General features: G+C 36.7%; 1 long non-coding RNA gene and 1 other non-coding gene across 2 annotated transcripts; one reads left to right on the top strand and one right to left on the bottom strand.

Annotated features, from left to right (window-relative positions):
- Window positions 1–33,202: 33,202 nt before the first annotated feature.
- Window positions 33,203–52,704, bottom strand: LOC122683587. The gene is made up of 4 exons (XR_006337783.1): window positions 52,600–52,704; window positions 38,391–38,397; window positions 34,572–34,577; window positions 33,203–33,214 (listed from the first exon to the last, which is right to left on the bottom strand). It is a non-coding gene; the product is annotated as an uncharacterized LOC122683587 (long non-coding RNA).
- Window positions 48,457–48,563, top strand: LOC122684036. Its single transcript, XR_006337931.1, has one exon. It is a non-coding gene; the product is annotated as a U6 spliceosomal RNA (small nuclear RNA).
- Window positions 52,705–72,089: the final 19,385 nt, after the last annotated feature.

The raw sequence follows: 72,089 nt of genomic DNA, 5'->3' as shown, positions 1-72,089 counted from the left end.
GTTTATCACAGGAATCAATATGGCCTTGAATATCATTAAAATGAATAACAATCATAGGGAAATAGCTACATCTCTCCTATTTTTTTCAGTTAGCTTTATAATGACACAGCATACAGCTTTGATTGAATGATAGAGACTGCCCCTAAATTATTTTAGGGGTCAGAATGAAACAATTTTTTGGGGTCATGTTCCATTTACTGCTTCCTACTCTAGGCACCCACTTTGGAAAAGGGATTGTAATTTTTATCCTTGTTCTTGGGGCATTTGCAAGGCATCTTTCAGAGATTAAAAAGGGACTTGAATAAATTGGAGTTCATGCTATTGATACCTTTGGGAGAATAATCTTTGCTGTTAACATTCATTGTCCAATGATAAGTCTAGATTATTAAAATGTCTTTTAACAAAATAATTTGAGAAATGTTACTCATTTACAAATGGAAGACTTGGAAAAGAGAAACTTTTAGAGGAATTACTCTACTGTGTACCACTTCTTTCTCCTTCTCTCATTGGCTTGGCTTTATCTTCTTGGGTTCCTTAGGAGTAACCTCTGCCCACTTGATACTAAGAACTCTTTTTAAACTCATCTCTTCATATCTTCATTGGAGACATTGTTGAAGTATGATCTTTTTGTTCACTAATTAAGAAAATAACCAGATTATTTTTTTGCATGATGTAGAACAAGGGCAATTGTACTATTACCTTTTGTTTGATCTTTTATTCTGATGTCTTAATTCTAACTAAAATATTTGTTTTTAATAAAATAATTTTTCTCTTTGCACAGACTTTTTGAGCTGCTTAATTTGGAATTTTTGTTTGGTTTGGTTTGTGTTTTGATTGGAAGAAAGAACAAGAAGAGAGGAAATATGATTATCTCTGTGTTAACTTTTTCCTGACCATGTCCATGTTTTGATCGATAAACCCCAGAATACTTTAAAAGATAACATATCTGGTTTGTGTTCTCATGGAAAGGAATAAAAGAAGGAAAAGTCAGATGTGTTTGGATATATTCTATAAATTTTCATAGGTATTATCCTTAATACAATTTTATTAAATTAATAGGATCTACTGGGATGCAGTATAGATAGCTCTGGGCTTCCCTGGTAATTCAGCTGGTAATGAATCTGCCTGTAATGCGGGAGACCCCAGTTCGATTCCTGGGTTGAAGATCCCATGGAGAAGGGATAGGCTACCCACTCCAGTATTCTTTGGGCTTCCCTGGTGGTGCAGATAGTAAAGAATCCACCTGTAATGAGGGAGACATGGGTTCGATCCCTGGGTTGGGAAGATCTCCTGGAGAAGGGAATGGCTACCCACTCCAGTATTCTTGCCTGGAGAACTCCATGGACAGATGAGCTTGGCAGGCTGCAATCCATGTGGTCGCAAAGAGTTGGACACGACTGAGCGACTTTCATTTTATTTCATAAATAGCCCTGGGTTTGGAATCCAGAACTGTGTTATGGCTCTAGTTTTGCTACTCATGACCTAGGCTAATTATCTTGCCTCTTTGCAAATAAAATGACAGCAGAAAAGCTGAGTTACCTTTCCAAAGAGATTCCTAAAATCAATCCTAGTTTAGTCTAGACTTAAGCTTAATTGAATGTAACAACCCTCACCTTATTTAATCATGGAACCACACCTAATAATATACTATAGAACAGGAGATCTGGGGCTTCCCAGGTTGCTCTAGTGGTAAAGAACCTGCCTGCCAATGCAGGAGACATATGAGACATGGGTTCATTCCCTGGATTGGAAAGATCCTCTGGAGGGGGCCATGACAACCCACGCCAGTCTTCTTGCCTGGAGAATTCCGTGGACAGAGGAGCCTGGTGGGCTACAGTCCATGGGGTCGCAAAGAGTCTGACACAGCTGAAGTTACATAGCATGCATGCAGAATAAGAAATCTCCACAAAGCTATTTAGAAAATACTGAAATAAATGGTCACCCTGTTTAGCTTTAATATGTATGATTACATGATTTTCTATAGCAGATAAAGTAAGAAAATATTTTCTATTGTTTCCATTATGGTGCCTTTACTGTTTATAGATCTTTTCTGATGGATGTAGGAAAAGGGTTTTCAGGAATGAGACTTTGGCTAGCAAAGATGGAAAGAGTGGGTATCCTTCCATTTATCTAGCTCTGTGTCCTGAATCTTAAATATGTTAATATTATTGCCATTAGAGAGAATTGCTTTCAAATGAGAGGAATTAAAACTTAACATTCTCTCGTTTAGCCAGCCACTGGTTGGTCTTTTTATGGAATAAGAGAATAAACTTTTAAATTATCTTAAAACTCTTCTTCAATGTTATTCTAGTGCATTTTATATATTTAACTAAACCCCAAACTACCAAAAATTTTCAGAGGTCTCTGTTCTTTCTTAGTGTTTGCTTACTCTGGAAAACATAGATTTTATAGAATGGCTTTTCTTTTTGATCCATGCTAAAGCAATCATGAAAAGCGAGCCATCATAAAAACAGTTTTTTTAAAGTAGATGATGTGACTGGTCTCATAAAGGTGAGTGGGTGGAGGAAGGAGCTAAATAATACTGACCATAATTCAGTTAGGTTTGTAATCAAGACTAAATGGAGATCAAAAAGGAGGAAATGGGGATTTAGTCTTCACACAAATAAAATGTTTCAAAAACAAGAGACAACTGGATGAAACTGAATAGGCTACACAAAAAGGGTAAGGAAATGGTAGGAGTAGATGCAGATGGAAGAAGGAAGAATTCTAAGAAATAATTTACTAACTTTCTGCTTGAGGGATGAACTTGCTGTTTAAATGGAAGTTTAGAAAAACTTAAATACTAATGTGTGCAGTAGCACCCAAGAAGGTTAGTAAGAGATTAAAATGGTTTAAAAAACAGCTGAGAACTTGTGAATGGTCTTTTTCTCTAATTTTTTACCGCTTCTCTTGTAGTCTCCATCTCCAAATACTGAACAATTCTTAAGTTCAATTTGTAGTAATTGCACCTCATTGACTCTCAATGAATAACGAGACACCTTAGTCAATTATAATTTTCTGAATATAATTTTCAGGACTATTCAAGTTCACAGATGAAGTAGTTACATAAATATGACAATGCTTCCTCATTAGTTTTATGCTCATGACAAAGAGTTTAGACTCTTCATAAGGTGTATGGAGTGAAAACTGCGCTTGGAGTTCAAGAAATATTTAGGAATTGGAAAATAATTCATTTTGATTAGAAGTAGATGTAAGAATGGACGATGTTTCAGTGATGTTAGGAAGGTAGTATGGGTGTAACAAATGGAGAGCTTTGGTAGGCAGGGTGAGCATTTGGACTTTATTTTGGTTGTGATGGGATCCATTGTGGACTGTCTTTTTCTTTTTTTGATCCACAGAAGGAAGAGCAAAAACTACACACATCCCTGTGTAGGATCTAGACTTAGAAAATGGTAGGAGTCAGATAAACAGAGGCATAAGGAGTTATCACATGACAGACGAAGGACCAGGATGATTATTGTCCAGAAGTGATTATTTGCCAACATTCCTTGATATCACTGAAAGGCTGAGAAAAATGAAAACAAAAAGAAACAAACAAACAAAAAATAGTTATCAGTTTGTCTGTACTTTAATGACCCTCAAAAGAGCAGTTTATTTTTGTGTATGGTGTTAGAAAGTGTTCTAATTTCATTCTTTTACAAGTTGGTTGATCAGTTTTCCCAGCACCAAGATAAACTCAAAATGGATTAAAAATCTAAATGTAAGAACAGAAACTATAAAACTCCTAGAGGAAAACATAGGCAAAACACTTTCTGACATAAATCACAGAGGATCCTCTATGACCCACCTCCCAGAGTAGTGGAAATAAAAGCAAAAATAAACAAATGGGATCTAATTAAACTTAAAAGCTTTTGCACAACAAAGGAAACTATAAGCAAGGTGAAAAGACAGCCTTCAGAGTGGGAGAAAATAATAGCAAACAAAGCAACTGACAAAGAATTAATCTCCAAAATATACAAGCAGCTCCTGCAGCTCAATTCCAGAAAAGTAAATGGCCCAATCAAAAAATGGGCCAAAGAACTAAATAGACATTTCTCCAAAGAAGATATACAGATGGCTAACAAACACAGAAAAGATGCTCAACATTACTCATTATCAGAGAAATGCAAATTAAAACCACAAAGAGGTACCATCTCACGCTGGTCAGAATGGCTGCTATCAAAAAGTCTACAAACAATAAATGCTGGAGAGGGTGCAGAGAAAAAGGGAACCCTCTCACACTGTTGGTGGGAATGCAAACTAGTACAGCCACTATGGAGAACAGTGTGGAGATTTCTTAAAAAACTGGAAATAGAACTGCCATATGACCCAGCAATCCCACTTCTGGGCATACACACCGAGGAAACCAGATCTGAAAGAGACACGTGTACCCCAATGTTCATCGCAGCACTGTTTATAATAGCCAGGACATGGAAGCAACCTAGATGTCCAGTGGCAGATGAATGGATAAGAAAGCTGTGGTACATATACACAATGGAATACTACTCAGCTATTAAAAAGAATGCATTTGAACCAGGTCTAATGAGGTGATGAAACTGGAACCTATTATACAGGGTGAAGTAAGTCAGAAAGAAAAACACCAATAGTGTATATTAAGGCATATATATGGAATTTAGGAAGATGGTAATGATGACCCTATATGTGAGACAGCAAAAGACACACAGATATAAAAACAGACTTTTGGACTCTGTGGGAGAAGGTGAGGGTGGGATGATTTGAGAGAATAGCATTGAAACATGTATATTACCATATGTGAAATAGATCGCCAGTCCAGATTCGATGCATGAGACAGAGCGCTCAGGGCTGGTGCACTGGGATGACCCAGAGGGATGGGATGGGGAGGGAGGTGGGAGAGGGGTTCAGGATGGGGAACACATGTACACCTGATTCTTGTCAGTGTATGGCAAAAACCACTACAATACTGTAAAGTAATTAGCCTCCAATTAACATAAATAAATTAATTCAAAACAAAACAAAACAAAAAAAGAGCAGTTTAAGCAGAGTGATGGAGGTTGAGGTCAGCTTTCAAGGGACTGACAGTGGTTTAGAGTGCAAACTAAACATCACAAGTACAGTTTATTTGGAAAAAGTTAGATGGTAAAAATAAGAGTAAAGAGGGAGATGTGGTAATAGCTTAAAAGGTAGAAGAAGTGAGCTTAGAATTTTAAGCATGACATCATTTGTATACTGAGTCAGGAGAAAGAGAAGAAAGAATAAATGCCCATAAGTGAGGAAATTGTATTAAAAATAAAGGATTTTTTTTTTCTGGGAAAAATATCCAGAGGAGACAGGAAGAAGAGAGAACAAAGGCATGAATATAAGCATTGGTATTGGTGAGACATTTTATAGTCTAAGAAGGACAATATTGGAAAATTCAGTCTTAATTTGAAGAAAGCAGGGAAAACCACTAGACCAATGAAGTATGACCTAAATCAAATCCCTTATGATTATACAGTGGAAGTGACAAATAGATTCAAGGGATTAGATCTGATAGAGTGCCTGAAGAACTACAGACAGAGGTTTGTGCCATTGTACAGGAGGCAGTGATCAAAACCGTCCCCAGGAAAAAGAAATGAAAAAAAGCAAAATGCCTGTCTGTGGAGGCCTTACAAACAGCTGAGAAAAGAAGAGAAGCTACAGGTAAAAGAGAAAAGGAAAAATATACCCATCTGATTGCAGAGTTCCAAGGAATAGCAAGTAGAGATAAGAAAGCCTTCCTCAGTGATCAATGCAGAGAAATAGAGGAAAACAATAGAATGAGAAAGACTAGAGATCTCTTCAAGAAAATTAGAGATACCAAGGGAACAGTTCATGCAAAGATGGGCACAAAAATGGACAGAAATGATATGGACTTAACAAGAAGAAGATATTAAGAAGAAGTGGAAAGAATAGATAGAAAAACTATGCAAAAAAGTATAAACATAATCATGAAGATTATTATTATAATCATAATCATGACCCAGACAACCATGATGGTGTGATCACTCACCTAGAGCCAGACATCCTGGAATGTGAAGTCAAGCGAGCTAGGAAGCATCACTAAGAACAAAGCTAGTGGGGTGATGGAATTCCAGCTGAGCTATTTCAAGTACTAAAAGATGATGCTGTGAAAGTTCTGCACTCATTATGCCAGCAAATTTGAAAAACTCAGCAGTGGCCACAGGACTGGAAAAGGTCAATATGCCAGCAAATATGGAAAACTCAGCAGTGGCCACAGGACTGGAAAATGTCAGTTTTCATTCCAATCCCAAAGAAGGGCAATGCCAAAGAATGTTCAGACTGCTGCATGATGGCACTGACCTCACATGCTAATAAAGTAATGCTCAAAATTCTCCAAGCCAGGCTTTAATTGTGATAGTTTATGGTGAATGGTGTCAGTTTTGTGGACTCCGAAGAAAAAGATTTAGCTTTGGGACCAGGGGCCAGTCTTGATCACTCAAGAGCTTTTGTGTAGGAGAGTTCTCTTGAAGTATAAAAAGGGACAGAGAAAGCTTCTGACATATACATGAAAAGGGGAACAGAGAGTGCTCTGCTCCCTATGCTTTGCAAGGGAGCTATATACCTTCTTACAGTAAAGGGTCTTACTAGACGCACTCCCACAATATAAGATAACAGGATTAGAACTAACAATAGAAAGATTTTACCGGACCCACTCCCCCAACATACATCTTAAGATAACAAGATTAGTCAGAAGGTTCTTGTTAAGGAGAAACATGTTTTTGAGCAAGATACATTGTTATATTGACTAAAACAAAGCAATGTAGAAAAAAAAGTTTTTCCTTTTCTCCTTCTTGAGAGCTTCAGACCCCTTTATCTTTCTCCAGGGCCCTGGACCACTTCCTTCTCAAGGGCCCTGGACTCCTTATCAACCTACCTAAGGATATGCTCTCTAAAGAGTGTGTAAACCGAGAACTTCCAAATGTTCAAGCTGGATTTAGAAAAGGCAGAGCAACCAGAGATCAAATTGCCAACATCATAGAAAAAGCAAGAGATCATAGAAAAAGCAAGAGAATTCCAGAAAAAAAACATCTACTTCTGCTTCATTGACTACACTGAAGTCTTTGACTATGAGGGTCACAACAAAGTGGGGAAAATTCTTAAGAGATGGGAATACCCGACCACCTTATCTGTCTCCTGAGAAACCTGTATGCAGCTCAAGAAGCAACAGCTAAAGCTGGGCATGGAACACAATGACTGGTTCCAAATTGGGAAAGGAGTACGTCAAGGCTGTATATTGTCACTCTGCTTATTTAACTTCTATGTGGAGCACATCAGGTGACATGTGGGCTGGATGAAGCATAAGTTGAAGTCAAGATTGCCAGGAAAAATATCAATAACCTCAGATATGCAGATGACACCACCCTAGTGGCAGAAAGTGAAGAGGAACTGAGGAGCCTCTTGATGAAGTGAAAGAGGAGAGGAAAAAAGCTGGTTTAAAACTCAACATTCAAAAACCAAAGATCATGGCGTCCAGTCCCATCAATTCATGGCAAATAGATGGGGAAACAATGGAAACAGTGACAGACTTTATTTTCTTGGGCTCCAAAATCACTGCAGATGGTGATTGCAGCCAGGAAACTAAAAGACACTTGCTTCTTGGAAGAAAAGGTATGACAAACCCAGATAGCATATTCCAAAGCAGAGACATTACTTTGCCGACAAAGGTCCGTATAATCAAAGCTATTATTTTTCCAGTAGTCAAGTATAGAGGTGAGAGTTAGACCATAAAGAAGGCAAACACCAAAGAATTAATGCTTTTGAACTGTGGTGTTGGAGAAGACTCTTGAGAGTTCCTTGGACTGCAAGGAGATCAAACCAATCAGTCCTAAAGGAAATCAATCTTGAATATTCATTAGAAGGACTGATGCTGAAGCTCCAATAGTTTTGCCACCTGATGCGAAGAACTGACTCATTGGAAAAGACCCTGATGCTGGGAAAGATTGAAGGCAGGTGGAGAAGGGGACAACAGAGGATGAGATGGTTGGATGGCATCAGTGACTCGATGGACATGGGTTTGAACAAGCTCTGGGATGGTGAAGGACAGGGAAGCCAGGCCTGCTGCAGTCCATGGGGTCACAAAGAGTCAGACATGACTGAGTGATTGAATAACAAAGAGGAAGGTAGAAAAGACATTAGATGAAAATAATATAATGATAAACAATGTGAAAGGGAAGAGATTTGAAGATATTCACATAGACAGCTTATCAGAAGGTGGGATACAAGTCCATCCAGAGGGCAGAAGTATAAAGATAGAACTTAGATGTGAGGAGATGGGAATTGCTTTGAAATAAATTCTGTGATAAATGTGTTCAGGAGATTTATTAGTTATCTGTTTTTGTGTAATATGATTCCCAGGTAGCTCAGTGGTAAAGTACAAGCCTACCAATGCAGGAGTTGCAGAAGACAGGAGCTTAATCCCTGGATTCGGAAGATTGCCTGGAGGAGGAAATGGCTCCAGTATTCTTGCCTGGGAAATCCCATGGACAGAGGTGGCTGGTGAAGTACAGTGCATGGGGTTGCAAAGAGTCAGACATGTCTTAGCAACTGAGCATGCAACACGCACATTGTTGTGTAACAATTACCACAAATGAGGCGGCTGGCTCTCAGTAGAAACCGAATGGACCTGTACTTTGACCTTGGATTTTCCAGCCTTCAGAAATGAGAAAAATAGGTTTCTATTGTTTAAGTCACCTAGTCTTTGTTTTAGTAAAGCAAACAGACTAATATAAAGGGAGTTTGATTTCTCGCTATGGGAGAAGGGGGTCTTAAATATGAAAAGAAAACAAAAAACCCTGGAGCTCATCCTATTGTGTTAGACTAGAGTTGGAGATAATGTCATGAACTCATGGTCTTACAATATTAATACATCTTGTTATACCTGAGGCAAACCTTGACCTCTGAGCTTCACTGTAAACAGAGCTACTTCTGTCTCTCCTGGAGGCCTGGCAATATTGCTGAGAAGTACATGGAATCAAATTGAATAACTGATCTGAAATCCCTTCCAAATAGGTAAGTAAAATGGAGTTATTGTTATTGTCTTCATCATTACCATCACTATACATATATGTATAGTGTATAACATTGTATTCAAGCAAAGCAAAGTTCTATTATTTTCAAAATGAATTTTGAGACAGATTTTGAAAACAAGATGTGCTTAACTTTCCAAGAGAAAGAATTTCTCAAGGGAGTATTTTGTCTTACTAGTTTATTTCATAGTGTATAATTCACAGTGCTATGGCTTTCAAATACTTTACTGCAAGTAACACACATGCACACATATAGTAAACACACATGCACTGGCATGGAGATATGTATACTTATATCTCATGATATATAAATAAAAGGTCTTACAAAACAGTATTTACCTTTTCTGTAGTAGGTGCTGTCTGATATGTTCTATTCTACTATATCCCATTTAATTCTGTTTCATTTTTAAAAAACATATTTATTTTATAACATTAGTTCAAAAATTGGTATTTAAATCATATTATATATTTGTGTGTTAGTTGCTCAGTCATGTCTGACTCTTTGCAACCCCATAGACTGTAGTCCTCCAGGTCCCTCTGTCCATGGAATTTCCCAGACAAGAATACTAGAGAGTGTTGCCATCTTTCTGACCCAGGGATTGAACCCTGATCTCCTGCATTGCAGGCGGATTCTTTACTCTCTGAGCCACCAGAGAAGCCCTATATATCTCACAGCCATATCTTTTTTGAAAGTAACTCTAATGAAAACAACCTTTGACTGCTAATAGGATGCAGCCAAGCAAAATTCAAGAATTTTTTGTTGTTGGATTTCAGAACAAGTACTAAAAATTTATTTTCTGAAGTTGAGGAATGCCAATTGTACTGCGCACAGAGCTTTTAAATCATAGCACAACAAGTTGTTGTTGTTTTTGAATGCCACCAGAGCTTCCAATTTCCTTCCAATGAACAGTAATAGGAGGAATGACCAAAGGGAATTCTTAGGGAGGAGGTCACAAGTAGGATGGGAAAAGGTTCTACCCTTTTCCAGTTTAGCGTATGAACTTATTAAATCCAGCTGAAATTTTTTGACTATTATCCCTGTCTTTTTTAAAATGGGAAATTACAAACAAAAGTTAAAATTAGGCAATTAAAATTTGGGATACTGCCACAGTTTTTTCTAGTAACCTTAACCTTTAGTATACACAAGTGACAAAAAGTCATAATAGTTCATAATAGCACAAAATATTAACTCTAAGGTGAGAGGGTTTCAATTGCTTTAGATAAAATTAAAGGTTTTTCATTTGTATATTGAATTTAAATAGTAATTTTAGCATATATTGAATTAGAAGGCAGTATAGTCTGCTTTTTAAAAACCTTGATGAATCATATAAATAAACAAAATTACAAAACAACTGAATTGGGAGGTAGTTAGTCCCCTCCCTTATTAAAAAATCCTTTATAAAATGTGTTAGTATAGGAGAAGATTTGCTTTGAGCATTTTTGAAAGGTAATGCACAATTATTATGCTCCTTTTCTATTCTAAGAATCATACTTGTTACTTTACACATCTTTTTATCTATACTTGCCACTATAGCATGCAATAGATAATAACAGATAGGAAAGATGAGGCTTTGATAATTAAGTAGGGATATATCCATGACACAAACTCTCTAAGCCTCTCTAAAACCTGAGCCCTTAACTTCAGAGTACATATAGTTTTCAGAAACCCAAGTACTATCAGGGTAAATAACTCCCAAATATTACTATCACAGACATCTTTTCTGAGTTGCATACCTGCAGAAGATGCATAGGCGCCTCTAACCCAACATATTTCAAATTAAACACTTTACATTATACACCTGCTCACCCCTAACCTCCCTGAAGCCCCTAAGGGTTTGTCCTCTTAGCAATCTCCCTTTTCCTGTTGTCAATGAATAGTCACCTAAACTGTCGACTGGGGAGACCAGCTTGACCTTCTCTCCATCACTGTATCCACTCGGGTTCACACCAAGTTTTCCACTGAATAAAGCTTGAATCCTTCCACTTTCTCAGGACTTACTGTTATTACCTGGTCAAACAAGTTTATTCTTCTCATCAGTGTGTTCTTGGCTATTGTCATTTTTCTCACTTATTTCTGACTCCAGTTTTCCTCTGTTCCTGTATTCTCTTCACATCAACTAGAGTCATCTTCATGTTTTCAGTAATATATCTCATTACATCTTTCTTGCTTAAAATCCCATTGTGGCTCCTCATTATCTGAATAAAACCTGTGATCCTTAGCCTGCCATGCAAAGCCACTCATCTGTCATATCATTCATCTTCAGTTCCTCAAAGCCCTCTATACTTACTCCTAAATTATTATTAATTTCTTGAGTAGCTACATCCACATTTCCAAATCTTTGTGTCTGCTTCTAACTCAACCTAAAATGCTCCTCTCCGATCCTCTACTTCAGGAACTCCTTGTAAGGTCCTGGGCATACATATATAATAGAAACTCTCATATTGCATTATAATAATTCATCTTCCCACCTTCATTAGATTAGGGGCTCCTTCAGTGAAGATCCTATGTCTTGTTTATCTTTGTATATACAGGATTCAGCATAATACCTGGCACATTAAAAAAAAGACAAACCAATATGTTATTGTGAAGAACTTTAACATGGAATTTTTTTTTGTGTGTGAGCATGTTTCATTCAATACACTAAAAAGTTATAATGTTTGTAAATTGACTTCCAAAGTGTACCTGATTTACTTGTAGGACTTGTTGACTTTAAGAAATTCACTTATTTTGAAAAGTGAACCTCCTGTCCTGGGAAAGGAAATTTGACTTAAAACTAGAATAATTACCATTGTTTACTTTGTTTTGAGAAATAGATAAGAACAGAATAAAGGCCAAGGAAAAAGAAATACACTGGACATTCACTTTAATATCAAGAAAGAATGGAATCTTTATAGAATGAATCTGGTAAGACTCTCACCTAGGAAAGCTGAAATTGTAGAATGGGGACAAAAGTAGTTCACATGACATGAATTAAACCCTCTTGGCTTCAGGTGAAGCTGGGTGTAACTCTCATCAGTAACATAGAAATGAAATGGATGCCCATTTAGCTTTACAAGACTGTGATGAGGTTTGAGTTTGTATGGGACCGTTTTGTAAAGTACACAGTGCAATCAAATATAAGATCTGAGACCACTGCATTTAAAGAAAACCCACTTTGTGGAGCTTTCCTGAGTACTCATCTGGAGCACAACACCTCTAGATTAGAGTTCCTCATTATGTGTTGCCTGCTTCTCTCTCTGCTGCATGTTGGCTCTCTGAGCGTAGGGCCATGCCTTATAACTGTGTATCTCCAGTGCCTAGTATAATATCTGAGATATAGCAACTGCTCCATACATATTTGCTGACTGATTTATCAAAAGGTTATTGGTATCACATGTTCATTGTGAGTGTGTGTGTGTTAGTTACTCAGTCATGTCTGACTCTTCACCACTCTATGCCCTGCAGCCCACCAGGCTTCTCTGTGCATGGAATTCTCCAGGCAAGGGAAAGGAATGGGTTGCCATTCCCTTCTCCAGCAAGTATTCATTACTGTGAGGTAATTAAAGAATATTCATGACATATCATTACTATAACTAGACTTGTACATACTTTTAGTATTGTGGCATGCTTTTGATATTTGGGGCTTCCTAGGTGATACGGTGGTAAAGAATACAGCTGCCAATGCAGGAAATGCAAGAGACACTGGTTCAATCCTTGGCTGGGCAAGATGGCTTGGAAAAGGAAATGCTACTCACCCCAGTATTCTTGCTTGGAGAATCCCATGAACAGAAGAACCTCATAGGCTATAGTCCATGGGGTTGCAAAGAGTCAGATAAAACTGAACATGCACAAATTCTCATGTATCCTCATTACTACAGAAGTTTTGACCACTTTAATAAATCAATAACATTTCAGAGAACTGTCAAAAGGGGAAGAGAAATAGCTATAAATTAGTAACATTTGTGAAAAAAAAGGAAAAAACATAAAGTGACTCTAAGAGTTCCCCATCTTTTTATACCTTAGAACCTGACCTTTTATTTTAACTTTGTTACTTCATTGCTCCTACAAAGGATGTAGAGCTTTCTTCTTTTTATTTGAACATTTTATTTGGGGAAAATCTTATTTTAATGGAAAAGCTGCAAATATAACATAGAGGGCTTTCAAATATCTTATGCTTATGTATTATGGTTCCTTAATGTTAACATGTGACTAACATTTATTTTTATTTAAAATGAACTAAAATGGAATATGAGCAACTGTTTCATGAGCATGTCTGAAGAATTATGTGATACTCACTGCAGCTTATAGAAGAGAACATTTTAGTTGCAGTACCAGAATTAGGAATCACTAGGCCAGTCAAGGGTATTTACAGTTATATAGAAACAGCTGAACTTAGAACTTTGGCTCTGTAGAAAAATAACATTAAGTCTGAGAGTAACCTCTGTAGATATGTTACTTGATTTGATGTATTCTTAACAAAATGGATGCAAAAGATATTATTCTCTGGAAAACAAACACTAGAAAAAAAGAATTTAAATAATTCTATTCATTGTAGATTAGAAAAGGATTGAAACAATTTTACATACATAAAATTAGCTAGAGAAGATCATGATTAAAATAAAAATAATTGAAATATACAAGCACATCATAGGAAACTAAGTAAGTTCACATAGTGGCAAATTGTGAGTTTTCACTTTATTTTAGCTGAGTATATATAGACTTATACTTACATTATGGCAAAGTTAATTTCTTTAAAATATAGTTATTTGGATTTATTGCAAGCTTAAGTAGTATTTGGATCCTTTGCAATAGGTAATATAAAACCAATAAGTTATCCAAGGAGGATTAGTACTTATAAGTAGTCTTTTATAATTTATAATAAAGACAGTAAAATATGCTTCATGTAGAATACATACATAAGACTGTATAAACAGGTTTTTGCTGTTTTTTATCTTTTGATGTTTTTCATATACATTTTTCCTTTTACTACATTCTTGTGGACCGAAAACTCAAATATTTTAGGTTAAGCTACTTTTGGAGTCAAGACATAATTTAATGAAGAAGACTTGGTGGTGAACACATTCAAATTTCATGATACTTTCCTCTTCTTTCTGATACACTTAAAAAATATAAAGATGCTAAGTAATTCACTCAGTGAACTAAAGTTTTCAAATGGATGTAAGTATGTCACAGATCTGAGAGCAGCATCAGTTGAGTTTTGTGCCAAGATATCCATCTATTTACTACTCAAGGGAGAGCGGCTGCTTGCCCTGGACTCTCCGTATGATCTTGAGCGAGTCACCTCACATTCTTGAACCTCAGTCAACCCATTTGGAGAATTAGGTGAAAGCTAAGTCTTAGTGAGAAACAGATGCAACATCTGAGATGAGTTTTCTTGTGTAAACAAGTAATTCCAAAGTTTAATTCCAAAGAAAGTCGCTGTGTGGATGACCATGATACATCTGAGGTAGACAATTAGTCTAAGGCTTGTGGAATAAATATGTTTTTGTTTTGATAGCATTGTGATATTACATCTGACTTTCTTAAAATTGTTTTTATCTAATTTTTATTCTATCCTACTTTGTTTTTAGATATATACTGTTGTGATTTTTAATAAAAAATTTATTTAATGCTTTAAGAGCTTTTTTTTTTATATAATAAATTATACTTCCAACAGGTCAATTAAGTTGTCAGGGTAGGGGTAAATATAACTCAGAATAGTCCAACTATTACTTAGTGAAAGTCAATGAAAGTTAAGACCTCTTCTCTTTGGGATAAGAGTTAACAATCAAGGGATTTAAAGACATGTGGTTTTTAAAGACAACTAAGTTTTCATTTTGGTTTAGTTCCCAGTAGATTACTTGTCACTTTGATAAATTCTTACATTCTAAAACACTTTGCTAAAAAAGAGACAGATAATTTAATAAATTGAAAAGAATTCTTGAAAGGAAAGGAAAACTCCCTTGAGAAATGCTAGTCTAAGTTTCTCTCCTCTACAACTGCTACTTCAGCTGATTGAAATAGCTATGAACATCAAAGTAAGATCTGTGGTTCCAAAAACTCTCCAACATTGCCATGACTCTAAACTTATATTTCCTGTGTTGACTTCACATATTGCTATCACTTGTGCATATTTGAAAGCTTCAGGTTAAATGTGCTGTGGTTTCCCATTGCATAACTGTTTGTATTGATATTTTAAAGTAGGAGTAATTAACATGCGGATCAGCAAGTTAATGGATACTGTTGAGAACTCTGTTGGCTAGTTTATGATTCGCTGGTTTGTTTTTTGGCAGCTATGGTGTTCTTGCATTTGACATTAGCTATGGGAGCAGTAGCTTGGCCTTTAACTGGAAAACAATCCAGGAATTTCAGAGGAGAGGAACTAAGCAACAAGAGGCCTGGAGCTATTATCTTCAAAAGAGACAAGAAAAGCACTCCTGCCTCTGTTTTTTTTTTTTTTTTCCCTCGGCTTCCTGCACAAAACTCTTGACTTCAGTGTGAAAAGAATAAATCTGTGGTAGAATGTGGCCCTGCACTTCTCTAGTAACTGAGTTAAATCCAGTCGAATGAGGTGCAAAATAACTGTTGGCTAGAGTCTAATCACCCATGGAAGACCAAGAATATGATGGGCATAAATCTGAAAGCTGGGGGCGCGATGGGGAAAACCTGTGTTTAGATTTAATATCTAGAGAAAATACCTATCAGGGATGTACAAGTCACTAAACATATGGGAAAGAGGCTGGATGAATGTAGCCAACAGTCTTTTATTTTGACATTAAAAACTTATGAATGAGCTCCCGTGATGAATAATCTTATACTAGTCTCCTTTTAAAAAGTTGAATTACAAATATCTTCCATTCTAAACTTCTTGTGTGAGTGGTGTGACATCTAGATGCAAAAAATAATAATTCTTTCTCTGCTATATTCTTCATGTACACAGTGTGTGTATATTCTTCATATATAACATGCATATATTTAGATTGTAATTATTCACATATATGTGAATATAAATACCCTCAAACTAAACTTAAAGCTAAATATTAAAAAACTAAGATCATGGCATCCGACCCCATTATTTCATGGCAAATAGAGGGGGAAAGGGTGGAAGTTGTGACAGTTCCTCTTCTTGGGTTGTAAAATCACTGCAGATGGTGACTGCAGCCATGAAATCAGAAGACGTTTGCTTCTTGGAAGGAAAACTATGACAAACCTAGACCGTGTGTTGAAAAGCACAGACACCACTCTACTGACAAAGGTCCATACAGTCAAGGCTATGGTCTTCCCAGTGGTCATGTACGATTGTAAGGACTGGACCATAAAGAAGTCAGTGCACTGAAGAATTGATGCCTTGGAACTGTGGTGGTGGCGAAGACTCTTGAGAGTCCCTTGGGCAGCAAGGTGATCAAATCAGTCGATTTTAAGGGAAATCAACCCTGAATACTCATTGGAAGGACTGATGATGAAGGTGAAACTCCAGTATTTTGGTCATCTGATGCGAACAGCTGACTCACTGGAAAAGCCCCTGATGCTGGGAAAGATTGAGGGCAGAAGGAGAAGAGGGCATCAGAGGATGAGATGGCTGGATAGCATCACCAATGTGATGGACATTAACTTGGGCAAACTTTGGGAAATGGTAAGGGACAGAGAGGCCTGGCATGCTGCAGTCTGTGGAATCGCAGAGTCAGACGGGACTGAGCAACTGAACAAAAATACCCTCAAATGTACATGCAGTATCTTTTACAGCATTTACCAAAGAATAATATTTTGATGTGCACAAAAGAAGAGTAGCTTTTGTTTCATAAAATGCAAATTTCTTTTTCTAGGAGTTGGAACTCTGAATTCCTCACATTCTGGGGCTGAAAGTAAGATTGATGAACATAAAGTTGGACACACATGTGGGAGCTCTTATGAACTGGAGTTATATGGGGATAATTCTATTATTCACCTGGCCTAAAGTTCAGATTCTACCACTGTTTTGTGTATTATAGCATATTTAAAGAATAAGCGTGTTTTCACAGTAGAAAAATTGGAGAGGATGGATTCATGTGCCAATTATGAATCTGAAAGTTTATAAGAGGTGGATTAATGGTATTGAATATCCATTATTCAACTTCAGTGAATAAAATTGCTTTTCTGAAGCCACCTTCATTGGAATTAATTTTTATAATTGATTGGGATAAAAGCTGAAGGGTCCTAAAAGTTTGTAGAATACAAGACTCATAAAGATTGATTATGCATAAAGTTTTACAGAAAATAAATCTTTAGACAATGTTTATTCAACTATCTCCTATTTTGAGATACTCTGTAAAAAAACAAAACAACAATCTAAGTTTCTACTGGAATTTTGGGCATAATCTTAAGATTGTTTCATGTATGATTTTGAAACATTCTGCCTTGGTTATATATCCATTTTTGAGGAAATTTGTTCTGCCTACACACAGCTCTGAAGTCAACATTTGGTACGTATGTTATTTATACTCTGATGTTCAGAGTGTATACAAAACAGTATGTAAACTAGAATACATTTTAATTTGATAAAATGCCAGTCACAAAGGGGTTGTTGATTTTAAAATCATCAATGGATTTCATCTGTTAAATGTGACTGAAAAATTCTTTTCCTTCTTGTTGTGGTGTACAATACCCCAAAAGCTTTGTATGTTCAAGTTTTAATATTTTTGACATTGATTTTTCATATTTAGAGACTTTTCTCTGAAGAATTCAAAACTCTTTGATTAGCACTAGTTCAGCAATTTTTAAGGGAGGGAATTTCAAGAGAAAACATATGGGGCAATCTCTAGGTCAGACAGAGAAAGACAAATATATGATATTGCTTACATGTGGAATCTAAAAGAGGGTACAAATAAACTTATCTAAAAAAACAAATAGAGTTATAGACATAGAAAACAAACTCATGGTTACCAGGGGTGAGGGAGGGAGGGATAAGCTGAGAGATTGAGTTTGACATGTACATACCACTGTAAATGAAATATATAACTAATAAGGACCTACTATGTACACTGGAAAAGACCCTGTTGCTGGGAGACATTGGGGGCAGGAGGAGAAGGGGACGACAGAGGAAGAGATGACTGGATGGCATCACCGACTCGATGGACATGAGTTTGAGTAAACTCTGGGAGTTGGTGATGGACAGGGAGGCCTGCTGTGCTGCGGTTCATGGGGTCACAAAGAGTTGGACACGACTGAGCGACTGAAATGAACTGAACTGAACTGGTACAGTATAGGGAAATCTCCTCAATAATCTGTAACAGACTATATGGGGAAATAACCTAAAAAAAGAGTGGATATGTATATGTATAACTGATCCACTTTACTATAAACCTGAAATTAACACAATATTGTATATCAATTATACGCCAATAAATTTTTTAATACAGGAGGGTAAACCAAGAGAATTCTCCTTTAAGAAATCAGAATCTTTTAATATCAACAACTCTCACTTTTCTTCTTTCCCAATATTAATAGTGATCACCTCTAGGATTTCTGGAATTAAAAAGTAAGAAAGTTGTTTTCTTTGGTTAATAACTGTTCCACCTTGGCCCTAAACTGAGATGGATTCTTTTAATTCCATCCAGTAACTCACTGAGTACTTCCTGTACCTTTAAAGGAAGGTAGGAGCGTGAGGTGATTGAAAATTTAACTGGTTTGGATACTTTTATGATTCTGTCTGTTTTCTTTTGTCACACAACTTTTCAAGAACAGCAAATATTTATGGGAGAAGGATTTAGCTATTGTATATCACTGTGCCTACTCACCAATCATGAGGCTATCCAGCACTTTTCTTCTTTATCCTCTTTTTGCAGATGTCTGTTGTATGTGCTTGTACATAAGCTAGCCACTGCTTTTTTGGTAAAAACCCTGATTTTTCATCTGAGGTATCACCTTTCTCTCATCCTTAGTCCATGTGGTTTGGGTGGGATTAATTTCTTGCAGGATAGCTATATGACTCTGATTTGCTTGTAAGAACATTCTTTCGATGATGATGTTATCAAAATCAGGTTACTGACACTCAATCCTGGAACTTCTGTTGGAAGCATTGATTGTTTTAAAAGTTCTTTCCTTCAGACTTGCTGAGCTGTAGGAAGGTACCCTTTCAAAATTTAAAAATGCTAGCCAGTGAGGGCAACCCATTGCAGTAGTGCTATATGTAAATGAACATTTGATGATAATATTAGTTGAGTACCTGTATCCAACTCTGCTTGAAGATAACTAATGTTGGGCTTTTAAGTTGTAAATAGTTCCCTTCAATTATTTTTTAAATTAATTCACATGGAACTGATTTTCTGTTATTAGGAGCAAAATAATTCTTCTCTGCATTGCATTCCAAAAGCACTAGTGTTTAGCGTCATATAAACAAAATACCAGTACAATGCTTATCTACAGTGTAGTTCAAAACTTTCTAAAATCTGTAATGTGTGGATGCTGGGGAATGTCATCTTCAAATTCAATGTCTCCTTTTTGTTTTGAATTTAAAATATAGATTATTACAGAGTCATAGAATGTTCAAACTTGAGAAAACTTCAGAGATTGTTTCATTTAATCCTTTATATTATATGGCAGCTTGCTGCTGCTGCTGCTGCTGCTGAATCACTTCAGTCGTGTCCGACTCTGTGTGCAGCTTATTACTAATTAAAAAGGACTGGAATGTAATGAGAAGCTATGTAGCAAAATAGCAGTCTCTGGTGAAAGAAAGGAAACCTAGCGTGCTGCAGTTTATGGGGCTGCAAAGAGACAGACAGGACTGAGCAACTGAACAACAAGAGCAATAATATAGCAGAATAGAAAGGGTATAGCTCTAGTGCACACCCAGTTTGTTATTTGTTAGCAGGGTAGCCTTTAATGAGTTACTTAAACTCTGTCAGTTTCTTTAACTATTGTTCTGAAGATGTCTGGCTCATCAGTTCAGTTCAGTTCAGTCACTCAGTTGTGTCCGACTCTTTGCGACCCCATGAATCGCAGCACGCCAGGCCTCCCTATCCATCACCAACTCCCAGAGTCTACGCAAACCTATGTCCATCAAGTCGGTGATGCCATCCAACCATCTCATCCTATGTCGTCCCCTTCTCCTCCTGCCCCCAATCCCTCCCAGCATCACGGTCTTTTTCAATGAGTCAGCTCTTTGCATGAGGTGGCCAAAGTACTGGAGTTTCAGCTTCAGCATCAGTCCTTCCAATGAACACCCAGGACTGATCTCCTTTAGGATGGACTGGTTGGATCTTATAGTTCAAGGGACTCTCAAGAGTCTTCTCCAACACCACAGTTCAAAAGCACCAATTCTTCGGCACTCAGCTTTCTTCACTGTCCAACTGTCACATCCATACATGACTACTGGAAAAACCATAGCCTTGACTAGACAGACTGTTGTTGACAAAGTAATGTCTCTGCTTTTAAATATGCTATCCAGGTTGGTTATAACTTTCCTTCCAAGGAGTAAGCGTCTTTTAATTTCATGGTTGCAGTCACCATCTGCAGTGATTTTGAGGCCCCCAAAATAAAGTCTGACACTTTTTCCACTGTTTCCCCATCTATTTGCCATGAAGTGATGGGACCAGATGCCATGATCTTAGTTTTCTGAATGTTGAACTAGAAGCCAACTTTTTCACTCCTCTTTCACTTTCATCAAGAGGTTTTTTAGTTCCTCTTCACTTTCTGCCATAAGGGTGGTTATCTGCATATCTGAGGTTATTGATATTTCTCCCGGCAATCTTGATTCTAGCTTGTGCTTCTTCCAGCCCAGCGTTTCTCATGATGTACTCTGCATAGAAGTTAAATAAGCAGGGTGACAATATACAGCCTTGACATACTCCTTTTCCCATTTGGAACCAGTCTGTTGTTTCATGTCCAGTTCTAACCATTGCTTCCTGACTTGCATACAGGTTTCTCAAGAGACAGGTCAGATGGTCTGATATTCCCATCTGTTTAAGAATTTTCCACAGTTTATTGTGATCCACACAGTCAAAGGCTTTGGCACAGTCAATAAAGCAGAAATAGATGTTTTCCTGGAACTCTCTTGCTTTTTCAATGATCCAGCAGATGTTGGCAATTTGATCTCTGGTTCCTCTGCCTTTTCTAAAACCAGCTTGAACATCTGGATGTTCATGGTTCATGTATTGCCGAAGCCTGGCTTGGAGAATTTTGAGCATTACTTTACTAGCGTGTGAGATGAGTGCAATTGTGCAGTAGTTCGAGCATTCTTTGGCATTGTCTGGCTCATAATTGATGCTAAATGTTGTAACATTGGGTTCTTTTTAGAACCCAATGTTAGTTCTTTTTAGAAATGTTAACTTTTCGCATTTAGTGTTATTATTTAATGCTTAATATTACTGCTAATAGTATTACTGTTATTGGGCCCACTACTGTTATTGTGGAGAAATGTGGTCCACTGGAGAAGGGAATGGCAAACCACTTTAGTATTCTGTCAGTGTTCACTGATAGATGAACTCCCCAGGTTGGTAGGTGCCCAATATGCTACTGGAGATCAGTGGAGAAATAAAGCCATAAAGAATGAAGAGATGGAGCCAAAGCAAAAACAACATGGATGTCACTGGTGGTAGCAGCAAAATCTGATGCTATAAAGAGCAATATTGCATAGGAACATGGAATGTTAGGTCCGTGAATCAAGGCAAATTTGAAATGGTCAAACAGGAGATGGCAAGAGTGAACATCGACATTTTAGGAATCGGCGAACTAAAATGGACTGGAATGGGTGAATTTAACTCAGATGACCATTATATCTACTACTGTGGGCAAGAATCCCTTAGAAGAAATGGAGTCACCATCATGGTCAACAAAAGAGTTGGAAATTCAGTACTTGGATGCAGTCTCAAAAATGACAGAAAGATCTCTGTTCATTTCCAAGGCAAACCATTCAATATCACGGTAGTCCAAGTCTATACCCTGACCACTAATGTTGAAGAAGCTGAAGTTGAACGGTTCTATGAAGACCTACAAGACCTTTGAGAACTAACACCCAAAAAAGATGCCTTTTTCATTATAGGGGACTGGAATGCAAAAGTAGGAAGTCAAGAAGCACCTGGAGTAACAGGCAAATTTGGCCTTGGAGTACAGAATGAAGCAGGGCAAAAGCTAGTAGAGTTTTGCCAAGAGAATACACTGATTATAGCAAACACCCTCTTCCAACAACAAAAGAGAAGACTCTACCCATGGACATCACTAGATGGTCAACACCGAAATCAGACTGATTATATTCTTTGAAGCCAAAGATGGAGAAGCTCTACACAGTCAGCAAAAAGAAGACCGGGAGTTGACTGTGGCTCAGATCATGAACTCCTTATTGCCAAATTCAGACTTAAATTGAAGTAGGGAAAACCAATAGACCATTCCGGTATGACCTAAATCAAATCCCTTCTGATTATACAGTGGAAGTGAGAAATAGGTTCAAGGTATTAGATCTGATAGACAGAGTGCTTGATGAACTATGGACGGAGGTTCATGATATTGTACAGGAGACATGGATCAAGATCATCCCCAAGAAAAAGAAATGCAAAAAGCAAAATGGCTGTCTGAGGAGGCCTTACAAATAACTGTGAAAAGAAGGGAAGCAAAAAGCAAAGGAGAAAAGGAAAGATATACGCATTTGAATGCAGAGTTCCAAAGAATAGCAAGGAGAGATAAGAAAGACTTCCTCAGTGATCAGTGCAAAGAAATAGAGGAAAATAATAGAATGGGAAAGACTAGAAATCTCTACAAGAAAATTGGAGATACCAAGAGAACATTTCATGCAAAGATGGGCTCAATAACGGACACAAATGGTATGGACCTAATAGAAGCAGAAGGTATTAAGAAGAGGTGGCAAGTATACACAGAAAAACTATATAATAAAGATCTTCATGATCCAGAGAACCACGATGGTGTGATCCCTCACCTAGAGCCAGAAATACTGGAGTCTGAAGTCAAGTGGGCCTTAGGAAGCATCACTATGAACAAAGCTAGTGGAGGTGATGGAATGTCAGCTGAGCTATTTCAAGCACTAAAAGACGATGCTGTGAAAGTGCTGCATGCAAGCAAATTTGGGAAACTCAGCAGTGGCCACAGGACTGTAAAAGGTCAGTTTTCATTCCAATCCCAAAGAAAGACAATGCCAAAGAATGTTCCAACTACCAGCTTTGATTGCATGATTGCACTCATCTCATACACTAGTAAAGTAATGCTCAGAATTCTCCAAGCTAGGCTTCAGCAGTATGTGATCCATGAACTTCCAGATGTTCAAGCTGGTTTTAGAAAAGGCGGAGGAACCAGAGATCAAAGTGTCAGCATCTGTTGAATTATTGAAAAAACAAGAGAGTTCCAGAAAAAACATCTATTTCTGCTTTATTGACTATGCCAAAGCCTTTGACTGTGTGGATCACAATAAACTGTGGAAAATTCTGAAAGAGATGGGAATACCAGACCACCTGACCTGTCTCTTGAGAAATCTGTAAGCAAGTCAAGATGCAGTGGTTAGAACTGGACATGGAACAACAGACTGGTTCCAAATTGGGAAAGGAGTATGTTAAGGCTGTATATTGTCACCCCACTTATTTAACTTATATGTAGACTTCATCATGAGAAACACTGGGCTGGATGAAGCACAATCCAGAATCAAGATTGCCAGGAGAAATATTGATAACCTGAGATATGCAGATTACACCACCCTTGTGGCAGAAAGTGAAGAAGAACTAAGGAACCTCTTGATGAAAGTGAAAGAGGAGAGTGAAAATGTTGGCTTAAAGCTCAACATTCAGGAAACAAAGATCATGGCATCTGGTTCCATCACTTCATGGCAAATAGATGGGGAAACAGTGGAAACAATGACAGACTTTATTTTTGGGGGCTCCAAAATCACTGCAGATGGTGACTGCAGCCATGAAATTAAAAGACATTTACTCCTTGGAAGAAAAGTTATGACCAACCTAGACAGCATATTTAAAAGCAGAGACATTACATTGCCACCAAATGTCTGTCTAGTCAAGGCTGTTGTTTCTTCCAGTAGTCATGTATGGATGTGATAGATGGACTATAAAGAAAGCTGAGCCACCAAAGAATTGATGCTTTTGAACTGTGGTGTTGGAGAAGACTCTTTAGAGTTCCTTGGACTCCAAGGAGACCCAATCATTCCATCCTAAAGGAAATCAGTCTTGAATGTTCTTGGAAGGACTGATGCTAAAGCTGAAACTCCATTACGTTGGCCACCTGATGTGAAGAACTGACTCATTAGGTAAGACCCTGATGCTGGGAAAGATTGAAGGCAGGAGGAGAAGAGGACGATAGAGGATGAGATGGTTGGATGGCATCACCGACTTAATGGTCATAAGTTTGAGCAAACTCCAGGTGTTGATGATGGACAGGGAGACCTGGCGTACTGCAGTCCATGGGGTCACAAAGAGTTGGACATGACTGAGTGACTGAAGTGATCTGTTATTATTATCATTTTAATAGTTTGCAGTAAATGTTAGAATAATAGCCAAGGAGTATAGCTAGCTACTAACACCCTTGCTTTGAATACAAGGCATAACACATATCAGCTTGGAATTTCTCTATATTCTGCTATTTTTACTAGAAGAGAAGGAACATGCTTAAATTTGAATTTATTTATTTGTTTATTTTTAAATGACAAGATAAATTAACCCTATATTAATGGTCATCCTTCAGCCCAGGAGAAAGCAGTGTGGAGGGACAGAGATAAAAACTGTATTTCTCTGAATATATCTTATTTTTTTTTAATGATTTTATATGGAATATAGTTGATTTACAATGTTGTATTAGTTTCAGGTATACAAAAAAGTGATTTAATTATATGTAAACATATGTCCATTTTTTTTCAGTTTTTTCCCCCATATAGGTTATTGTAGAATATTGAATAGAGTTCCCTATGCTATAGAGTAGGTTTTTATTGATTATCTTTTTTATCTATACTGTGTATATGTTAATCCCAAACTCCTAATTTATCCCCCTTTTGGTAACCATAAGTTTGTTGTCAAAGTCTGAGTTTGTTTCTATTTCATAAATAAGTTCATTCATATCACTTGTTAGATTCCCCGTATAAATGGTGTCATATGATATTTGTTTTTCTCTGATATACTTCACTTAGCATGATAATCCCTATGTCCATCCATGTTACTGCATATGGCACTATTTCATTCTACTTTATGACTGAGTTATATTCCATTGTGTGTATGTGTGTATATTTATATGCCATATGTCCTTTATCCATCCACTGTTGATGGACATTTAGTTTGCTTCCATCTCTTGGCTATTGTAAATAGTGCTGCTATGAACACTGGGGTGCATGTGTCTTTTTGAATTGTGATTTTCTCCTAAATACATCCTGCTTTGTAGATTTCCTGGAACCATATAAATATTAAATTATTATCAAGAAAAATTAAATGAAAATTAATACTTGAAAATTGGAGGCATAATAAAATTAATGAACTTTACTCTGTATCAAGTTGAGCATAATTACAAAGAGTGGAACTTCTTCACAGATGTTAAAAACATATGATTGCACATACCTAGTATAATATGTACAAAAAAGATTGCAAAATACTTTTTCAGTAATCACATTGTGTTATTTGTAGAAATTATGCCTCAAGACAAAATGTTTAGTAACAAACAAATACAAGATAAAATAGTATTTATTTAGCTCACAAGTCTGCAGAGTTTAGCTGATATGTTCTGGCCTTATGAGTATGTTATTAGTTTTTGGTTAGATAGATGATTCTGCTGAACGTGGTGAGCTCAAGCTGGGGATTATTTGGCTGTTCACTTCTCTAGAATGGCAGATATTAATAACAGAGTCAATATGGCTCTATTGACCTCTAATTCCTCTGGCAGTCTAGCCCAGGTATGTTCTTAAGGCATCATGGAAGTGCAAGAAAGAAAGCAGACACATGCAAGAATTTTTTCTAATTTTTTGTCTAATGGTTGCTAAGATCCTGTGGCCTCTGAAAATCATCAGATAGGTCCAGAATAAGTATGAAAAAAGTTTAAATAACAAAGTGTGTAGATGTAAGAGGTTGGTGAAGAACGGGGGCTATCGGACATCTACCAAAATAGTATTCTGAGATTGTTGTGTGTGTGGTCTAGGATAAAATAGAGGAGTTATTATGTTGATGGTTATGGAATCTAGGGGTTTAGCATGAGAAAAAGAAGAAATAGCTATGATAATAAACAAGTTAATTAAAAATCTGTTGACTTGAATTTGAATTAAATATATCACTATAAAATTCTATTTTAGATTCAAAACAAATATGAAGCTTAGCTCCATCAACTGAGAAAAAATCTAGAAAGAATGACCAGCCTATAGCAATAAGCACCACTAGCATCCATACTCTGGTCCCTAAATAACTTTTCCCAGTAAAATAGACCAGAATTCTTTAGATAAATGGCTGATGTTAGGAAATGTATTTAAATTAATCCTGGAACATCTTGTTACACCAAACAATAAGAAAGTTATCAAAGACTACTTAACTCACATTTAAAGGAGAAAATTTGAAGATGTGTCCTGATAAAAGTTGGAAAATTTTGAGCATGAATAAGAATGATTCCAACATTCAAAATACTTAAATCTATAAGCTCATATTAATACCAACATATATTTCAACCTTCAATTTAATATGCCAGGAAACCAGTTCATAATTAAAAGAACTGATAAATAAAATTAAAGAACTAACTAATGAAGAAAAGTTTCCAGAAGAGCTTGAAGCAATAAATCAAGAAAGAAGCATGACATTATAATATAATTTTTTTGTAACCCCTAATGAAATGGTGTCTCAGAAATGTACATCAATGGCTGCTAACACAAAGAGTGACAACCAGAAATTATGTACCCACTGATAGAAGTATAAAACAACACTTAATAAGTATTCTTGACTGTCTCCCTTCTTCAATCAAACCTAAATGTGATTAAGAATCTATACTTAACTGCCAATTTATAGAAAATAAAAGGACAGAGATGAATATGAAAAGGCACCACAGGAGTCCAATCAGTAAAATCTACTCTGGAGACCCTATAGGAGCAATAAGCTGTTTTCTTCACCAAATACATTAGAAGGAAAACAAAAGCATGAGAAAGGAAAAAGAAAAAAGAAAAAAAAAACTAGATTAAAGAGATTTAAGAAACAGATCCAACAGTCAAATTGTATGGACCATATTGGGAACCACATTTGAATAACTTGAAAAAATTATGAGAAAGTCAGAAATTTGAACACCTACTAAATGTTTGCTGATAGGAAGGGATAATTGCTAATCTTTTAAAGTGGGGTAATGATGTCATGGTTGTTTTTGAAGATCTTACCTTTTAAAGGTATATACTGTATAGAATGATATGTCAAATAATTTCTTTCAAAATTATACAGTGTTCGGGGGGTGATACAGAATGTAGTTAGAACACGATTGGCTGTGAGTTGACAATTGTTGGATTTGGCAATGGATACACAGGGGTTCATTATACTATTTTTGATTCTTGTTATATGTTTAAATTTTTCCCTATGAAAAAAATTTTAAAAGTCTTTTCTATTATAAAGTCTCCCAAAGGTGTAAGAATCTACAATAATTAAAAACGGTCTGCTGCTTCTAAGAATGGTCTAGAGCTTTGCCTCTGCATCAGACTGCCTAGGCTTTAATTCTGCTTCCTTCATTTACTACCTGAGAGACCTTGCCCAGGTTAGCATTACGTTTAAAATCATTAGTTGAGCACCACATTTAAAATCATTAGCAGGGCACCATGCCTGGCACCAAGAAACTTTTCAAAACTCATCAATGAATAATACATTGCACTCACCTACAAGGAGGTTAAAGCTTAATGGAAGAATTAGATAAGTACAAAATATAACTTAAGTGCAGGCTAGAATGTGAACTATACAGCTTACAAATATAGCAGCATCAGGATTTAAAATGTGGTGAGGGACCAAACTCTTTAAATTAAAAACCAACGCAATTTATGCCCAAAGCTTGTTGTGCTAAAATTAAGGCAGAGAAATAACTGGGGTGTAAGAGAGCATGAGACGTAATTAGGAAGTTCCTTCATGAGTGACCGGATGGGTTGCCATCACCATTACCTTGTATGAATTCCCTTGAATAAAAATTAGAGGAATGTTGGCTTGTCTTGAATCTTACTAAGAGAAAGTGAAAATGTTAGTTGCTCAGTGGTGTCTAACTGTGATCAACTCCATGGACTAGCCTGCCAGGCTCCTATGTCCATGGAATTCCCTTCCCCAGGGGATCTTCCTGACCCAGGGATCGAACCCAGGTCTCCTGCATTGCAGCCAGATTCTTTACTGTCTGAGCCATCAGGGAAATAGGTCCTATGGAAATTTTCTTAGAGAGGGTGCCTTGGCATGACCCCTGATACCAGTACTGTAGGACGCTTCAGTATATTTATACTACTCACCGCAGCTTATTGATAGGGAGCGAAGTGTTTTGAATCCACTCTAGCTCTTGATATCAGCATGTTTAAATTAACAGCAAGGGTTGTTTTCCACCAGTACACATTCTGGCTTGTGGAACTGGGAAAATATATAAATTCTTGCCTGCTGGATGCCCTCTGGGGAGGCTCATTAATCCCTCAGAGACTGTTTCAGCATCTTAAAAAGTAGGAGACACAGCCATAGAGAACAGACTTGTGGACTCGGTGGGAGGAAGGAGAGGGTGGGGCAAACAAGAGTATCATTGAATCAGATATATTAACATATATAAAACAGATAGCCTGTGGGATTTTGCTGTATTATGCAGGAAGCTCAAGCCCAGAGCTCTGTGACAACCTAGAGGAGTGGGATGGGATGGGAGGTTTGAGAGGGAGGGGACATATGCATGCTTATGGTTGATTCATGTTGATGTATGGCAGAAACCAACACACTATTGTAAAGCAATTATCCTCCAATTAAAAATAAATACATTAAAAAAATAATCACAGAAATTAGTAGTAGTGATAGTCCTTATTTTATTGGGATTGCTGTGCAGGTTACAGAACATAATCTGTGTGAAGAGTTAAATGTAGTAGAAAAGCTAAAGTGTTTAATAGCTGTTAGCAGTCATGTTTGATGACTGACTCCGCTTCCTGGAATAGAAGCATCTCAAGGACAGGGACAGTTTCACATATACTACCATGCGTACCGTCCCCAGCTCCATGAGGATATTGAGTACTTTTTTCCATATATTCTTTTAAAAAGTACTGTTGCACCAAGAAATCATATGCTCCATTATGGAGGAGTCTACATGTACAATCTCCATTTACTCCAGCAAGAACTGGGCCCAGGGAATTCTGCCGTTTCCTTTTCCTGCATCAAGACATTACAGAATTCAGCTGAAAAAGCAAGTCCTCTCTTCACTGGAGACTTTGCTAAAAGGGTTTCTGCTGCATTTATCTGGGAGACTGAAAGTAAGGAAAATCTAGCAAATATCAAGGGACTCTTTCCCCTGCAGGGTTGTAAAGGTAAAGTAAAAGAACCATGTTAAATATATGCTTGTCTTTCTCATAAAACGCTTCATCTTTGAGGAATATTCCGAAGGGAATGGACCACTGTGGGCTGGTCAACCTGGGCTTTATCCATTTCCTCAGCAACTGTCTCATTTTAGATAAAAGGCAGAGGTTTCCTTTAGAAACATAAAGTGTCAGGCATGAACAGGGTTTTTATTATTTATTTTCTGAGCTTCATTATGGTTGATGCCGTCTCATTTTTTCCATTATAAACCCCTTCTTCTTGAGGGGCTGTAACTCCTCCAATAAAAAGAATGGCTTTAGGCAAACACTGGAAGCAGTTGCTCTCAGCTTCGGAGGACCTTTGTTTTTCCAGGTCTTGAAAATAAAAATCCATTAAAATTTTTTTAAATTATAGGAGTATTAAATTGAAAAAAAAGGAACCCAGGAATTACTGCTTTCATATGTGTCTCTTTACTACCTGAGCTCAGGATTTTTTTTTTTAACAGCAATTTTGCAGGCTCTGATTATATTAACAGGCTATCCTTTATTATCTGAGATAATTCAGTAATGTCCATCTGTCTCCTGTCCACTGGCTTCCTCAGAGATGCTTGCTGGAGACAGTTTGTTGAGTAGTTTGTTCTGAGTCATTTCTCTTTCCCTGATAGATGATCCAGTGTTTCCCAGAAGAAAGCATTCCATTCAGTATGTGGTCAACTTCCTTCAGTGAAACGTTGCAGTGAATGCTAACCTGAGGGCAGGCTGCTGCCGGGGCGCTTTGTCACTCTGAAGTTGGTGGCACAGTGGAACGCCTTTAACATGTCTCTCCCTGCGTGGCTTCCAGAAACATGCTGATCTGGAGATTATCGTGGAATGCTTAATTATGGGCCAAAGATAAGTGTAGGCTAAAGATAAAGTCCTAAGGACACATTTCAGTCACTAGAAGCCCAAGATCACCCCGTGGCATGAGTGGGACACTGGTTATTCCCCAGTGCGGTGGTCCTTGCCTCAGGATATGTAGCTGACATGCCCAAAGGACATTGGCATCTTTAGCGCATTTTCATTCCTCTTTGCTCTCCAGTCCAGTACTATCTCATAATGAATATTTTAGAAACAAGATTTCCAGAAGTTCATTGCCTCTGGAATATACACACAGACTGTAATATTGGTTTGGCCAACCCAATACATTAAATTTTCTCTGGTTACTTATGTCTAAAGTATAACTGAAAAGTAAGGATATCTCCTTTAAAATGTGCTGCAATTTTCTAGAAACATTACTTTTAGGAAGAAATTAGAGGCAGAATATAAAGCAGTGACAACAAATACAGTGTTGTGAAACATTTTTTTTTTTCATATAGAAAAACAAATTGGATTTCTATGTCACACCTTACTAAGGAAGCTATAGGTAGATTAGAGATCTGTTTCTTAAAATTTAAATATTTTATAACCAAATATAGAAGTGGTTTTCTTACAGAAGATACTAAACACCCAAACCATATTGTCAACATAGTCAAATTTGTATCAAAGAGAAAAAATTCTAAACAATAATAGACCTCATAAATGAAGTTATTTTAAATGCATATAGCCAGGAAGATATTTCTTGTAATATATAAACAAGTTCTACAAATCAACATAAGAAATAAAAAGAACAACTGAAAATATGAAAAGGATGTAATAGGCAGTTCATAGAACAACCAATAAACTTAGGAACTAATGTGATACTTTACAAATAATCAGCGAATGTAAATAAAAGTAAAAGAGATACCATTCTACAACTATTAGGTTGCCAAAAATGGAAATTCTTAAATTACCAAATGTCACTTAGGATGCGGAGAAATGAAAACTTTCATATGCTACTAAGTGAAAAACCACTTGGAGAGATTTTAACATATTTAGTGAGCTGGAGATGTGCATATCTTTCAAAAAGGACAAATTTCACTTCTCAAATTTCACTTGAGAAACTCTTACACCTGTGTGTAAGGAAACGTGTGCATGGGTGTTTATTGAGCACGGCTTATCGTGGTAAGCAACTGGAATAAACCTAACTGTTCACTATTTTTGAAAAAAATGTATTTATGTTGATATTCAGTTTATTTATTGTAACTATTGTAGAGTATTCCACAGTATGACTATACCTCAATTAATTAATTTTCCCAGTTGATTTATCCAGTGGTGAAGGGGAAAGGTGAATAGAATCAAAATCCTAGGAACCACTAGGATTCCTAGGATTCCTAGAATTCTAGGAATCCTAGGATGACTAAAATCTTAGTCATCCAGTATTTAAAATGTACCCTCTTCTCAGAAGTCTGTCTAACACATTTTATGACTCTGGCTTAATTTTGCATCTCTTAGTAATTTTCCACTTGTACTTAATCAATTTGCAAGCACTATATCAGTTTGGACTTGGTGATTTATTTATTGCTACGTGTTTTTTTCAAAGAATAACAGAGCAAAAAAGACCCATTCTTGACTGTTTTTATAATAATGAGGAGACTGGGACCTTGAATATACTCATGCATGTGTGCTTGGTCACCAAACTGAAAACTTTTTTCAAAATAGGATAAAATGTGATTTTTAAAAATATATTGTATGTTTATCATACTTTTCCAAAGTGCTGTGCACATTAAGCATAGTTGACTGGACAACTAGAAGGTCAATTTGAGAAGGAATGGCTTGAGCAGTCGGAATGCAGAAGGCAAGAATAGGAAAAGTTCCAATCAGGCATGATGTCATAGGATTGGGAAAGGGGATAGACATGTGAAGAAAGAAGTCATAGAATGGAACTGTGAGCCGAGGCTTAAGGTATTTTAGGAAAATCAGATGGGAAATATGTAAAGGAGACTTTCTCTACCATGAATCAACTCTGCATTATCTGCCATTCAGTCTGCCTTGGACTAACCATTCATCAAAGTGAGCAGGTGCACCAAGGAGGGGGAGTGCTACAGGTTTCTCTTCATCCTAGCTATATTGCCCTTAACTATGTCACTGCCCCCTTTGACTTCAGTATAGGTTTAGGGGAATATTGCCAGTTTTACTTTAATCTCTATTATTAAACATGTTCTGTCACGATGAGTGACTAAAGTTAAAAGTTTGGTTTGAAGCTGTTGTCAGATATCACATTTGTTTCCATCTCGTAGCTTGAGTGTTTCACTTACAACCAATATAAACATAGCTGATGAGTCTGGCTAGCATTCAACTCACCAACTGACTTGTGTAAATGATCTTTCTGCTCTTTATTTTGAGGAATGGAAGGGCTGAAGGGGCATCATTGTTGGACTAGGCTGAGGGCATCATTTGGTCTTCACCCAGCCTTGCATTCATTAATACATCTCATGTGTTTTGAAAAGTACCTGTGTTCCAGGCAACTGTTCTGGCATTAGAAAGGCATGTTAAAAAGACTCAACCCTGCTCCCTTCCAAGTTTATAATAGCCTAGGGACCAGGCAGACAAGTAAAGAGGCAATCACAACACAATGTATTCAATATTGCTATAGAATGCTTAGTCAGTACTGTCAGTCATGAATCAGGCTATGTGTGATAGTGACACTGACCCAAATGTCTTCTTTCTTCCAGACAGAAGTGATGTTACAGCAAACCAGAAAGTGAAACTTAAAAGTTTTTTAAAAGAAAATCAAAACCTATGATGCACACTAGGCCACAATTATTTACAAACATATACATTTAAACTTTTCTATTTGGATCAAGAATTCTCAAACCATAATTGTCTAATTCCATGTCCTGTCATGTATGCATCCTCCTTGCAACCAAAGGTAATTATGTCTGAGTACATGAACCTAAAATTTGCATTTGGAGTGCCTGAAAGCACTCTTGAAGTGCTGAAGCCACAAAACAAAAAGGAATGAACACAATACCAATGTGGGTTGTTGGGCATAAACACTAAGATCAGAATAGTAACTGAACCAGTAGCTGTAACCAAGATCTGTTGTAATTTGCTACAGTTGATAGAAGTTCACTAATCCTAATTTAATCTTACTGTTTAAAAGAATAGTTCAGAATTTCCTTCAAAATTAGGCCCATGTTATGGATGAGAAGATGAGGTATATTTTTTGGGTCCTGGGAAATGAAAATCTTTTTAATATTGAAATATAAATCCTTCATCCGAGTATATTTTAAATCATCCTCAAATATTTTTCATTTATTTTAAGAGATCAAGGTAAGTATGATTCTGACAAAGTGAGGAAAGGGGTTCAGAGGTGTCCCATGACTTGGCCAAGATTACACAGCTATTTAGTGATATAGTCAGGAAGGAGCCCTAAGATGTTTTTCCAATATGCCCAAAGAAGACTATGTCAGGAAACCTGGGGCCAAGAGTCAGGTCTCTGGGCTATATTCACACCTTCATATCAGTCAGAGACCACTCATGAAAAGAAGACCAACAGCAGGAAATTTGATGTAGAAAATTTAATGCAGAAAGTTAGTTACAGTCTAGAGGAGCTTGAGAGAGCAACTCAGGGAAGTTGAGACAACTCCAAGATGAGCAATTGCAGGAATCCACCGTAACTCACAGGCCTGGAGGGTATTTGGGAGGAGAGATGAGGCCATATGATAGGAATGAGAACCTGGTACAAGGGGACCATTTATGGAGCCTTGAAAAACGGGACCATTGAAGATGCTCCCGGGAGACTGAGCTGGGGGAATACCTTGGATGCTCCCTCTGAAATGGAAAGAAAGAAAGTCTAGGAAATATAGTGGGTGTCTATCCCACTTGGAAAACAACACAGCATGAAGATGAAGAACGGGTCTGAGGAAAATGACAGCACACCTTTTCAGTGGAACATCTATGTGTGGAATCTCAAATGTGTTTTGCATTATAGGGATGTTTTATTTGAACAAGAGATTCTGTCAATATATTCAAGAAAGTAAGTTTAAAACTCAGTATATTATACCAACTCACTTTTAAGAGGACATTCCACATCTTTAGCATTTCTACATACAAAGTATTTTTGCCCATGTTCACCCTGAGAACACTGAAAATTGTTTCTATTTTGAAATGAAGAAACTGAAGCTCAGCTTAGTGTAATTAAGAAACTTCACCCATAAGACATGGCCAGAAGACTCAATAGCCAGGACTAGAAATCTGGGTCTTGGACTTCAAACTTGGGTGCCATCATTCCCAAATTTTGTTCTAAGGCATTGTAGGATGCTATAGAAGATGTACAGGGGCATAATTAAGTATTTTAAAATTTCAAGGGGAACACAGTAATCTGTTTTGGACCCTACATGATTGAACAGTTTGAACACTAGATTGCTATGTCCCATTGGTTTATGTCATATTGTTATGAAGCTAGGTTTTCTGTGATGAAGAGCAAGGACCATGTCAGAATCACCTGAGAACACTAAATGAAGGTAACAGTGTCTCATCAAATTGATTTTAAGGTTTGAGAAGTTGTGCTGCATTCAACAGTCACTGAATTATTGGGAGGTAAGGGCTTACAAGTTATTAGGACCTAACTTCTTAATGAATAGAACTGCTCATGTTTCTTTTGATTGGGGATATATTGTGAAAAACTTGCAGACATTAAGAACAGTGTCATCTGAGAACGTATTCCTGCTCTAGGGACCTCAAAAAGGACCCAAAGCAATAACAGGAAGAAATTGAGATTGTGGCTGGTGGCTGTTGAGGTGGAAAGAACTCACAATACCCTGAACTGTTCTAGAATCCTACACCCTGTGGCCACCACCCTTGTTTGCTTTATTTTGAGGAGTAAACATGGGTTATAGTTGAGTTTAATAATTTGAAAATCAAGGTCATCCTTACAAGAACATGGTGCATATCTTTAGATGGTTCTTAACCTGCCCCTCAGACCAATGAGTATAAAATCTGGAAGATAACTTGCTCGATTATCAAAGTTCCAGAGGCCACATGCAAGACCAGCATGGCACATCATCCTTCACGCCTTCTATCAGTGCCTGCTCTTATCTCAATCTGCCTTTGCCCTGTGCTCACTTGGGAAACTTAATTGTGGCAGTCAGGTTGCCATCTCTTTGTCATTCAGCTGTTAGATTTTTTGCCCTTCCAAAATGTAATTATTGAAACAATTTTGTATCTTGAACACTTCCTCCTTATCTCTGTACAGACCTCTAAAATGTGCCTTATAATGAAGATTGTACCTGACAATAAATTCTCCAAGAAACATAGACATCTTAAAAGATCAAAGAAAATGTGGATTGAAATTTGTAAGTGATGTTATTTTAAACAAAAATGAGTGAAACTGACATCTTATGACATTATAGAGTGTTATGATATTTTGTAATTTGGGAACTAGAGAAACAGAAGATCAAAAGATGGGAGAGAGAAATTTGAAAGAAATGAAGTTCTGTATTCTATAAACTATGAAACAGTTCTCTTATGTATTAAGATAGAACTATAATCAGCATAATTGCAATGAAAATATTCACTTTAAGTTTTAAAAATGTACATTACAGGTGCTGTGACTTCTTAGTGTGCAAAAGTTCTAAGCCCTGGTTATGAAACAAAATCCTAAGTGGAATTTTAAAAAATACTGATGTCAGAGTTCTGTGTACTGAATCTTCAGGGTCAGGGCTCTTGAATTCCTGTTTTTTCTTTAAAAAGAAACAATTGATGTGCAGCTGCTAAGAAAATTATTGAATTAGATACACTCTGGCATAAACTACAGACCAGCAGCATCAATGTCACCTGGGAACTTATTAGAAATGCTCAATGTGTGGAACTACTCTGGACCTACAACATCAGAATCTATAGTTCAAGACTCCCAGTGACTTGTATTCAAGTTGCTAAAACTCTGGTCTACAGGAGACAAAAATCAGACTGTGACTCAGGGGACTTGTACATGGCTCTGTCATGTACCAGATAAAATAAATCATTTATCCTCTTTGTATCTACTTCCCAGCTAAAGAAGCAGATACACCTACCTAACTTACTCCAGGACAGTTGTGACGCTATGAAATGGAATATAGAAAATATGTGGAAGTACTTCAGAAGATTAAGAGTGCACTGTTTGTATAAACTGATGCTCTTATGTGGTCATTAGAACCACAGATTTATAGAGTTACTTGGCTCTTCAATTTATTCCACCTTTATATTTTGAGCCACATCCTTGATTGCTACATGGTTAATCCCCCACTCATATATTTTTCAGCCACCTACTGAAAATGCCCAAGGGCAGAGTTAATTTTTTTCTCATAATTTTCAAGTCATATGAAAGTGAGAAATACAAGTGAAAATGTAGCTCATTAGAATCTCTAGAGTGCCTGGTAATATGCTATGTTCATTTAATGTAACTCCATATCTGGAACTTTGCAAATTCAGGATTTTAATAAAATCATCTTGGCATTATGAGTCCCATAGTCTCTTTTGTGATTGATAATGTTTGATTCATGATTTCTTGATTTGTGGGTCATCTTCTTGTGATACGCTGCTCTGTGCCATCGGATGAATTTGGTAATGGAGCTCTGTCATTGTGTCTACAGGAGTAAATATTAGAAGAGTAAAATCTATGAATTGTGCCTAGGACCTCTTCTCCAACCTGCTTGGTTCCATCTGTGATGCTTGATGCTCCTTGGGGGTTTCCCAGGTGGTGCTAGGGGTAAAGTAAAGTGAAAGTGAAAATCGTTCAGTCCTGTCCGACTCTTTGCGACCCCATGGACTATACAGTGAAACGCAAGTTCAATCCCTGGGTTAGTAAAATCCTCTGGAGGAGAAAATGGCAACCTACTCCAGTGTTCTTCCCTGGAGAATCCCATGGACAGAGGACCAAGCGGCCTACTGTCCATAGGATCACAAAGAGTTGGACTCGATGCTTCTTGGGGGCCAAACTTTACCCCAGCTCCTTCGGTACCTGCCAACCTCTTCCTACACCCTAGCCTTTTCCTAAACATGCCCTCAACACATCCCTGCAAGATGTCCTTCTAGATGAGGCTGAACACCCCCAAATACAAACCTGAGTTTATCTCTAACTCCATCCTCAGTTTTGACTCCCTAGCCAGCTATAACCCCAAGAGTCTCTTCTGCCTCTGCACTGCTGTCTGTGTGTAAATAAGAGTATCTCTCCTCGTGTACTTGGTATTCTGCAGTATGTTTCTTATAGCTGCTGTGCTGGATGTAAATTCTAATAAAGCTCTTTTTGCCTCTTTCTTCTCTTATACTCTTGATTTTCTTTTTCTTATTTTTGCATTTTCCTCACCTGCAGTTTTATAGTATTTCATTGTTCATGTAACTTCAGCTTATCAATGCTGCTGTTTCTCCTCACTTTCAACTCATTCCCTTCAAGTCTTTTCATTATCCTGGGCTCAGTTACCATCTTTTGCTCTTAGATTTACTGTGTTTCCCTTTGGCTTGATATCTATCTCTAGTGGTAGTGTTAGTCGCTCAGTCGAGTCTGACTCTTTGCAACCCCACAGACTGTAGCCTGCCAGGGTCCTCTGTCCATGGTTTGTCCAGGCAAGAATACTGGAATGGATTGCCATTCCCTTCTCCAGAGGATCTTCCCAACCCAGGGATCTAACCCAGGTCTCCTGTATCGCCGGCAGGTTCTTTACTGTCTGAGCTACAGGGAAATCCTATCCATCTCCAATTTAAGGCTATATGCTTCCTGGTCTTTGGATAATAAAGTACTTGACCTCACTAATCATATGTTTCTCACCCTTATTTCTTGGATGGTGAGAGGTGGTTGTTTAATTCCAACAAAGGACATTGTCACTGTCAGTAAGTGTTCTTCAATGTAACCAGAAAGTCAATCCTGAGAAAATAAAACCAGTCCAAGTTCCATGACATTTCCTTTGAATATTTCTTGTCAAGAAAGAAGTAGGATCAATGTCAGTTATCTAACAGGACATGGAGAAACTACAAAAATGCTTTTTGTTTATACCTCCTTATGGTCTCTATTACATGGAGGGTACACATATGGCATTTCTAGCAGAGGTTTCACTTATATACTTACAAATTCAGGTTATGGTTTACAAGTCCTACTTTTAGTTGTGCAGCCACAGGCTGTACCAGGGTCCGCTTACGATTCAAATGGTAACAACTTACTGTTTCTATCATTTGAATTTATTTTGTGTTTGCAAAATGTCCTGAGGTCTCTCTGATACATGCTATTTTGTGTCTTCTTAGTGTTTAGAGGGAGTTTAGGGGAATTAGGAAACCTAAGCAGAAATTGAGCTCAGTTCAGTTGCTCAGTTGTGTCCGACTCTTTGCGACCCCATGAATTGCAGCACGCCAGGCCTCCCTGTCCATCACAAACTCCCGGAATCTACCAAACCCATGTCCATCGAGTCGGTGATGCCATCCAGCCACCTCATTCTCTGTTGTCCCCTTCTCCTCCTGCCCCCAATCCCTCCCTGTATCAGAGTCTTTTCCAATGATTCAGCTCTTTGCATGAGGTGGCCAAAGTATTGGAGTTTTCAGCTTCAGCATCAGTCCTTCCAATGAACACCCAGGACTGATTTCCTTTAGGATGGACTGGTTGGATCTCCTTGCAGTCCAAGGGACTCTCAAGAGTCTTCTCCAACATCACAGTTCAAAAGCATCAATTCTTCAGTGCTCAGCTTTCTTCATAGTCCAACTCTCACATCCATACATGACCACTGGAAAAACCATAGCCTTGACTAGATGGACCTTTGTTGGCAAAGTAATATCTCTGCTTTTTAATATGCTATCTAAGTTGGTCATAACTTTCCTTCCAAGGAGTAAACATCTTTTAATTTCATGGTTGCAATCACCATCTGCAGTGATTTTGGAGCTCCCAAAAATAAAGTCTCACACTGTTTCCACTGTTTCCCCATCTATTTGCCATGAAGTGATGGGACTGGATGCCATGATCTTAGTTTTCTGAATGTTGAGCTTTAAGCCAACTTTTTCACTCTCCTCCTTCACTTTCATCAAGAGGCTCTTTAGTTCTTCTTCACTTTCTGCCATAAGGGTGGTGTTGTCTGCATATATGAGGTTATTGATATTTCTCCCAGCAATCTTGATTCCAGCTTGTGCTTCTTCCAGCCGAGTTTCTCATGATGTACTCTGCATATAAGTTAAATAAGCAGGATGAAAATATACAGCCTTGACGTACTCCTTTTCCTATTTGATTTTCCAATTACTGAAAGTTTTAAGATAAATGAAATTAAGATAAATAAATAAAAGGCAGGTCTATGTTCTAGAATTCTGTGTGACTTTGGTCACTTGCATTTGGGCTTTATTTAAAGAATGAGTAGTTTTGTGCATATTCCCAGAAATATTTAAATGCTAAAAATGTGCCAGCTTGTCATGTTATAAAATTCTTACTGTTTATGAGAACACTGCAGTCCATCTTTTGTGTATAGGGATTCTTTCTTGCAATGGTGGCCCACTCCAGTGTTCTTGCCTGGAGAATCTCAGAGACGGAGGAGCCTGGTAGGCTGCTGTCTATGGGGTCGGACATGACTGAAGCAACTTAGCAGCAGCAGGAGCATTCTTTCTTGCACTGTGTTTTCCTTCTTTGCTGGACTATATTGTTGTAGTTCATCTCAATAATCTTTGTCTCCTGTATTTACACTCTAGTATAGTCCCCTCTCATGTTAAATAGAGGTTATTTGTGTAAACTCTAGAATATTGTGGGAACATTGCAATATAACTGCTGAAGTTAGGTGATAAAAGACATTGGGACTTCCTTTTGCTTTCTTATATGACTTGCTTTGGAGAAAGTCAGCTGCCATGTCATAAGGACACTCAAGAAGTCCTATGGAGAAGCCCATGTGTCAAAAACCAGAGCCTTCCTGCCAAGAATCAGTGAGAAACTGAGGCCTCTTGTCTGTAAGCATAAGAGTGAGCCAACTTGGAAGCTGATCCTCCAGCCCCAGGTGAGTGTTCAGGTGACCATGGCCCTGGCTGACTAATTAAACTGCAAACTCACAAGAGAACCTGAGCCAAAACCACTCAGTGAAGCCACCCTAATTTCTAACCCACAGAAAGTATAAGAAAATAAATGTCTGTTGTTTTAAGTGGCCTAATGGTGACTGCAGCTATGAAATTAAAAGATGCTTGCTCCTTGGAAGAAAAGCTATGACCAACCTAGACAGCATATTAAAAAGCAGAGACATTACGTTGCCAAAAAAGGTCTGCCTAGTCAAGGCTATGGTTTTTCCAGTGGTCATAATATGGATGTGAGAGTTGGACTATTAAGAAAGCTGAGCGCCGAAGAGTTGATGCTTTTGAACTGTGGTGTTGGAGAAGATTCTTGAGAGTCCCTTGGACTGCATGGAGATCAAACCATTCAATCCTAAAGGAAATAAATCCTGAATATTCATTGAAAAGACTGATGCTGAAGCAGAAACTCTGATACTTTGGTCACCTGATGTGAAGAACTGACTTATTGAAAAGACCCTGATGCTGGGAAAGATTGAAGGAGGGAGGAGAAGGGGACGACAGAGGATGAGACGGTTGGATGGCGTCACTGATGGACATGAGTTTGAGTAAGCTCCGGGAGTTGGTGATGGACAGGGAAGCCTGGTGTGCTGCAGTCCCTGGGGTTGCAAAGAGTTGGACTTGTCTGAGTGACTGAGCTGAACTGAACTGAATTTTAAAGTCATTTGGAAGATTGTATTAATAATATATGACTAATGTGTGAATGCTCTATCATCATGGAAAGATCACTGATTTGAATACTAAAGAAATATAATGACCAAATCTATGCTAAATATGTAAGGAGTGCTCATGTTTAGTTTATTTATATTTTTAGGCATCTCAAATAAATTTTCCATCATTTTATGTTTGAAGATAATGTAAGTTAAAAATAGAGTGACAATATTACAACATTGAATACAGGAGAAATGTTTAAGTCATAAATACAGAGATTTATTTGAAGAGTTTAAGTAACAATAGAAGTAGTAATTCTATCTCTAAACTACTAGAAATTAATAATTTCTAGGGTTGGAAATTTTTGAGATATATTAAAGAAACTAGAGTAACATAATTAAATGCCATTTGCCAATATTTTCCAGTTCTGTGTAAAGTTAACTGAACATATAAAACATATTTTCTCCTGCTGCTGACTTTTTATTGTCCTGAGTCTGTAGTAAATGTAAGTCTGCTATGCTTAAGGGTATAATTTTGTGCAGGAAACCACAATAAGGTCTGGGAATAATTGCCGCAAAGACTAAGATTAAAAGATAATGTTAGCAAAAATCTTTGACATTTCTATCAAAGTCTGTTCTCTAGAAGAAAAATGCTTGTTATTTTTTAAGTGATGAGGTCAATATTAGAGGAAATGCTATAGATTTCATTTTGTTGTGTAGTCAAGCAAACTTCTATAGGTAGAAAAAGTTTAGAGTAGTAAATCTTTTTTCTGCTAAACTATTTAATTTTAAAGTGAAGTAGCCATGTCTATGAGAGAAAACATTTAAACATTTTAGTTTTCTTAAGTTTTAAATAATTCAACATGTCCACCAGAACTCCTATAAAATCAGTCTCCCTTAATAACCTCATTTCATTCTTCATGATGACATTATGGGAAGTAACAAAAATTTGGATCAAATGGTTTGTTGTTATTATGGGAACACTCTGATAGTTCTTTGGGATGCCACATAGTGGCTATAAGATCAGCCTTGGGATGGTTTTCATGATCCTAGATCTCACTATATTGAGGCCCATGGGGGTCAAGAGATGGCATATAAAGTCCAAGAGTTCCTGTATCCTTTTGGATTTTATTTTGAAGTGCTGAAGTTGATGTGAGGATTTTTGTAATGTACCTGAAAAGGGCATGCGGTCATCATTTTCAACTCAACTTTGTGCTGGATATCTTTGAGGAATTATGCCATGATCTGTCTCTCATCTGCATCTTCAGTCCAGTGTTACCCCCTCGGTAAAAGGTTAGAAAGCTGAAAAAGTACTTTTCCTACACCTCTGTGCAGAACTTGCACCTCTCATCCTACAAACCCTATCCTGGGACAGTTCACAAAAACACCATTGTCAGATTTATCTGGAGGCCTTACTAGAGAGACCCCAGGTAAGCAAGTCCCAAGGACAGGCTTCTATGGCTAGTTCCTTATAAGAAAATGGATCCTGAATATGGCAAACCATGTTAATGTGAGAGAAATAAGAGTGCAGAGAGTCTGATTTCACATGAAAACAAGGCATCATTCTTTCCCCCTAAGTGTTTATTGGTCATATTACAGACGTGCAGCTCACACCACATGCAGAGAAGACATTTTAAGACTTATTTTAAGGAGACCTTTCAAGTCCTTGAACTGATACAGACATTAATGGTAAATAAGAATGAAGACTATTAAGGCAATTTTTTTTGGTTTACTTTTCCAGAGGAGCCCTCAGCTTTTACTGTGAAATTATTACTAGATAGATATTATGCTGTTCACATGCAAAGTCAATGAGAAAGCTCCAGATCATTGGGAGGCTTTGATCTCTGTGGTTTTTATTCCAATTTATGAATTCGTAGCTTTTGGAATATGACTGAAATTAAATGATGTCTTGATCAACATCTTGAAAATTCACTTTTCTTTTTCGGAATTTGTACATAAAAATGCTAATTTTGAACAGGGTAACAGCAAACAATAACTTCAGCTGGTTGAAATTCAAAGCTCTGTTTTCCACAGACACATAAAATTAGTTGAGAGTGGCCAACATTCTGGCCTGTACTCCAGTCTGGGTGTGCTCTGTCGGCTTCTGTTACTACATCCCGTCTGCAAACCAGGTGCACAAAACATCACAAAGAAGTCTGGTTGCTGGTAATTAATGGAGTTATTTGGTGAATGAAAGTCAAAGCAGTAGCAGTATATTTTGCTAGAGAGTGTTAGAAAAGTTTTCCTGAGCTAGCAGAATGATGGCAAATGGCAGCTTCTAATCTCAGTGAACTAGGATATTCTGACGCTCATTAAAGTTCAATGTTTAATCATCAACTCTTGCTTAAAGAAGAGAGGAGGGAAAAAAGATCTTTTATGGAGTGGATAAAATGTTCCCTATAAAGCAAATAAGGCAAAGCTACTCATTGTGATGAACTGTGAAAATAATGGCTCACTAAATATTGTACTGTGCTTAAGGACTAAATTTAAGGCTATTTCACATTTCCCCTCTCAAAAATGTGTGCCCTCCGGATCAGCTTAACTCACTTTTCTATATGAGTACAGTCATGACTTGCAAGATGTTTAATGATGGAAATGTGACTGTTTACTCAGAAAAAATGGAAAGAAGTGTTGTGAGTCATAGATAATAGATAGTCTTATGGTTTATGATGAGTAATCATGAATATATTTTTCTTTCATAAAAAGGAAAAAGTGCTATAAGTTAATGAGAATTTTGGAAGATTTATAGACCATTGTTTATATGTAGTTTTTCTATGCCTTTTAAAATAATGACTGTCAAAGAAAATTGAGGGATAAGAATTCCATTAATTAAAGAAAGTTATCCTGTGTATTAGTCGCTCAGTCATGTTTGACTTTTTGTGACCCCATGGACTATAGCCCCCCAGACTCCTCTATCCATGGAATTCTCCAGGCAAGGAATACTGGAGTGGGTTGCCATTGCCTTCCCCTATTTGCATCCAAAGTCAAATTACTGAATAGGAAATAAAAGACAAAGCAAAATAATAAAAAATCATCTTCCTTATTAGAAAACTCTCATCCTTTTCTATGTGTCATAGCTGTTTGGAGAAGAATCATTTAATAAATAAGTGACTATCAGTAACTACTAGGTCTTCAACACTGAATCAGACTAAGCTACTATGCTTTGTAACAGAATCATCTGGGCAGTTTGTAAATGCAGATGATTCTAGGTCACCATAATCTTTTTGCTAATCCAGTTTGATGTTCATTGTTCTCAGGGAGTTATTCTAGAGAAGACACTCAAGTCTTTATGCAGAGGTGAAGGAGATTACTATAATATATAGCGTAGGAGACTGGATATTTGTACCAAAAAGAAAAACAAGTAATTGGCAATAACTTGTAGTTAGTTATCCTCTAACTATACATATTATCTTTTATATTTTTTGCAGTGGAGCAGTAAATAGATGATTAAAATTCAGTCAGTCAGTAAAAAGTGGTATATCACTTGCCTAGACAGTGATATTCAGTCTTTTCTTGGTGGCAGGCCCCTTTTGAATCTGATGGTTATTTTAAACTTGGGCAAAAATAATATATTTTAACTCACTGTATAATTAAATAAAAAAGAATCAAGTTATGTATCTTCAAATCATAATACATATAATCAGAATAGTAGAAAAACATACTAATATATATGTCTTCTTAGAGAAAGTGGAGGAATAGTTCTTTGGTTTCACTGATGGATGATAACTGAAGCCAAAAATATGGAAGAAATCATCCATGGGAAGTATATAGAACACAAAAAAGAACTGGACAAAAGGAAAACTGAAATATACAAACAATTAGGAGATAGTAAAGGAATAGGAGCCCATGAAGGCAAATAAGAAGGAAGAGACAAGAGGAAGGAGAAATGCCAAGGGAGTATTAGCGATGGAAGGATATATTGTCAAGTACAGACTGAACAATATTATTAAGTATTGTTGGGATCAAGTAAGACAAAGGAGGCAACCCTATATTTTAAAAGGAACAGAAGTAAAGTCCACAGGACTTGAGGTAATGGATCTATGAGTATAGGCCTTGATGTTTTCTTATATGGATTTAGAAGTTCTCTTGGATAGTAACGGAGCTCAGTATGGAAAATGTGACTGATCCAGAAGCTCTCTGTCCCACGGGAATGAGGTTCTGTATGGTATAGATTAGTTCTGATATGCAGGTTCAAGACTAGATGTGCCACAAACATGGTCTCAGATTTAAGAATGCTCATCATTTAAAATGTCTACTAAAAGGATATGCTATGTAAAATTTGTCATAAATAGAAGTATTAATATTTAGAATTATGTTGTAAGTTATCAGGTGATCTTGAGTAATGACATAATTTAGAAATGTTTCAAGGTCTAAAAATCTAAGGAAGTGGCTGTTAATACTGGCTGCACATTACAATAACGGGAGTAGTAAAAAACAATTCGTGGCAACAACCTAGTCCAGTTGAATTTTTAAAACCCTTTAAAACTTCCCGCCCTGACATGTAAAACATCTTGAAAGTCATCGTTCCTGACCTTACAACAAGAAAAAATCTGGATAGGCTAAAAATCAATGATTTTGCTGAACCTGTTAGAAGTCTAAGTAATTCCAGCTGAGTTATTTCAAATCCTAAAAGATGATGCTGTTAAAGTGCTGCACTCAACATGCCTACAAATTTGGAAAACTCAGCAGTAGCTGGGACTGGGAATGGTCACTTTTCATTCCAATCCCAAAGAAGGTCAATGTCAAAGAACATTCAAACTACCGCACAATTGCACTAATTTCACATATTAGCAAAGTAATGCTCAAAATTTTCCAAGCCAGGGTTCAACAGTATATGAACTGAAAACTTTCAGGTATTCAAACTGGGTTTAGAAAAGGCAGAGGAGCCAGAGATCAAGTTGTCAACACCTGTTGGATCATCAAAAAAGCAAGAGAATTCCAGAAAAATATCTGATTCATTGACTACACTAAAGCCTTTGACTGTGTGGATCACAGAAAACTGTGAAAAATTCTTCAAGAGATGGGAATACCAGACCACCTTACCTGCCTCCTGAGAAATCTGTATGCAGGTTAAGAAGCAACAATTAGAAACAGACATGGAACAAGGATTGGTTCCAAATTGAGAAAGAGTACATCAAGGCTGTATATTGTCACCTGCTTATTTAATGTATATGCAGAGGACATCATGTGAAATGCCAGGCTGGTTGAGGCAGAAGCAGGAATCAAAATTGCCAGGAGAAATATCAATAACCTCAGATATGCAGATGACACTGCTCTTATGGCAGAAAGTGAAGAAGAACTAAAGAGCCTCTTAATGAAAGTGAAAGAGGAGAGTGAAAAAGCTGGCTTAAAGTTCAACATTCAAAAAACTAAGATTATGGCATCTGGTCCCATCATTCATAGCAAATAGATGGGGAAACAATGGAAACAGTGAGACACTTTATTTTTTTTGGGGGGGGGTTTCCAAAATCACAGAGAATGGTGACTGCAGCCACAAAATTAAAAGATGCTTGGTCCTTGGAAGAAAAACTGTGACAAACTTAGAATATTAAAAAGCAGAGACATTATTTTGGCAACAAAGATCCATCTAGTCAAAGCTGTGGTTTTTCCAGTAGACATGTATGGATGTGAGAGCTGGACCATAATGAAGGCTGAGCACCAAAGAATTGATGCTTTTAACTGTGGTGTTGGAGAAGACTCTTGAGAGTCCCTTGGACTGCAAGGAAATCAAATCAGTCAATTCTAAAGGAAATCAGTCCTGAATATTCATTGGAAGGACCATACTGAAGCTGAAGCTCCAATACTTTGACCACCTGATGCGAAGAACTGACTCATTGGAAAAGACCCTGATGCTGGGAATGATTGAAGCCAGGAGAAGGGGATGACAGAGGATGAGATCGTTGGATGAGATCACTGACTCAAAGGATGTGAGTTTGAGCAAACTTTAGGAATTGGTGAAGGACAGGGAAACCTGGCGTGCTGCAGTCCATGGGATCACAAAGAGTCGGACACAGCTGAGCAACTGAACAACAATTAGAAGATTGGAGTTACAGGGAAATTCACTTGCCCTGTATCTGGAGAAAGAAATGGATCCAGAGATTTACAGTCAAACAGAATAACCCAAAAAATATATATGTAGGTGTATGCTATTCAAAATGCAAAAAACCAAAAGCAAAGAGAACATCCTGAGAGATGTCAGAAGTAATAAACCACCTTAAATATAGAGAAGCAGGATAAAAATTATAGAAGACCTCTTATCACAAGCTGTGCAAGCAAGAAGAAAGTGGGATAAAATATTTAAAATGTTAAGAAACTCATCAACCTAGAATTCTATAATCAGTAAAATTATCCTTCATCAATGAAGGAAACATGAAAGCCCCTTCAGTGTCTCAAATTTGCAGCCAAGTTTGAGAACAACTGATTTAGGTAAATTTGTTTAGATGGCAAGAATATATGGAAGTATTCTTATAAAAATTTTTAACTTAAGTTTGTCCACAGTGTTCCCTCTACTACTGGCCTTGTGAACTCAGTATTTTTTTTTTTCCATTCCCCTCCCTTTTAGGAGCAACCTACCTAGCAGAAAGAGAGAGAAAGAGGAGGTAGAAAACCAGGCTGATCAAGACTTAAAGAATTTCTCTTTATTTTTTTTTTTCTTTCTCTCACATTTCCTCCCTTCCTTTCTTTGTCCTTTTCTTCCTTCCTTCCTTTATTGGAAACTAGTATGAAAGTAGTAGCTATATATAAGGAATGCTTATGGGCAGGAAAAGGAGTTTCTAAATTAGTGTCGCTGTGAAGTACTTGAAGTCTCCTACATGCAAACTTTCAAGTTGCAGACTTTCAAAGATGCAAATGTTCATTCACATGTCCAATCAAGTAAGTTACTTCTATTTGAGGAGGCACTGTTAACTTTTGAGGCATGGGACCTGAACATAGAATGGTACACAAAGATTGTAGCAGCCATTTGGAATGCAATCCTGTGGTACCATGTTATCTATGATGAGAAAAAAACGATACCCAGTGATACCTAGGCATCACTGGACTGTCTTTTCAAGATGTTAGATAAAATTGAATCCAGCAGGGAACCAGAATCTCTGCCATTAATATAGGCGTGAGTGAAACTGCAGCTTGCCCCACATCTCCTATTGTGTGGTATCCTTCAGCTCCACCGTCTCCCACTGCCTCTCTCTACTCCAGTCAGTAACTCTTCCTGCCAGTTCACTTAATGCCAGCCCCTATATGCCAGCTTTATGCAGTACTGTACTACTGTACTTTTCAAGATAGTACACTGTAAGATTAAAAATGTTTTCTTTATTTTTTATTTTTCATGTATTTGTGAATAGTACTGTAAACCTCTTACAGTAAAGTACTATATAGCTGATTATATTTGTGTTGGGTACCTAGGCTAGCTTTTCTGGACCTACAAATGCACACTCAGAATGGAACTCATTTGTGCTCACTTTGGCAGCACATGTACTAAAATTGGAATGATGTAGAAAAGATTAGCATGGCCCTTAGACAAGGATAACATGCAAATTTATGAAGCATTCTATATTTTTAAAAACTTTTACACAGCAAAAAAACTATAAACAACATGAAAAGATAATGCTCAGAATGGGATAAAATAATAGCAAATGAAACAATTGACAAAGGATTAATCTCCAAAATATATAAGCAGCTCAATACCAGAAAAACAAACGACCCAATCAAAAAGTGGGCAGAAGATCTAAACAGACACTTCTCCAAAGAAGATACACAGATGGCTAACAAACACATGAAAAATACTCATCATTGGTCATTATTCAGTTCAGTTCAGTTCAGTCGCTCAGTCGTGTCCGACTCTTTGCAACCCCATGAATCGCAGCACGCCGGGCCTCCCTGTCCATCACAAACTCCCGGAGTTTACTCAAACTCATGCCCATCGAGTCGGTGATGCCATCCAGCCATCTCATCCTCTGTCGTCCCCTTCTCCTCCTGCCCCCAACCCCTCCCAGCATCAGGGTCTTTTCCAATGAGTCAACTCTTCTCATGAGGTGGCCAAAGTATTGAAATTTCAGCTTCAGCATCAGTCCTTCCAATGAACACCCAGGACTTATCTTCAGGATGGACTGGTTGGTCATTATTACAGAAATGCAAATTAAAACGACAATGAGGTATCACCTCACACCAGTCAGTATGGCCATCATCAAAAAATCTACAAACAAATATTGGAGAGGGTGCGGAGAAAAAGGGACCCTCTTGCACTCTTGGTGGGAATGTAAGTTGATACAGCCACTATGGAAGACAGTATGGAGATTCCTTAAAAAACTGTAAATAAAACTACCATATGACCCAGCAATCCCACTACTGGGCATAAACCCTGAGGAAACCATAATTGAAAAAGACACATATACCTGAGTTTTCATTGCAGCACTATTTACAATAGTGAGAACATAGAAGTAATGTGGATGTCCATTGACAGATGAATGGATAAAGAAGTTGAGGTACATATAGCATCATTCAGCTATAAAAAGAAATGTATTTGAGTCAATTCTAAGGAGGCAGATGAACCTAGAGCCTATTACACAGAGTGAAGTAAGTCAGAAAGAGAAAAACAAATATTGTATATGAATGCACATATATGGAATCTAGAAAGATGGTACTGATGAACCTAATTGCAGGGCAACAAAGGAGATTCAGACACGGAGAAGAGACTTGTGGACCCAGAGGGGGAAGGAGAGGGTGGAATGAATTGAGAAAATAGCATTGAAGCATATACTTTACCATAGGTAAAATAGACAGCCAGTGGGAATTTGCTGTATGATGCAGGGAGCTCAAACCCAGTGCTCTGACAACTTGGAGAGGTGGAATGTGGTAGGAGGTGGGAGGGAGGTATAAGACAGATGGACCATATGTATACCTATGACTGATTCATGTTGATGTATGGCAGAAACCAACACAATATTGTAAATTAATTATCCTCTAATTAAGAATAAATATATTTCAAAAAATAGAACTCATTCATATTTAGGGGCACTTACTCTATATCCACCTAATGGTATTCAAATGATTTAAGACATAAGTTGAGGTGTTATTTAGTTGCTAAGTCATGTCTGGCTCTTCTGCACCCTCTTGGACTATAGTCTGCCAGGCTCCTCTGTCCATGGGATTTCCCAGGCAAGAATACTGGAGGGTGTTGCTATTTTCCTCTCCAGATCTTCCTGACCCAGGGATTGAATGTGTATTTCCTGTTTGGCAGGCAGATTCTTTACCACTGAGCCACCCAGGAAGCCCATTAAATTGAGTTACCTTTTACTTATTGCTCTGTGTCCTATCTCTGTTGTAACACTGGACTAGCAGGTTATGGTTCAATAATCTTTTAGTCAAGATATATCCCACAGTAATTCTCACAAGATTTTCTCCTAGTTTGTTGAAACTATCACATGCTTATTAAGATTGCTATAATTGTACAGTTGATATGGATGAAAATTTTGAGTATAGACTGTGATAGGATGTTCAGGGATGTCTCTACTTGTTTTTACAAGGACATAGTAAAAACATTTCTTGGAAGTAGCTGCTTCACACAACTTAATATATCATTTGCACCGTATTTATTGCCATAATAATTTGACCACAGGAATGTCAACAGATTACTCAAAATATTTCTAGAAAAATCGGACAGTTTTGAAAAAATTATTTGTCTCACAAGATGGATTATACTATCATTTTATCTTTATCCAGTTGTACAAATTTATCTGAAAGCTAAAAATACGCCTTGAACTTCAAAGGGTCAAAAAAATAGAAGAATTTCAGCAACCAGTCAAGCACAGTTTCTTTTTCTCTTTTATTCTTTATGACTTAACTTTTTTTCCAGTGGAGAGTTTGTAGGATTATGGAATACACTGGGCTTACCTTCAGAATTTTAAACTTACATGGTCTTCTATTTGCTCTTTTTGTGGGAGGGACTGGAGAGACAAAAAGACTGAGCTCTTTCTTGGTGATAAAGCTTTCTGTCTGGCTTTTTATCTTAACCATAGAAAACAGAAGTCCTAAAGATACCAAGCTAGAGCAGGCTGAAGAACTGGATCTCTTAGCAGGAGTGGTGCAGTGCTAGAGTGTCGTATTGTCGTCATTGAGCCTTAACCCAGATGGAACTTTTTTTCTCATCACTCAGTATTATCTCTGAACATGATTTATTGAGATAAATTAAGTTGGAGGAATCTGGGAAGTCTGGCCATATGCTCACTCCCTCTGCATATGTGTGTATTTAGTTGCTCAGATGGGTCTGACTCTGCAACCCTTTTGGACTGTAGCCCACCAGGCTCTTCTGTCCATGGGATTTTCAGGAAAGAATACTGGAGCAGTTGCCATTTTCTTCGCCAGGGGATCTTCCTGACTCAGAGATTGAACCTATGTCTCCTGTGTCTCCTGCGTTGCAGGTGGGTCTTTACCCGTTGAGCCATCTAGGATTAAATCATATATTGAGAGAACAACTAAATCTTCTAAAATGCATAGACACACATACACTCATAATCTTATTTAATCTTTAAAAACTGTTAAGTTATATAATTAATATAAACTAAAGAATATATGTGTGAAATAGGTTAATTACATAGAATAATAATAAAGTGCTCAAGTATGAAATCAGAGTCAGTGAAGGCTCATGTATTCCTCTCCTATCACAAAACCTTGCTTCTCCTACAACCACTATCCTGAATATTATCTTTACCTTGCCATTAAATATAGTTTTTCTACTATGTATGAATCCCTAAACCACTTGAGCTTTATAAAAAATAATGTTATCATATATTGTCTTCTAGGATTTGTTTATTCTGTCAGTATTGTATTTCTACAATTTTTGTGACTTTATGTGTAGCTGTAAATTCATTCTATAGTGTTCAACCAACTGAGTATGGCATAATATACTCATTCAACTGTTGATGCTGAGGGGCATTTCAGTTTCTGCTGTTTTGCAATTATAATTAATATTGTTTCTCTGAGATTCTTGTATATATTTTCTGGAATATATATATATATGTATTCTGGTACTTAGGTGCAAACATTTTTTTCTGGGAGAAAAATGTTTTGAGACTAAAACATTCCACTTTAGAAGGTAGTGCCTATTATTTTTCAAAAATGTCATAGCAGTTTGCTTTCCCATAGGTAATATACATGAGTTCCTGTTGATACATCCTCATTACACTCTAATACTTAATAATATTTGGCTTCTTAATTTTTGACAATTTAGTAGATATAAAAAGATGTCTCACTGTAGTCTTATTTTAAATGTATGTGATTATTACTGAGGATGTGCACTTTCTTTTTTAGTATTTATTTATATTCACTATTTTGGGGAATGTCTTATTTTTGATGATTTTTTATTGGCCATTTTATCAATTTATAGTCTTTTGTATATTATGACTATACTATTTCTTTGTTAGTTTTATGCTGCAAGTAACTTGTCTCAATTTCACTCAGTATTTTTTTTTACTTTATTTCTTTTGATTAACAGAAATTATTAATCTTAGGGTGATCAACCTACTTTCTTTGTTAGAATTTTTTCCTTGTATCTAATTTAATAAATATTTTCCTACATCAAGGTCATGGGTATTCTACTATGAAAGTGAAGGGAAAGACACTCAGTTGTGTCCAACTCTTTGCGGCCCTATGGACTATACAGTTCATGGAATTCTCCAGGCCAGAATACTCAAGTGGGTAGCCTTTCCCTTCTCCAGGAGATCTTCCCAGCCCAAGGATCGAACCCAGGTCTCCTGCATTGCAGGAGGATTCTTTACCTGCTGAGCCACAAAGGAAGCCCATTCTACTATGGTTTCTTTAAATTTTAAAGTTTTCCTTTCACATTAGTCTTTAACCCACTAGAAATTAACTTTATATTATAAAGAGCAGAAAGTAAGAATTAAATTTTACTTTCTTATATTTTCTTATCTTCAGTGGTCCTAGTTATAAATTTTTAAGGGCTCAACCTTTTCTCGTGGAGTTATAATCCACTTCTGTCATTTGTCTCATATTTTCATATCCTTATATCTAGGTGTCTGTTTCTATCCTCTCAATTTATTTATGCTAATCATTTTGTTTATTTTATGCCAATACCACACTGACTTAATTATATACAGTTTTGAAATAAACATTGCTATTTCACATACTATATTCTTATCCTTCTTTAGCAATACTTTGATTAGTTTTGGCTCACACAAACTTCAAATCAGCTTGTCAAATTACTTGTAAAATTCTATTACAAAATAGACAAATCCAAAAGTCAATTTAAGAAGTAACATCTTTAAATCATTGAGAATTCTTATCCAAAAAAAAAAAAAATGGTTGTCACAGCATTTCTGATCCAAAATGTTTATATTGTTGGTTTACATGAAATTGTTGACTTTAAATTGTGTTTAGTGGAGTGGAATTGATTCAGATATTAAAAACCTATACTAAAAATTCAAGGAGGAAATAATGTCAATTTTACACAAACTCTTCTAGAACACAGAAGAGGTGTGAGAGCACTTCTTGATTCATCTTATGAAGTCAGAATTACTTTTTGAACAAAACAAAGGCATTACAAGGAAAGAAAACTGTAGACTGATATTTCTCATGATCACAGATGTGAAAATCCTCCACAACATTTCAAATTAAATTCAACAACTCAAAAATATTACAACACCAAGATTGAGTGGGATTTATCCTGGGAATGCAAGGCTGGTTCAACATTCAAAATCAATGTTATCAATAAATACATCAGCAACTAAAGAAGAAAATCCATATGATTGTATTTATACAGAAAAAATATTTTACAAAAGTCAACATCTGTTTGTGTTGAAATTCTTAATAAACTGGGAATAATTTATTGTTTTAAACCCAATAGAGAAAGCATCAACCCAGAAAATATGGCTAACATGATACTTAATTGTGAAAGACTGAATTAGTTCCAAGATTGGGAAACAGGAAAGTATGCTTACTCTCACCATCACTCTTATTTAACATCATATTGGAGGTCCTAATTAGTGCAACAAGGCAAATAAAGAAGGAAGTAAATAAAAAAAAAAATACCTACAAAATGGAGAGAAAGTAATAGAGCACTTAGCTGTTCACAGATGACATTATTGTTTTTGAAGAAGCTACAAAGAATCAACAGTAGGTTGTTAGAATTAAAATGTGAATTTAGCAAGGCACCAGATACAAAGTCAAAATACAAAAATTAATTGTACCAAACGTACTAATAATGAACAATTTGAAATTGAACTGAAAACTTATTTTTCTTTGTACACGATGTTATTAAGAAGTTTGGTTGGAATTTGGTGTGAATTTTCATAGACCCCCAAAGAAAATCACTTATTTATTGAGTTGGACTTCTCATGTTTCAATATACCCTTAGTCTTATTTCAAATCTCTGATGATACAGTGACAACTCAACAATTAAGTAACACAGATTGACAAGAACTATTATTTTCAACAATAGATCAGAAACCACTATGGTTGAATTCCAATAAATTGTGGATAGAAAAAGCTTGTGGCCTGTGTTATGGCATCTCATCACCCCCAAAGCATATTCTTAATAAGTTATGAGGAAGGGACAGAGAATGGAATATTTCCTGAATAGGACTGTTGAAGGCAACAGTTGAAGAGACCTTTATATGTCTTGGAACCCAACATGCCACTATGCATTTCATTAAAATGGTCTGTCTTTCTGATTTGCTTATAGGGTGAACCTATTATGCAAGTAATACATAGATATGATCTGGATATGGTTCAGTTTTTGCTTACTTTTAACTTAACTGTTAAATTTTCTTCAAATCACTGACTTGAAACATGGTGAGTTCCTGTCTCCATAATATAGATTTTTCAGTTTGTGTTTTGGAAAGTGCATCATGCAATATGGCATCGTCATGTTTGTCACCTGCTAAGCTGGTATTTCTCCTAAGTTACATTGTTGACACATGTACCATTAAATGTGTTTCCACTAGTCATATAAGTGACTGAATTTGTTTTCTTGGCCACAGGTCTTCAAGGCCCTCAACAGAGGAAATAATTATTTTCAGGCCTCCACAGTGAGCTAAATAAAAAACATCTGGTATTTCTATATCCACTGTTAAAACAGAGAGGTAACAACAGTAAGACCTACCTGTTTTCTGATTAAATAGTTATTTTCAAATGCCATTACATATTTTATACTGATATGGTTATGATTTTTCTTAAATATTTCCCTATATACATTTTTTCACTTGTTCATTCATTCTTCAAATATGTGAGTACTAAGTGTCAAACCACTGAATCAAGATACAGAAATAATTGTGTAGGAAGTACTGTAAAGCAAAACAAAATCGTATAGAATTATTTATAAGAACTAATCAATCCAGAGGCAATGAGGTCTTCAAACCCAGAAACAATGAAAACTCAGATTAGTTCTTTATAGCTATAAGCAAGGTTACCTTTTCCTTCTGTTGTCTGTCTGGGAGAGAATCTATATAAAAGGCTTTTGTGACATGGTCTAAAACCATAACTATTCTATGATTTTGAAGTCCATGGCTAACTTTACTCCCCAGTTCTTTGTTTCAAAGAATAAAAAATTAAATATATAAACCACTTAAAATATAAAATTTTGCCAGAAAGGTAAAAGAATATGTAGCCTCCTGCTGCTCTGTCAAAATAACCTAAAAATGTATTTGAGCTGGATGAAAGTGACCTTGAAGGTTTGTATCAGATTATTACTTATCCTCTGGAGTGGTAACATCAGCTCAGAAGCAGAAAGAAAGGGTTCAGAAAGTAAAGTCTAAGAACTTTATGTCAGCAATAGTTTGTATTCATGTCCTTGAATTCTGTTTACCCAAAGGAAAACAAGGTCAAAAAGCCCAGCAAGTTTTTGTGGGCAGCTTTTATAGTTCAAAGCCAGTTTATTTGCTTTGGTGGCTAATTCTTTTTGAGCAAATTCTCATGTTTTTCCAGCCACAGTAGCCACTCCATTGTTTGGAGAATTATACTTTCTGTATTGTAATATTAATAACTAAAAGTGAATTGTTACTGCAAATGTGGAAAGGAGAAGAAGAAAAAAGTTTCATGTTTCTTTTATATGAATGATGCCATTGGAAAAAGGATTTTATAAAATCAGAGGCAAGACTTAGTGCACATAAATGGCATCTATTAGTTTTTACAAGGTTGTTTTGAACTCACACTTTAAGTTTGGAGGTCTTGTTAGAGGAGTGCATTATTAATAAGCTACAATCTGGTTCTCTTGATTCAGATAAAAATCAATAAAAATATATGTAAATTCTAACAGAATTTTACTGTTTAAGTATTTGAACCATCTTAGCAGATATGAAATGGCGACCCACTCTAGTGTTCTTGGCTGGAGAACCCCAGGGACGGGGGAGCCTGGTGGGCTGCTGTCTATGGGGTCGCCCAGAGTCGGACACAACTGAAGCGACTTAGCAGCAGCAGCAGCAGCAGCAGATATGAAGGAAAAAGACATCACTTTGACATTATTTCTTCAGACTAAGGGCTCTTATGTGGCCTAATGGATGTATTTAAATTTCCAGAAATCTTTTAATGGCTAAGGGAACATATTCTTATTGTTAATTTTAGCTTCAATAAAACAGAATTTGAATCAGCTTAAGTTGTGCCTTAGATCTCCTGTAACACAATGATTCTTAATTCCTTAAAACACAAAATATGAGGTTAACTATATCAAATTATAATGTTTCATTAACCATGAAGCTTCCCAGTTAGCATTAATGATAAAGAACCCACCTGCCAGTGCAGGAGACACAAGAGCTGTGGGTTCAGTCCCTGAGTTTGGAAGATTCCCCAAGGAAATGGCAACCCACTCCAGTATTCTTGCCTGGAGAATCCCATGGACAAAGGAGCCTGGCAGACTACAGTCCATAGCATCTCAAAGATTTGGACACAACTGAAGTGACTTAGCACTCACAAATACATTGATCATGAGAAGAAATTTTAGTACATCAAAGAATGTACATCAAAGAACATCAAAGAATATCTAAGCTCAGGTAGTTCTTTTACATTATGCCAGAGGATATGCCAGGAGATAAGAGGAGGAGGGACAGCAAAGAGACTGATGGAAGAGGCGGTACAATGTGGGATAATCAGAATGATGGTATTTGGGTTCCATAATTATATGTTGTAGTGTTGGACTGGCCAAAAAGTTGGTTTGGGTTTCTCCATAGTATATTATGGAGAATAAGAATTCTAATGAACATTTTGACAAACCCAACATAAGTGTTGACCACGAAGTGTGGGTCCCAGGAATACCAGTTTTTGCTTTGGGAAGATATTCTGCCTCTGTAAATACAGAATTGTGTACCGCAAGACCATGAAGGGAAATGATTCAACCATATTCATTGGAAGGACTGATGCTGAATCTGAAACTCCAATACTTTGGCCACCTGATATGAAGAACCAACTCTTTGGAAAAGATCCTGATGCTGGGAAAGATTGAAGGCATGAGGAGAAGGGGACGACAGAGAATGAGATGGTTGGATGGCATCAGCGATGCGATGGACATGAGTTTGAGTAAGGCCCAGGATAGGGAGGCCTGGTGTGCTGCAGTCCATGGGGTCATGAAGAGTCGGACATGACTGAGCAACTGAAGTGAACTGAACTGAAGAATCAAAGATGTGCTTAACAGCTTGGATCCTTGCTCCAAAAAACCTTTGTAAGAGCTGTATGTCAAACTGACTTTCCCTCTTTCCCATGCTGCCCCATTAGCAAACAAGGTCACCACCAGTGACTCTCCAGAACGCAGAGTTTGCTTCCATTAGGAACCAGGCAGTCCTAGCCCCCAAGCAGAGAGATGAATAAGGCAGCCAAGTTCCCTGTTGCCATGTCACTTACATTTCAGCTGGGGTCCTGACATCAGGTAGAGACCTGATTCACCTTTTGTTCTCTGTTTGGTGTGTATAAATCTTGTCTCCATTGTTTCTCTTCCCAACAAGACTAACAGTTCCATGAAAATAGAAAATTGTCATATACTTCTTCCATAACATTGACACTTGCTAGGAACATGACTTGTTGACTGAACAACAGGAACATATGTACAAGCAGAAGAAAAACTAGTAGTTGGGTAAAATAATCTGATCTAAATTCACTGTTCTCTGTCCCATCACTCTTGTATCACCTGCATAGATCAATTGCAAGAAATAGAAATGAGTTATTTAGGCATATTCTTTTTTTTTTTTTTAATTTTTTTATTAGTTGGAGGCTAATTACTTCACAACATTTCAGTGGGTTTTGTCATACATTGATATGAATCAGCCATAGATTTACACTTATTCCCCATCCCGATCCCCCCTCCCACCTCCCTCTCCACCCGATTCCTCTGGGTCTTCCCAGTGCACCAGGCCCAAGCACTTGTCTCATGCATCCCACCTGGGCTGGTGATCTGTTTCACCATAGATAGTATACATGCTGTTCTTTTGAAACATCCCACCCTCACCTTCTCCCACAGAGTTCAAAAGTCTGTTCTGTATTTCTGTGTCTCTTTTTCTGTTTTGCATATAGGGTTATCGTTACCATCTTTCTAAATTCCATATATATGTGTTAGTATGCTGTAATGTTCTTTATCTTTCTGGCTTACTTCACTCTGTATAAGGGGCTCCAGTTTCATCCATCTCATTAGGACTGGTTCAAATGAATTCTTTTTGACGGCTGAGTAAAATTCCATGGTGTATATGTACCACAGCTTCCTTATCCATTCATCTGCTGATGGGCATCTAGGTTGCTTCCATGTCCTGGCTATTATAAACAGTGCTGCGATGAACATTGGGGTGCACGTGTCTCTTTCAGATCTGGTTTCCTCAGTGTGTATGCCCAGAAGTGGGATTGCTGGGTCATATGGCAGTTCTTAGGCATATTCTTAAGCAGAGATGGTTGGAGAAATTCTTAAGAGGGAAATCATTAAAAATCAAACAAAATTACTTAGTGCCAAGTACACAGTAGGTGTTCAACTGATACTTCTCCCAAAATAATAGGTTGTCTTAATTATTGGTGGACTGTACTGTATTCACCTCATATCACATTGTGAGAGAGATTGCAAGAAAAATGGTATTTTTGAGTTCTAACTAGTGAATGAATTGATCCAGTGAAATTCCAAGATCTAAAGCGGTCCTAACTATTCTACAAGCTATTGAGATACTGCTAAACTCAAATTATGATCGAATGACTCATGGTCTAGAGATTTTTAATTTTATAGGCTACTCATTTATGGTAAGAATGTTATGCAATGTAAAAACAAAACCAAAAACACAAAATTATTTGATAATCACCAAAGTTACTTGGTAATTTTAAATCCTAAATTTCATAAGATTCCTGACAGACTTAAAACACAGAAGCAAGGAATTCGCTGGTGGTCCAGTGGTTAGGACTCCATGCTTCCACTGCAAGGGGCACAGGTTCTATCCCTAGTGGGGGCACTAAGGTCCCACATGCCATTGTGGCTATAAATAAGTAAGTAACATTCAATTTGAAAAACACAGAAGTGTAATGTAATCTTAAAAATCCAAGAAATATTTAAGAGTATTTATATTATTTCAGTGGAAATTACAACACACCAAAGATTAGGTTTGGCTCAGCCAATAAATTTGCTTCCTTGTGGTTTATGTGTGTTTGTGTTTAAATTGCTATAATTCACACAGACAAAGGAATAGCAGATGAAATAATGAAACACTTTCTATACTAAGATGTTTTGATATAGTATGTAAAAATACAAAGGGTATTATTACTTGTTTAATATATATGCTCCTATCATCAAATATGAAAGAAAATCAATAACTAATTTCATATCTAGTTTTAACTGGTAATGTTCAATAGTTTGGGTTGAAATACAAAATACTCGAAATTTTGAAAAAATGACTTCTCTTACAGGATGCTAGAAACAAACTAAAAAGACTGGTTTACTAAATTAAACATAAGACAGATATCAGATGGGTTAGTATTTTGAAAAGAGGTTATAATTTGAAGAAACACAGCAGCACCTCACATTAATTACTCAGGACAAGAGAGAGCTATAGATTTTTTTATTGTTTCCTTTCATTGCCCCTTTAATCATGGGATAATACACTGTTTTCAAAATAAATTATTCACCCTGGAAGAAACTCTAGAGGTTGAAGCTGAACATTGGAATTCCTGGAACAAAATTGAAACTCTAGTTTTGACTCCTTGTATAAAAGACTAGCATCTGTAAAGGCAACCAAAATAATTACTTGAAGCTACAGGAAACGTCATCTGCAAGAGTAGACAGGAGATGAAGTACTAAGAGGTTTCCCAGCTCTTATGGTCTAGGGGAAAATTTGAATTTGAGGAGTAGGAGAATTGAGGTGTGTTAACATATTTCTGCTTCGAGTGTATGGAAATGATCCTTCATGTTGAGAAAAATGTGTAGAGGATGAAATTGAAATGATGTAAACAAATAACACTTTCAAATTGCATATTTTTAATACTAAATTAATGCAGGTGTATAATAATGCCTCACACTATTTTAAGGGGGAAGCAAGTGAAAACCAAAACAAATGGTAAGCTTTAAGAAGCACTCTTATACTCTGGCTTATGGAGGTGAATGGCTCACCAAGTAAATTGCCTTGACTTCATAAGGACAGCTTTATTTGTTTGTAAGGAGTGATGTGATCATACCTGAATAAGTAAAAATATTTAAATTGGTGGCAGGATTTCTACTGACTCAATTTTTTCTTTTCCCCTAGGAGTTACTATTTATTTTCACTACTTTCATTGAAATGGTGAGTTAAACACATTTCCTTCTTTGTTTAAACCATGTATATTAAATATAGTAAAAAACACAAATGGGATTTATTCAAATAGTGAATATATAATATCTATTGGCTTCTCAGACTTTGTGGATGTGAAAACATCTGAAGATTATCTTCAAAATATAAATTCAAAATATCAGCATTCTACACAATTTTTATGTAATCAAACAGTAGTGAGGAAAGGTAATATACTATAATATGATTGCATGAAAAAGGGAAGGAAGAAGTGATTGAGAGGATCTACCACAGGGATTTAATGTAAATATTTTAAAAATGATTTTTTGGTATGTAGAGTTTAAATGGACCCAGATAATTAAAAATGGGTTGCGGTGGAGGAATTAATAATAGAAAGTACTGCGTATTTGAAGACGTGGAGGCGACACTATTCATGGCACCTTCAGATTGTTGTTCAGTCACTCAGATGTATCCAGCTGTTTGCGACTCCACAGACTGCAGGACGCCAGGGTTCCCTGTCCTTCACCATCTCCCAGAGTTTGCTCAAACTCAGACCCATTGAGTCGGTGATGCCATCCAACCATCTCATCCTCTGCCATCCCTTTCTCCTCCTGCCTTTAATCTTTCCTAGCATCAGGGTCTTTTCCAATGAGTCAGCTATTCACGTCAGGTAGCCAAAGTATTGGCGTTTGAGCTTCAGCATCAGTCCTTCCAATGAATATTCAGAACTGATTTCCTTTAGGATTGACTGGTTTGATTTCCTTGCAGTCCAAGGGACTCTCAAAAGTCTTCTCCAACACCACAGTTTGAAAGCATCAATTCTTTGGTGCTCAGCCTTCTTTATGTTCCAACTCTCACATTAATACATGATGCTGGAAAAAATATAGCTTTGACTATATGGACATTTGTTGGCAAAGTAACGTCTATGGTTTTAATATTCTGTCTAGGTTTGTCATTGCTTTCTTCCAATTAAAAGAGCAAGCGTCTTTTAATTTCATAGCTGCAGTTACTGTCCACATTGATTTTGGAGCCCAAGAAAATAAAATCTATCACTATTTCCATTGTTTCCCCCTCTATTTGCCATGAAGTGATGGAACAAGATACTATGATTTTAGTGTTTTGGGTGTTGAGTTTTAAGCCAGCTTTTTCACGTTTTCACCTCCATCAAGAGGATCTTTAGTTCCTCTTCGCTTACTGCCATTGAGTCACTCAGTCGTGTCTGACTCTTTGAGACCCCATGGACGGTAGCCTACCAGGCTTCTCCGTTCATGGCATTTTCCAGGCAAGAGTACTGGAGTGGGTTGCTATTTCCTTCTTCACGGGATCTTCCTGACCCAGGGATCAAACCCGGGTCTCCCGCATTGCAGGCAGACACTTTACCTCCTGAGCCACCAGGGAAGCCCTTCTGTGCCATTAAGGTGGTGTCATTTGCATATCTGAGATTATTGACCCGTCTCCCAGCAATCTTGACTACAGCTTGTGCTTCATCCAGCCTGGCATTTCACATGATGTACTCTGTGTATAGGTTAAATAAGCAAGGTGACAATATACAGCCTTGATGTACTCTTTTCCCAATTTTGAACCTGGTGTAACAGGCAAGTTTGGCCTGCTTCATTTTGTACTCTAAGGGACACCTTCAGAAACCTGAAATAAGTTCATTGTGGCTAGGACCTATGTTTGATTTAACAGGACATTAAGGATGATTCCATGTGGATATAGAGCAGAATATTATGACTGATTTATATTATGTTTTATAAATATTTGTGTGATCACAAAGTACATAGTTTTTAAAATAACAATGAATAACTTAATCTTAAATTGCTTATCAAAATTTAAGAAGTTTAAGGGTAAGCTCATGTTACCTGGGCATTTTTCTAGTTAGAAATAAATATTTTTATAGATCTAATATAAATGATAAGGAAAACTGAAGTTAAATAAGAAACATATTCTACTTTGTTTCTCCTGAATCATTTATTAATACAACCTTAAAAGATTCATAGCAACATTTTCCAAATAACATTAGTTTGGCTTTCAAAATTCTTGGTTCTCTAAGAAAAATAGATTTTGCTATAACACTATTCACTGTTTGATAGAATTCACATAATGCTGTTTGACTCTTCATTTATTCACTAGTTTAAGAAATAGTTGTTGAGGACAGACCTTATGTCATGAATGACCCATATACCTAGGAAGTGCTCATCTGTATTAATAATTGTGGAAATAATTTAATAAATATTTTTCCATGATTATTAATGGTAATAATGAGTTACCATAAATGGTAACAATGAGTTACCAAGACACAGATGGGTTGTTAAAAATATTTTTTTAACGTTCTGCAAATACAAAGTGTTGGTGAGGGTATGTTGTGATGAGAACACTATGGGAATGTAATAATTACCATAGTGTGAAAACCAGTTAAGTAGTAAATGTTCATTTCCCAGCAATTCTGCTCCTAGGTGTGTATATACTAGAAGATATGTTTACAGGAGCAAAAGACTGAAATAAGTAAACAAATAAAACCACCTTTACTACTAGAATAAATAAATAGTGATATCTTCATAAAACTATGCAACAATGGATATGAATTAATTGTGGCCAATTTATCAATATGGATGAATCTCAAACTGAAATTTGGGGGAAAAAGTAAAAAAGTACATACAATTTGGTTCCTTTCATAGATCAAAAGTAAGCTCAATTACACAATAAGTTGCTTGGAGATACATTTATATGTGGTGAAACTATTGGGAAAAATGAGGCCTTGATTATCCCAACATTCCTTTCCCTTAGTTTTTTTCTCTTCCTTTCTTTGGTGGTACTATTACTCTTTTTGCCTTTCCTCTTTTTTACCTCTAATAATAACTGGTTCAAATCTTACTTATTTTTAATATCCTTTCACCATATTCCAGAATCTATCCAGACTTTTCTGTAATAAGGCTTTATACGATTATTTACCACATTATACCTTTTGTAAGATTATCTTGTTGCCGATGGTTTATTTATTTGTTTCTATTGCTACTGCCTCAAAGACAGAGATCATAAGGCCTTAATTTTTATTGCCTCAGAGCCTTTAGCAAAGGATAGAGAATATATACAATTGCTGATACATTTTTATTGAATTATATTTTGACTGAAAGTCACTTATAAAATTATAAAACCTTAAAGAAAGTCTCATAATGAAATTATAAGTGGGAAGAATTCTTTGTTGTGTGTCTTCAAAATTTAAAATATGAAGAGAATTATTTCAGAGGTTAAGGTATGAAAGTTAAAATAGTGAAGATGGAATTAAGAAAAAGCATTCACAGTGTGTGTGTCTATGTACATGGGCATGACTTGTTAGAACCAAGTACAGACGTTTGACATTTGTTATCTTTATTCTAAAATATTTATAAAAATCATTTAAAACCGTGTGTCCATCTTAGAGTTAAATTAAAACTAGATAATACAACAGGTAATTCTACTTAATTGACCACTTGTAAGTTCTACAGTATGCTAATATTTTAAAAGCAAATACATTTTCAAGGTTTCACAGTCCATCTTCTTTCTCTGAGGGCACCTCACCTTGTAAATGCTTATGACCATTGGGCAAAAGGCACTGTGGAAGGTTGACAGGGTCTGTTAGCTTTAGGAAAACTTACTTGCTGTTTTACTTTTTCATTTAAAAGATATACCACACATATAATTTTGTGGCTTGTATGCCTACTTTTGAGAGCCTTTGAATTAATCTAGTGATTGTCAGTGGAGGATGGGGAGAGGAGGAATCACCCAAGAAAAAATTTCACAGTTGACATGCACATACCCCACTACTACCCTTGGTGAGAATTGTGATAGTAGTTTTACTCATATACAGAGAAAAAGAAAGTTCCATAAATGTAAAGACAATTATCTACCTAGAACTGAAGATAATAAAATACAGTAATTCCCCCCAAATAATATACTTTTTCTGTATTCCTTCAATTCCATTTCTTCTCTCACTTATTAAATTATAGACTTTTGAAAAAATCTTGCAAAATTATATGTAGTCAATAATTCCAATACATGAGAAGAAATATCCATGTGAAAAGACTTGGGAAAAATAATACCAAAAATGAAAGTGCTATGTCATAGAATTATGAATTTTGTCTATTATGAACTTTTCATTATAACTGTAAAGCCAGGCTGCCAACGTCTGATCCCCTCCATTACTTAATTTCTCAGAGCCTCTGTTTCATTCTCTCTAAAAATAATGAGTTGAACTAGTTGATCTTTAAGGTATTCCAGTGTTAATATTACAATAAGTTGTATGTGTCTGAAAAATTTAGGGGGCCCAATTTTTCATTTTAAACAAACACTGGCCAGAAAACAACAACAACAACAACCTTTTAGGTGTTCTCAGAATTCTTTTGATTTTGTATTTATTGAACTAGGAGTGTCCATGTATTATTTCCAATCTTTATAACAGTATTCAAGAACATAATTACAACCCCTCTTTTATTATAAGTTAATTGACATTCAGTTCAGTTCAGTCACTCAGTCATGTCCAGCTCTCTGTGACCCCAAGGACTGCAGCATGCCAGGCTTCCCTGTCCATCACCAACTCCTGGAGCTTACTCAAACTCATGTCCATTGAGTTGGTGATGCCATCCAACCATCCCATCCTCTGTTATCTCCTTCTCCTCTCGCTCTCATCTTTCCCAGCATCAGGATCTTTTCCAATTAGTCAGTTCTTTGCATCAGGTGGCCAAAGTATTGGAGTTTCAGCTTCAGCATCAGTCCTTCCAATGAATATTCAGGACGAATTTCCTTTAGGATGGACTGGTTGGATCTCCTTGCAGTCCAAGGGACTCTCAAGAGTCTTCTCCAACACCACAGTTCAAAAGCATCAATTCTTTGGCACTCAGTCTTCTTTATAGTCAAACTCTCACACCCGTACATGAAAAACCATATCTTTGACTAGATGGACCTTTGTTGGCAAAGTAATGTCTCTGCTTTTTAATATGCTGTCTAGGTTGGTCATAGCTTTTCTTCCAGGGAGCAAGCATCTTTTAATTTCATGGCGGCAGTCATCTACAGTGATTTTGGAAACCCCCTGAAAAAAAGTCTGTCACTGTTTCCATTGTCTCCCCATCTATTTGCCATGAAGTGATGGGACCAGATGCCATGATCTCAATTTTCTGTATGTTGAGCTTCAAGCCAGCTTTTCACTCTCCTCTTTCACTATCATCAAGAGGCTCTTTAGTTCTTCTTCACTTTCTGTCATAAGGGTGGTGTCATCTGCATATCTGAGGTTGTTGATATTTCTCCTGGCAATTTTGATTCCAGCTTGTGCTTCATCCAACCTGGCATTTGGCATGATGTACTCTGCTTATAAGTTAAATAAGCAGGGTGACAATATGCAGTCTTGACGTACTCCTTTCCCAATTTGGAACCAGTCTCTTGTTCCATGTCCGGCTGTAAATGTTGCTTCTTGACCTGCATACAGATTTCTCAGGAGGCAGGTAAAGTGATCTGGTATTCCCATCACTTGAAGAATTTTCCAGTTTGTTGTGATCCATACAGTCAAAGACTTTGGCATAGTCAGTAAAGCAGAAGTAGGTGTTTTTCATCTTGACATTGAATTCAGCTAATAAATGACTGAACAGGGATTTGACTATAAGTATGGCAGACTCTAATGTTTATATTCTCTCTACTACTTTGAGATTGTTGAGGCTAGTTCTTTAATTATGTGTATGTGGTCATACACATACACATACATACCTTGTGTCTGACTCTTTGCAACTCCATGGATTATAGCCTACCAGACTCCTCTATCCATGGAAGTTCCCAGGCAAGAATACTGGAGTGGATTGCTAGTACTCCAAGAGATCTTCCCAACCCATGGGTTAAACCTGAGTCTCTTGCATCTCCTGCATTGGTAGGTGGGTTCTTTACCATTGCACCACCTGGGAGGTTCTTTAACAGGCCTGTAAAATAGATTATGTAAAACTGTATTCTCTTACTTTATTTTGGGTGTGTGTGTTGGGGGGGAATAATGAGAAGAGGCAAAAAATGGTAATGATTTTCATCATTGTGCAGTATTCAATTATATTACTGAAAGAAATGAAAGATAGTTCTTTCTCAAACTTGGCTACTAAGTTTGGTTTTAGGCTGACCTGCATAACAAATAACATGAAAAATATTTCTTACAGGTGTTTTTATTTTCCTGTATCTTTGTAAACTATTGTGTATGTATGTATACTCTCATATGTATTTATTTTTGAATCTGTAATTCTACATAGGTGGCAACAAATCTGTTGCATATTTCATGCTCAATTAAAAAGAAATCTTACATGATTTCTAAGTATTATGGAAAGATAGACATCTGTCCCCTATTTAATTATGTCCATCCTGATTATGTTAAATGTGTTCTGGCCCCCATTAAGAAAATCTTCTAAATACACGTGAAGAGAAACTTTGTTAAAAATGAATTGTCAGCAAGAAACAGAAGGGACTTAAAGGAATTCTAACGAAAGCTTAACAGAGAAATATCTCAAATCTGAATTCTTAGACTGAATAAAATAATAACCCTTCCCCTTCACCTCTCATGACTAATCCATACCAAAATGCAAAAGTAACTTGAAACCAATTGTTTTGGAGGCTTCAGAAGTTTGGTTAATTTTTCCTTCCTGTTACTTTTCACTTTGAAACACCTTTTGGCTTCTGGAATCTGACTGGAGCTAGAAGGGGAAATGCCAAAATTCTATGGGGAAGGCTTGTTCTCGGGGTAATTTAGACCTGACTTGAGGAAGTCAACTTTTGTTATAAATTTTATGTTAAAAAACTCTAAAATTTCCAGGGGGTTGAAAAAAATGCAAGAATTGCAGATAATAAAACAAAATTTCGATAATAATGCAAAAGTAGGAAATTGTCAGAAGCTCCATGAGGGTGAAGAGTACAGTTTAAGCTTTAGATCTTGAAGCTTGGGTTCTCCCCTTTCTTTACCATTAATTCTGCTATTGTTTTCAAACTTTTCCTCTGAATTTCCCCACCTTAAAAATACACAGCAGTAAGATGTCTTCATGCCCAATCATTAAGGATATACAAGAATTTTAATGGTGTACAAATACTTTTTTCATTCCATCAGCAAATATTTGCTTGCCATCTACATGCCAGGAGCTAGTCTAAGTTCTGGGTATATAATAGTGAAAAAAAAAGAAGAGGATTAATCTCAAAAGTATACAAGCAAATCTTGCAGCTCAATTCCAGAAAAATAAATGACCCAATCAAAAAATGGGCCAAAGAACTAAACAGACATTTCTCCAAAGAAGACATACAGATGGCTAACAAACACATGAAAAGATGCTCAACATCACTCATTATCAGAGAAATGCAAATCAAAACTTCAGTGAGGTACCATTACACACCAGTCAGGATGGCTGCAATCCAAAAGTCTACAAGCAATAAATGCTGGAGAGGGTGTGGAGAAAAGGGAACCCTCTTACACTGTTGGTGGGAATGCAAACTAGTACAGCCACTATGGAGAACAGTGTGGAGATTCCTTAAAAAACTGGAAATAGAACTGCCATATGACCCAGCAATCCCACTCCTGGGCATACACACTGAGGAAACCAGATCTGAAAGAGACACGTGCACCCCAATGTTCATCGCAGCACTGTTTATAATAGCCAGGACATGGAAGCAACCTAGATGCCCATCAGCAGATGAATGGATAAGGAAGCTGTGGTACATATACACCATGGAATATTACCCAACCATTAAAAAGAATTCATTCGAATCAGTTCTAATGAGATGGATGAAACTGGAGCCCATCATACAGAGTGAAGTAAGCCAGAAAGATAAAGACCAATACAGTATACTAATGCATATATATGGAATTTAAAAAGATGGTAATGATAACCCTATATGCAAAACAGAAAAAGAGACACAGATGTATAGAACAGACTTTCGGACTCTATGGGAGAAGGTGAGGGTGGGATGATCTGAGAGAACAGCATCAAAACATGTATATTATCTAGGGTGAAACAGATCACCAGCCCAGGCAGGATGCATGAGACAAGTGCTTGGGCCTGGTGCACTGGGAAGACCCAGAGGAATCGGGTGGAGAGGGAGGTGGGAGGGGGGATCGGGATGGGGAATACTTGTAACTCCATGGCTGATTCATGTCAATGTATGACAAGGACCACTACAATATTGTAAAGTAATTAGCCTCCAACTAATAAAAATAAATGGAAAAAAAAATAAATAGGAAAAAAAATAATAAAATAAAACTTGGGAAAAAAAAATTTGCTCTCATGTACCTTAAATTCCAGTGGAGATCAAAGAACTAAATATATGATATGTTAGATTGTATTGATTGCCATGTAGAAAAATAAATCTACGTATAGAAATATTTTATACAGAGTGGTCAGGATAGGCGTTTTTGAAAAGTGACCTTTAAGCAGAAACTTGATGGACATGAGTGAGTGAGTCACACATATACCCTAGGGGAAGCTTCCCACAACATAGAATCAGAAAGTCCAAAATTCCTCTGTGCTAATGGGTTTAAGAAGCTGTGAGAACAATGTGCTGGGTAGGAGTGAACATAAAGCAGTGATAAAAGACATGTTCAGGGTATAAGCAAGAAAAAGATACTCAATTGTGAGTCTAGAGTACATTCATATACAGGAAAGAAGTAGTAACCAGCACATTCACTGAAATTTTTGGTATTCTACTGTGATTTAGGAGCACAGTTGGAAGGGATCTGCTACTTGAGTTTAGAACTTCAGTCTTCTCTTCATCAAATTTGTCAGGACAATTGGCAGGAATGTAGTTTAAAAAGAGGAAATCAAAACACACAAAAAGAGGTAGACAATTTGTTTAAACAAGAGAAGACAATTGGGAAAAATTAATTCCACCCTAATTAAGCTATGAATTTTGAACAGTTCAATCAAAATCCCAAAATGATGCTTCTAATTCCTCTTCTCTTTCTCTTTCCTTCCCTAACATCCCGTCCTCTTTACCTCTCCTCACTTTCCATTTCCTCCCCTTCCAAAAGGTACATGCTATATGATTTCATTATACAGCATCCTTGAAATGACAGGATTATAGAAAAGGAAAGGGTGTAGATGAGAAAAAGTGAGTGTGGCTCTAAAAGGGCAGGAGGAGGGGTGCATGTGGCAATGAAATGTTCTCTCATATTGACTCTTAATTCCAGTATCATAGTTGTGATATTTTGTACTACAGTTTTGCAAGACACCCCATTCAGGAAAATTCAGTAAAGGGATACAGGTTATGTCTGTATTACATTTTTTACAAGATCCATGTGAATCTACATGTATCTGAAAATAAAGTTTAAAATTTTAAAATAATGAGCATTATGATGCTGGGGAACAACTGACGCTCTTCCTCTAGTATCTTTCTGTTGAGGCTGTCCTAACACCAAATATTCTATGGCATGTTTGTTCCTAGATGCAATAAAACAATATTATCAGTGATTTAAATTCACTGGTACTCTCTTAGGTAAGCAAGTTGTGATGTACCTATTTAAGAGTGGAAAAAACATCCAGAAGAACCAAAATCATTTTTAGAGGAACAAGATAATCTGAAAATTTATGTAGAATAGAAAAGGTCCACAAGGTACCTTGAAACATTTTTGATGAAGAAGAAGTTAAACAGATCTCTGTTTTCCCCCTCTGTCTGCCAAGAGACCAGAAGCAAATGAGATTTTCCATTACACCAACTCTTCTCTAACACTTTGTGTTATCAGAATTTCTAACTTTTCTTAATTTGATGGGTGTGAAGTGGTCTCTTTTTGTTTTATTTTCTTAGAAAAATCTTAGGAGTTTCTGATATATTCTGCATACTAAACCTTCTCAATGCTATGTGCTGCACATGTTTCTCAATCTGAAAAGTTGAGATTATGTGAAATAGTTTCTATACTACACATTTTTCCCTGCTTAAAATTTTGTTCAAACTTTCCTGAAGCTATCTGGCATTATAAACTTTTAACCATTACAATTGTGCTGCAGTTGTAGGAATAGACAAAATTTTAACAGAGGAAGGTAGTAAAAAAAAAATAGACACACACAAATTTAAATTTTATTTATGATTAAAATGAGGATATGTCCCAGTTTGCCTGGGAGTATTCCTGAGACTTATGCATATGGTCCAAGTATAATTGTTAATAGTGTCCTTTTCAATTTCAAACACTTTTTGATTTGGGTGAAAAATATATAAAGTCATCCTATGTAAGCAAGATAGGCGGTTCTAGAAGTAAATAGAGATATCATTGGCTATCCATATTAAAGAGAATAAAATTTTATCCATATTTGACACTAGAAATATATTCCATATGAACTGAAAATCTAAATATGAAAGAAATCTTCACAATTATTAGAAATAATTATGAGAAAAGCTTCTCAGTATTAAGAGGGGGACGAATTTCTTTAAAATGACATGAAACCACAGACCACATTAAAATAAAAAAAATTTCTTTTGGAGAAACTTTAGAGATCAACTTGACAATGTGCGAAGAAGTTCAGAGATGCTCAAACCTACCTCCAGATACACAATGAAGAGATCTTTTGACCTTGTGCTCTAAGGGACATGTATGGCAACAGTTTGAGGATGGATAAATATGTTGTGGTATTTTCATAAAATGGAATGCCATATAGCAAATAAAACAAATACAGCAAATAAAACTTTGCACAAAACTGTATAGGAGGGGGATATTTGCCTTTTGAAATTGACTTGGTCACTTGTTTCTATTAATACATCTGGTTGCTGAAGACAAATGCACATCTCATCAAACATATTTTTGTGAAAGTGAGAAAAAAGGGGCGTTGTATACTTTTATGTTTTAAGATCTATTAGCAAACATAGAATTAAGAAAAATCTGTCTATAGCATGTAGTATTTTAGCCACCCAAGGATTACTTAGATATAACAAAGAGTAAGGTCTTCAAAAAATTCAAGGGCAGATATTAGAACTTAAAACATTGCCAAAATTGTTAGCTTATTCTATGTTGAATTCATTAAGCAGTATAAAAATATAGTAGTTCATAAAATATTTTAGAGCCTCCATAAAAGAAACATTGCACATATAAGGTGAGTTAAATATATACTAAGTTTTCTCGGATCAAACTGTGAGTTGTACCATGTGACTACATCTAAGAGTCGTTTTAATCTAAGTTTATTTTTACATCAAAAGGCTTTGTAATCCCTATGTCTATTTCTGGCTTTTGCTTATTGAAATATTTCCTCTAATCCATTAAATGAATAAATCCATTAAACTAATATTTACCCTTGGTCTCATGGAGGGTTGTGTATTTCCACTGGGCTTGAGGAGTGTTTCGATTTTTCATCTTTGGTTTCACTACTGGCCGCTATAACTTTACCTCAGTGTTAA

This window comes from Cervus elaphus, chromosome 25, assembly GCF_910594005.1.
Source record: "Cervus elaphus chromosome 25, mCerEla1.1, whole genome shotgun sequence".
Classification (NCBI taxonomy): Eukaryota; Metazoa; Chordata; class Mammalia; order Artiodactyla; family Cervidae; genus Cervus; species Cervus elaphus.
This window is presented reverse-complemented; position numbering and strand designations above follow the sequence as displayed.